At 47.9% G+C, this 72089-nt stretch overlaps 1 protein-coding gene across 3 annotated transcripts; it reads right to left on the bottom strand.

Moving 5' to 3' along the window:
- Nucleotides 1-39581: 39581 nt before the first annotated feature.
- LOC125708692 (midnolin-like) lies at nucleotides 39582-61856 on the bottom strand. 3 transcript variants are annotated; one of them, XM_048976426.1, is made up of 8 exons: nucleotides 61550-61856; nucleotides 58012-58240; nucleotides 55749-55836; nucleotides 55569-55631; nucleotides 47128-47610; nucleotides 46541-46667; nucleotides 46133-46429; nucleotides 39582-41169 (listed from the first exon to the last, which is right to left on the bottom strand). In XM_048976426.1, exons 2-8 carry the CDS (start codon nucleotides 58230-58232, stop codon nucleotides 40907-40909), a joined length of 1542 nt encoding a protein of 513 aa, XP_048832383.1. In that variant the 5' UTR covers nucleotides 58233-58240; nucleotides 61550-61856; the 3' UTR covers nucleotides 39582-40906. The 3 variants fall into 3 exon arrangements, with proteins under 3 accessions (XP_048832383.1, XP_048832382.1, XP_048832384.1); XM_048976425.1 differs by lacking the exon at nucleotides 61550-61856 and having other exon boundaries at nucleotides 58012-59530; XM_048976427.1 differs by lacking the exon at nucleotides 61550-61856 and having other exon boundaries at nucleotides 46541-46664; nucleotides 58012-59530.
- Between the last annotated feature and the right edge of the window lie 10233 nt (nucleotides 61857-72089).

Genomic DNA, 72089 nt, shown 5'->3' with positions numbered 1-72089 from the left:
AGGAGAGGAGCTGCCTTATCAAAGAGGAGAGGAGCTGCCTTATCAGAGAGGAGAGGAGCTGCCTTATCAGATAGGAGAGGAGCTACTGTATCAAATGGGAGAGGAGCTGCCTTATCAGAGAGGAGAGGAGCTGCCTTATCAGAAAGGAGAGGAGCTGCCTTATCAGAGAGGAGAGGAGCTGCCTTATCAGAGAGGAGAGGAGCTACTGTATCAAAGGGGAGAGGAGCTGCCTTATCAGATAGGAGAGGAGCTACTGTATCAAAGGGGAGAGGAGCTGCCTTATCAGATAGGAGAGGAGCTACTGTATCAAAGGGGAGAGGAGCTGCCTTATCAGATAGGAGAGGAGCTACTGTATCAAAGGGGAGAGGAGCTGCCTTATCAGATAGGAGAGGAGCTACTGTATCAAAGGGGAGAGGAGCTGCCTTATCAGAGAGGAGAGGAGCTGCCTTATCAGAGGGAAGAGGAGCTGCCTTATCAGAAAGGAGAGGAGCTGCCTTATCAGAGGGGAGAGGAGCTACTGTATCAAAGGGGACAGGAGCTGCCTTATCAAAGAGGAGAGGGGCTGCCTTATCAGAGGGAAGAGGAGCTGCCTTATCAGAGGGAAGAGGAGCTGCCTTATCAGAAAGGAGAGGAGCTGCCTTATCAGAGGGGAGAGGAGCTACTGTATCAAAGGGGAGAGGAGCTGCCTTATCAGAGGGAAGAGGAGCTGCCTTATCAGAAAGGAGAGGAGCTGCCTTATCAGAGGGGAGAGGAGCTACTGTATCAAAGGGGACAGGAGCTGCCTTATCAAAGAGGAGAGGAGCTGCCTTATCAGAGGGGAGAGGAGCTGCTGTATTAAAGGGGAGAGGAGCTGCCTTATCAGAGGGAAGAGGAGCTGCCTTATCAGAGGGGAGAGGAGCTGCTGTATTAAAGGGGAGAGGAGCTGCCTTATCAGAGGGGAGAGGAGCTGTCTTATCAAAGGGGAGAGGAGGTGCCTTATCAGAGAGGAGAGGAGCTACTTTATCAAAGAGGAGAGGAGCTGCCTTATCAGAGAGGAGAGGAGCTGCCTTATCAGAGGGGAGAGGAGCTGCCTTATCAGAGGGGTGAGGAGCTGCCTTATCAGAGGGGAGAGGAGGTGCCTTATCAGAGAGGAGAGGAGCTGCCTTATCAGAGGGGAGAGGAGCTGCCTTATCAGACGGGAGAGGAACTGCCTTATCAGAGGGGAGAGGAGCTACTGTATCAAAGGGGAGAGGAGCTGCCTTATCAGAGGGGAGAGGAGCTACTCTATCAAAGGGGAGAGGAGCTGCCTTATCAGAGGGGAGAGGAGCTGCCTTATCAGAGGGGAGAGGAGCTGCTGTATTAAAGGGGAGAGGAGCTGCCTTATCAGAGGGGAGAGGAGCTGTCTTATCAAAGGGGAGAGGAGGTGCCTTATCAGAGAGGAGAGGAGCTACTTTATCAAAGAGGAGAGGAGCTGCCTTATCAGAGAGGAGAGGAGCTGCCTTATCAGAGGGGAGAGGAGCTGCCTTATCAGAGGGGAGAGGAGGTGCCTTATCAGAGAGGAGAGGAGCTGCCTTATCAGAGGGGAGAGGAGGTGCCTTATCAGAGAGGAGAGGAGCTGCCTTATCAGAGGGGAGAGGAGCTGCCTTATCAGAGGGGAGAGGAGCTGCCTTATCAGAGGGGAGAGGAGCTGCCTTATCAGAGGGGAGAAGAGCTGCCTTATCAGAATGGCATGGACTGGCCATTTTGACACGTCTCAAGTTTAGATGGAGACAGATTAGGGTTCCATCTGTTCGCTGGTGGCTGACAGCTGTGCCTTGCTCCTGTCGCAGCCACGGGGCCGTCCCTAGTTCGAGGGAGCTGCGGACAATGCGCACAAAGCCACAGGGCTGTGCTGTTTTATAGCGACAGTTTAAAAAGGCCAAAAAGAGGGTAAAGATTTGCATCGTTCCTCAGTTGCGGTCTCAGCAAATCGGCTTCCTCCTTCCTCAGATGACCTTTAATTTATGAGATGGCCCCCGCTGACCCCCTTTGGCTTAGTAGGGGGAGCTCCCATACAGGTTATAAAGGCACTGGGGGAGGGGGGGCTAATGCGTGAGCCTCCGCCGTAGCCGACAAAGAAGAAAAAGAATGTCAGGAAATGCCCAGAAGGCACGTTAGGTGGGATGAGATCAGAGAAACAGTCAGCACAGGCCCAGAAACTTAGTGAGAATAAAACCCTGCTGTTACCATTTCAAAAGGCCAGCTCTGAATGTCATGTGAGCGCCCGTCAGTTTGCTGCGAGACTGTGGCCGTGCCCTGCACGTCTTCGCTTTCCCGCTCTTTTTTTTCCCAGATTCTCCGCCCGCGGGCTCTTAAGCGCCTTCGGATGTTGTCCTTAGCCGCTGTCTTTCTACCTCCTCAGGCGCGGGTGCCTGTCAGCTCGGCGGCAGCCCCCCTCCCCTGGCTCTCTGGCCCGCGCCCACGGCTCCCCCCGCATGGCCTGCAGCTCTGCCAGCGTCCGGGCCGTTACCGTGCCGACAGCCCGGCAGCGACGGCGACAGATCGCGGCAGCATGCGCGCGGTGGCCCCTGTTAGTCACCGGCTCTGCTCTGACACACCGATCCCAGGCTGGGCCGTGAGATCCCAGAACCCCCCCCCCCCCCATCCCCCTCCTCCCAGGGGAGGACGTACAGTCTTCGGAAGCTCCAGTGCCACGGCTGATGTGGTGGGAGTGAGCTGGCAGTGTATGGCTGGTGCCGTTAACATCCTGCCGTGTGTGGGGTGGACGGCGACGCCGCGCTCACTCTCCGCACTGTGAGCTCGCTCTCTCTCTGTACTGTGAGCTCGCTCTCTCTGCACCGTTTCTCTGGCCTGTTTCACTGACACAGTGCCGGAACCAAAGCTAGGGGGGCAGGGGACTGGAGACGCCAGGGTGCTACATCTGCCAGGGGTCTCCTCTGCCGGACCCGGTTCTGGCAATCGACAGCGTGACCCAGGCTGGTTCATACTACTCTGCACAACCGCAACACTAGCGGATCCTCTCTGCACATGCATGCACAGAAACGTTCATAGGGGGTTAATCATGTGATTCCGGAGAGCCAGCTCACAGGGTGACTGACTTTGGTCAGCTAGCTGGCGTGAGATATTCAGTTCGAGACAAGTCTGCACACACATACACTCACATTTACATGTATGTAACAGTTTTATTACTTTGTCTGTAGGGTTCGCACACTACCCCAGCGCTTGTCAAAATCACCCATGTTGGTATTTAAAGTGGGCTCTAGTGAATTGATCATGCACAGTGTGCCCAGAGCTGCACGGACACAAATTTGGAGTTCAGCAGACGTTCGTCCGCGGAGGAGAACAGTGACGTCAAACGCGTCATACACGTTAGAGCGGACACGTCTGCTAGTAAACGTGTGGAGAGGTATGAACCAGCCTTTATCTGGCATGCCGGGGTGGTGACCTGTCGGCATGACCCCAAAAGGGGAAAACACTAATATCACAATCCTCCGCCAAGTCGTATATCCACCACCATCCCTTAAACTCGAGAAACGTAATGAAGAATGGAGCAAAAACGTGCACGAACCAGCCCTAGGAGATCCTGCACTCTGTTATGAGACGAGACACCAGCCTGGGTGCAAAAACAGAGCGAGCTGGAGGCCAGGGCAGAGGAATTTTTTTTTAAAAGGAAAGATAAATAATGTCTATCAGGCAGAATAACATCCACCTCGGGGGCCTGGATGGGCATTTGGCCGTGGTGCATGAAGGGATGAAGTTTTCTACAAAAAAAGTTATTAGTTACTCCTGAAGTTTCCAAGTGCGCAGAGAGGCAGAATGGACTAAGAAGCATCAATCACGCCCGATTGCGATTGGTCTGGAATTTCCCCCCGAAAAGGTTCCCAAGAAAAAAAAAAAAAAAAACACTGGTGGGAGTTTTAAGGTCACTGGGAGGAGGGTGGGTGGAGCACTGGGGCTTTTGTGTTTTGCCAACGATCGCAGCAAGTGTTGACCTCTCTGCAGAGGTAGCTTAAACGCCATTAACTGCTGGTGGTTCCCGCAGGCCCAGGATTGGTGATGGTCAAACGGCTTGATAAACACAGCGGCACAGACCAGGGAAATTACCTGGAGAGGGAGAGTCTGACACGAGGCAGGCAAGCCCTGAATAAAATAATTAGTCCAGGAGCTGCAAAAGCCTGGCAGTGATTTAATAAAGAAAGACACGACTCGGAAGAGTGAGGGATTTGGTTTCAGCGAGGCGTTTCTAGCCTGTCTGGCCAAGAGGCCGGGCACGAACCGAAACGAGAGGAGTGAGAAAAGAGGAGGGATGTCAGACGGCCGCTGTGTTTTTACCATGGTGATCCATGTATGGAGAGGGAAGTGAACAGGGGGTCTCCCTGCTTGTGGGGGGGGGGGTAAGGGCTGCCAGAATGCACTTATACCTAAGTGAGGAAGACTGGGGGAGGGTGCGCTGTCCGCAGACAATGGCGTCCATGTGGGTTGAAGGCCTGGACTCTGTTTGTACAGCTGCCAAGGGCATGACAGGGGAAGCCGAGAGAGTGTTTGGAGTGGGGACAGCCCCGAGCGGGACGAACGGAGGAATTGGGGGTGGGGTGGGTGGGGGGGAAGGCTTTGTGTGTGTCACAGGGAGAAAATGACAAACAAGATTCCTTGTCGCGCCACATTCCTGACAAACTGCTCCGCAAGCCAATCAGCTGACGGAAATGAGCGCCGTCACACCAGGAACTGTTCAGGTTCCTCTTGCATTTAATGGTGAGAAATGAAGTCCAGTGAAGTACCTAAGAATATATTCCCCTCCATCACCTGTCGAGTACATGACCATAGGGGCCTGGAGCCTCTCTGAGGCGGCACAGGGTGGGATTAACCCTTGATGGGATACCGGCCGTCACAGGGCTTGTGCACAACTGGCTAGTTAGCCCAACTGCATGTCTTTGGGCCACAGCAGGAGCCCCACATGAGATAGAGATAACAATCAAACTGAACACACAAAGTTCAGGGGAGGGATTCAAACCCCCAGCCATGCAGGATTGAGGTCATTGTATACATTGCATACAAACGGCCCCTCCCAGCCTGAAGTGAGACACCTCGAGGCGACACCCTGCCCCCCCACCCCGGCTTCAAAGCTAAATGAGCTTGAAGCGGCTTAACAGCTCACAGTGACGAGTTTGATGGCGTAACGTGTCCGGGTGTGACCTCCCTCCCCGCTGCCTAGGGTGCCCAGGGATGTGTGTGGGGGGGGGCATGTGCACTGGGCTGTGAGAGAGGCTTACAGTCACAGGAAGCTGGAGTCGCGCCGTAATCAAAACGAATTAGCAAGGACAAAGCCACCAAACCACCCTAAAACAAATCCCCCCCCCTCCCCAAAAGAAAAACAGGCAATTCAACTTCTGCCTTCACACCCCTGGCAGACTGGTGACACAGGCTGCGTCGCATCGGAAGGAGAGATCCCGTCTTCCTGCCGGCTTTTTAAAAGGGTTAATTAAACGCCACGGCCGACATCTGTCCCCCGCAGACCAAGGCGGCCCTGGGTCTGACCTTTTTTACGGACCACCGTAAGTCACCGGTGGGTTAAAACAATCATGCGAGGCCTGCCCGCCTCTCCACCAAACGACGGGAGAGTGTCCCTGCAAGCGCGGGAATTACAACAAGCTCCAGGATGTCAATGCCCTGCAATAAAATGAAATGACGCTTCATTGGCCATTTGCGTGAGTAGGAGTACAGGTACACTAAGGTGCTTCTTTTGTATATCCCATCATGCTCTGCTTTCAGACACACACACACACACACATACAGTACCAGTCACGTCTGGACACACCTGCTTTTGATGCATTTGTCTCTATTTTAGCTTTTCTTCACTTTATAGTAAGAGGCCTCAAGGCAATGATGATAATATACATCAAATATTATAACGACCAAGAGATATGTTCAGCATCTCAACATTTCCTCAAATTTTAGACTCTAGAAAACAATCCCCTTCTGATCTGATCACAGCATTGCAGACGCTTGGCATTCTTTCGACCAGCTTCCTGAATGAGTTTCCACAAGTTCTGGGCACCAGTTGGCCGCCTTGCTCTTACTCTTCAATCCATCTCATCTCCAACCAGCTCTGTAGAGTTCAGGTTGGGCGATTGTGGGGGACAGGTCATCTGTCACAGCACTCCTGCCTTATTCCTTATACTTTCTATATAACCTTGAGATGCGCTTATGGGCATTATCTTGTTTAAAAACAAGTGATTTTCAGTAGATGTTCCAAACTTTTGTCTTGTACCGTATACAGTTGAGAGGAGAGCTTTGGGTGTGAACACAGGGTCAGGCTATTTATCCGAGACCCCTGGAGCATTTTAAGGACAATAAATGTGCACGTTGTCATAACCATAACCGTAATTTTAGTTATTAAAATACATCTTCACAGATTAATATCCAAAAGGTTGAAGGATACTTTCAGTAAAGAAAATAACGATCATTTCTCACTTTGCGAGAAACTAAAACGTTTTCCGAAAGCCCAGACCCCCGGGAACTTAGTGAGCACCTATCCCCGCAAAAACAGATCGCCGAAAGAAGAGGCGACGTGAGGGCTCCACCCCCCGAAGAATTTTAGTTTAATTAAAGCGATGGGACTGCGGGAGCAGATTGACGCCCAGCACTGTGCTGGGGGGGGGGGGGGGTCAGGTGGGGCCGTTATCAATCACGAGGAGCGAGAGGAGGCTTCATGCTCCGGAGTAGCCACCCATCCGTCTGGGTAGGGCTCTCTGGCATCATTATCATTTTAATCTGTCGGGAAAGGCTGCTTAGACGGCAATCCTGCGCGCGAGGTCACATGTCACACTCTGTCATGCTGGGCCGTTCCATTTCCCTGCGGGGGTGGATCGCTGGGCCTGTGTGCACGCACGTGTCTTACCGAGTGGGACAGTGGCAGCGGGGCGTAAGGAACACGCCACTCCGGACGCGATACGAGACGCGAGATTCTCCTCAGGAGGGATGGAGCGGGAAGGAAGGAAGGGGATGTTATTTGCGGTAATGGCTTTTACAGCGGGGGCTGGGGGGTGTCGGGTGGGATGGATAATAAGATCCAGGCTGACAGGACAGCAGGGCTGTGCGTGGGACGCCCCCCCCGTGGGGAGGAGACACGGGGGCTTGATAGCTTGAGTAAAGGGGCTTGTCAGCAGACCCCCTTCCTTCTCCCAGGGTGTTCACACCTCCCCTGACCTTACAGAAGCCCAATACCAGCATAAATATAGTTAAAACCATTATTACCTCTAATTAACACCCATTCCATTCAGCCAAAAAGCTTCCAAGAGCTTATCCTGGCCAGGGTTGTGGAACCACAACTGACAGAATATACAGTACCAGTCAAACGTTTAGCCACACCAAGCCTCCTACAAAGGAGGGCGACAGAGTATCACATGGACATCACATGACCTGGGCATCTGACCTAAAGTAGAAACTGATATGGAGGAGTTTGACCAGAGAGTGAAGGAGAAGTGGCCAGTGGGTGCTCAGCATATGTGGGACCTCCTTCAGGGCAGCTGGAAAAGCATCACAGGAGGCCACCTCATGGAACCGGTGTGGAGGAGACAGTAGGGTCAGCCAGTCCCTGGAGTAATTAAGGTTAAGGGCTTTGCTCAAGGACCCAATGATGGGATCATTCTGCCCACCATGGGATTTGAACCAGCAACCTTCTGAGTCCCAACCCACAGAGCCCAAGTTTTAAGTTTTTATACCTATTCTAAATTTCTATGTGTAGGTGTGTCCAAACTTTTGAATGGCACTGTACATATTATCCATCAAAATATCCATCCATCCATCATCCATCTATACCCACTTAACCAGGACAGCACTGTGGAGATGCTGAAGCCGACTCCAGTCACATGATAGGGAACACCCCAAGCGGCGTGCCAGTCCTCTCACATGCTACAGGCAATTTGCATATGCAAATTAGCATAACAGAATGTTTTTGCACTGCGGGAGGAAACTGGAGAGCATGCAGGAAAGCTGAGCAAACACAGGGAGGCCATGCAAACGGCACATGTGCGGAGTGCGGGCAGGAATCGCCTTGAGTCTGCACTGGTGCTCACTGGCTGGCCAACCAGCCTTTAATAAACAGGCATTAATGGGTACGGCATGGAAATCAGATGTGTAAGTGCTTATTGTGGGAATTCTGTGTTCTCAAAATCATCCGGTAATATGCAGCTGCTACCTTTCCCATGCAAACTCACCCAAATCAACATTTGTACTAAATGCCTGAACGAGAAGATGCTTTAAGAAGGGATTCAAGTGGAATTTTGAAACTACAATCTCTGACTGAAGGGATGAAGGGATTTAATGTTTAAATCCACTCACCAGGATAATTATAGAGGTTTACACATTAGCCCTGGTTATTAATCTCCTGCTGAAACTCACCATCCTTATTTTCACAACAAACACGTAAACACTGATAGCAGAACTATGTTTGATATGGAGTCATAATGTTTGTCTCTTACTGATACTGAAGTGTAACAAAATAGAGAAATACAGTCATTCGTCAAGATCAAAATTACGAATATTTAATGAATCCCCACCGCAGAGCTGTGGCGTACAAGCTGAGGGATGTGCAATAATAGTGAAAAGAGGCGTACATGAACATAGGATTATGGGTCACAGTGTGGAGCTGGCTCGTGCGTCGCCAAGGTTACCACCACGACGCCTAATCTCCTGTTCTGTGTCACCGTTCAGGCTGCCGCTGGCCCAGCAGAGCGGTTGAGTGGTTGTATGTTGCCCATGCTCACGTCTCGCTCTTCCTGAAGTCACGCTGTACGGAACAAAGTGTATGGATAACCGTAAACAAGTCAGAGAAAAACATCAGATTTATTAAGGAGGTTGCTAAGGGAAGTAGGTATGTCTCATACAGAAAGCCTGCAGACAGTCAAGGCCCCTGCGTCCCCCCCTGTATGACTGGGTCACCGCGTCGGACCTGCACCCCGACAAAACCACACACAAGTGGCTCCTCAGTTCCTGCCAGGGAAGGTTCCTCAGTTCCTGCCAGGGAAGCGTTCCACGGCCTGCAGAAAGTTGCCCCCCTTTTTGCCACCAATAAAATGCAGATTTTACGAACGGTCTCATTTAAAATATAAAATCTTCTAGCCGCTGCCCCCCTCTGTAGGCCGCGTAGACCCGGCACCTGGCTTTTACGGTCTCGAAGATTACAAAGGGCATTATCCCCAGCTCTCGCAGATAAGCCTGGCTAAAACAGCCCACCCCCCTGACTGGGAGGCTCGCTCGCTCTCTCTCTCTGTTTCGTTGTCTCTGTCACAGACAAACAGGACATGCTCCTGGGGGTGGGCAGGCTTTCTGAGGTGCTCTTTAACCTCACACAGCTGCATTCGCTTTGGTTCTGTTTCTTTTTTTTTTTTTGTTCCATATTTTCCAGCCACCTGAACCCCCCACCCCCGCCGAATGTCCCCGGGCAGGCGGGGGATGCCGGGTACAGGTAGATGTTCAGGCTGTGCAAATGTCAGGAGAATTAGCCAGCGCTCCACAGCCCCATTTGCCAAGCGCCCACGGAGCACGCCATCGACGATGCCGTTGGCTGCGGGGGGGGGGGGGGGGGGGTCTCTCAGCCGTGAGGGAGCAGCCTGTTCTGGCACCTCATTCCCGACTGCCGGTGAACAGCAGCTTGGAACAGATTGGTCGCCCCCCCCCCAGCCCACCCCCCCTACACATCATCTCCTACCCCCAAATCCCACTGATCACCTCCCTCCCACCTCCAGAAGCATAAAAATACACACCCCTGTTTGGATCATCCTGTAGTGACTCAAATCAAAGTTTCTGAGCTTAAATCTTCCCCAGTTCTGCCAGTGGAGTCTATTACTGGCGTTTTCAGCAGCTGGCTGCCCCCCCCCACCCCCCCACCACCCTCTACGGCACAGCTAGGACACAGTGGTGGGCTAAAAACAGGCGGAGCACACGCACAACATGTATTGTTGCAGTGATCTAATGGCAGTGATTTGTATGAGGACATTGTGTTACAGCCACCCTGAAAAAAGTGTCAAAGCATCTCACAAATTTCTGTTTTTGAATGGTCTCCTCCTCTTCCCCCCAGTTTCACAATATATTATCCGGCACTTTGCCCCCTTTCTGTCAGAGGAGGTAACCACAAGCACAGGTGGTGGAATTTTCCAGCGAAATGAATTTTCCAAACTGTGCCGTTCGCAAATCCCACACGGCAAAGGTTACGGATTCCCCGGACACCGTGGCGGGCCAGGCGGGCATGGGGGCTTATGTCGTCAGTCACGATCCGTGACGTTCGTCGTGCCCTCTGCTTGCCCGGCACACAGGAAGCCGGATCCTGGAAAAAGGTCAGGAAAACACGCCGAGCTTGGAACAGAGGGATGTAGCCCTTTTTACGTTTGTGTTACTTGGATTTTGGTGATATCAGTAATGGAAAACATAAGAGAAGAGGCTCGTCACAAGGAACGGTGGCCATCCCAATTGGTGCCGTGGTCCTTGGGGCGGCTGGGGGGGCTAGGACGCCGACCCCCCAGGTGTAAACGCGCTTGTTTCCGTTCTAGCTGACATCACAGCGAGGCAACCCTAGTGGGACCCCATACAGTAGCATGCTCTGCTAACTCATGCCTTAAATAGGTTGCCAGGGCAACCTCACAGGCTGACCCGCACGCGCGCCGCCCACGCCGACAGTCGGCTGCTTTTTTTTTAGCCTCTTTTATTTTAGCTGCGTGTGGGGAGGTGCCTGCGAGCGAGCGTGTGAGAGAGCGAGAGAGAGAGAGAGCGAGCGAGCTTGCGGATGGAGCTGGAAGGATTCGGGCGAAGGCGGCTATCTCGACTTGCTGCCGGTGTAAGTGAATGGGATCCAGTCGCTGCTGCACAATCCTTTGCGGGGGGGGGAGAACATAAAGCTGGTGTCAGCTGTGACATTAAATTCCTTTATTGAAATCATTACTGCCTCTTTGTCTAATCATTAAGTCCTTTAAGAATGACTGGTTTACAGCGGATAAAGTGTTTAGACTGAAGAATAGCATGTTAAAGTGAGCAACTATAGCGAAATCCTTCTTGTCCGGCCTTTATGCCGATAAAAGGCATTTAAGCACATACATTGTCAGTACACCATGGCACTTTCCTGACAAATGAGATACAATTTATTCAAAAAAAGGAGAGAGTCGTATTTATACAGCAAGACTATGAAGCTACAGCCTCTTGTCAGAGCAAAGACCCACTCGGTCGCGCTCCGTTTGTGCTGCCTGCGTCTACAGCTCGTCATAACGTTAACGCAATCTCCGCCGCTGACGAAACAAGCATCACGCCGCCCGAGCGGGGGCTGCCGGCCCACGTCAGGAGCCGGTGCAGTCAGCCAGCAGAGGAACAGGTGTATCTGTAATGTGGGTGCACGGTCACCACAGACACACTTCAGGCAGTACATAACGACCACCTTCAACTGAACTGCGTCTAACTACCTGAACTGCCTAAATTGCTCCTCCGCTTCTCCATTAATCATCATCTGCCGAGGCTGTCATGCAGGCTCTGGCCTTGCAGGGAGCGAGGGACCTCTGGGGAAGTAAAAGCCCACCGTTTCAGGTGAAGCACATTATTGATGTCATACACTTGAGGAGAACGCTAATGCTAACAATACCGCTAATGCTAACAATAACGCTAATGCTAACAATAACGTTAATGCTATCAATAACGCTAAATCAGAACAAAGACAGATCGAGCAGAGACTGGACTGGTCTGGGGCAGATATTACATATTTATGAATATGTTTATAGAAGGGAATGTGACCATTCGTACATTTTCACGCTCATGGTGGATCTACGTATACTCAAACACCGCGAACGTTGTGCGGGTGGGCGTGTCTCTGTGTGCATGTGTGACCATGCACCATGTAAAAACTGGCCGGAGCCTCTGCACCCACTCCTGGCTGCTGATGAATTAGTGCTGATGATAGCTTTAATCTGAATGAATGTGGAGCTCGCCAGGGCCGGATCTGAGCCTCATTGAAATTCCATTCGTATCGCTGTACCTCACTATGCTTGCGATCATTTGCCCACGCCGCGGCTCTGACCTTTGGTCCCATAGCGACAGACCTCAGGATCTCCACAGATGACCAACTCGGTTTTCCGCTCTTGCGTCCTACGGACCAGCAATAGCCAGACCCTTGAGCGACCTTTCAAAAATCATGTCAGGCCCAGTGGTGGGGGCCGGGGGTGGGGGATCTGACCGATTCCGGTCAGCTGGGACCAGCCAATGTGCGGAGACAATAGATGAGAAAGTATCTGGGAAAGAGACGTGACCGACGTGATGCTGTTGTAAAAGGGAGGAAAATGGGAAAGAGAGAGAGAGAAAGAGGAGGAACGGAGTGATGTGATTGTGAGAAAGACGTGAGATATGAGTAGAAGCAGCATCACGGCTGTTATAGTTCTCATGAAGCATTCCTGGAGGTGCAGTGAATGTTCAGGAAAGAGGGCCCAGACAGAAAATGACGCTCTTGCAGAGCTGCGGATAGGGGAAACGGCGCTAAAATCTGTAATGTGCGCACAATACGCTCTTTGTTCTGGGAAAACGAAGGAAGTCTTCTGAATGTGACAAAAGGAATATACGCAAGACTGGAGGTAATAAACAAAACGCACTCCCCGCATTCTGCTTATAAACCCCACCTTCAAACGCACGCCCACGCACTACTGTTATACAGGTGCAAACACTACAGCGGCAAGAATAGAAAAAAAACGGGAGAAAAGAAAAAACTGCAAAGCTTCCAATAGAACCGAAGAGAAAAGAGGCAGAATGAGATGAGATGAGGGATTATGAGACTCCAAAAATAAATTAGTCATTGGGAGAGAGAGAGAAAAAAAATGTTCCGGAGCTTAAAATAGCCAGCCAAACAAAGGCATGAATAAGCGAGAATGAACATTGTGTGTTTTTTTTTTCAGAAGGAGCCCCTTTCTTCTCTGGCTCTCTCGCCGCTTCCCCGTGTTGCTAGGCGACGGCATTCGCTCACGTCCGAGTGCTGAAGGTGCTTGACACCCGCGAGAGCCCGAGCGAGCGAGTGAGCGAGCGCGAGGCAGCCGCGCCGCGTCCCGGCGTTCATTTGAATTTTAAAGCAGCGCAGAGACGAATCCGCCTCCCAATTTAGCTGACATCAAGGTAATGAGGACATCTGATTTCCTTTCTTCCTTCAAAATATCTTTTTAAATGGACCATGAGCTCATTTTCCAAAAAGACAGCTGTTTTTTTTTTTTAATTGTTTAGATCCTCACTGCGACCACATATTGATTTTGTCGTTTACCAATATAAATAAAAAGAGCTGGCATCGTCATACGGTCGCCCTCCCCCGTTATATAATTAACTATTAATTTCAACGCCACATCAAAAGATGTTTGGTGTCTGGGCTCCACTCATTGTCTGAGAAATTAAATTTTTTTTTTGCATTATTTATAGCCTGTCCACCAGCCTATTGTTTAAGGACGGATATGCTGTTTAGAGGAAATAGTTACCAAAAAGCTTGTCAGCGTTTGTGGATGTCCATGCGTATTCGGGCCACATCTGCATCACAGGCTTTAGGATGCCACAGAAATGAACCCCAAGCTGGCCAGGCACACGGCCAGCATCACCCATAACACGTCCGTCATGCGTTTCCAGTGAGGTCACTCTTCCGAAAAGAACCCGGCACCTGCCTCATTATCCATACACACATCCTCATGTCTGTAGCTTCACCATCAACCCGAGCGATAAGGGTTCATTTACGGTGGGGTGCATTAACACACACTTAGTGGAAAATTCCTACACGGTCAACAGCACAGAGAAAAGATTAACCAGAGGGGGTTGTGAGAGTGATCGCTTAAGGCAAATGCTTCTCCGGCGAGTTGATCAGGCGTTCCACGTTCCCTCCTGAGAGACTCTGCAGCCTCTTTCCACCATAAAGGCAAACAGGCTGATTAATGAGCAATGACTATTCATCGGTGAGATATGATTGGCTGATTAATGAACAGTGACTATTCATCCATGAGATATGATTGGCTGCTTGGTCTGCTTTAGACGTCCATATCGCTCCATGACTGAAATATCCTGTTAGAGAGGCTACTCAGACAGGCAGAACCTCTGATCTTCATTGTGTGTGCATGTGCCTCTATATCCACCCCAACTCCCCCTCCAGCAAGTGCTCTGCTTTCTGGTTTTGGCCTTATTTAAACAACAGCACACCACACTGCAGCAGGCGAGGCATTATGAAGCTGGGGTCAAAGGTTAGGCCTTAAGGAAAGCCTCCTTCCTCTTTTCAGCTGATAGGTGGGAGATGGCTGTTTTTGAAGCGGGGGCAACACACAAACAGGGGGTGGTTGGAAGTCTGCTTCCTCCTGGAAAAAGAAGTCGAGGTGATTCGTGCAACTGTCACAAAAGCTTGGGGATAGGTATGTGTGTGTGTGTGTGTGTGTGCCTGTGGCTTCGGTTTATATTACATTGTGGGGACCAAATGTGCACCATAATGTAATAAAAACCTGTTTTTTGATGTTGTGGGGACCATTTTTCAGGTCCCTACAAAGATATGTGAATGCAGCCAAAAAAGCAAAAATGCCAGAAGTCTCGTATTGTGTTTGGTTATATGTATATATATATATATATATATGTATATGTTACTTATGGTTAAGCTTAGAGCTGGGAAGGAGTTAAGGTCACAGGATTAGAGTTTTCCCCATAGAAATGAATGGAGATTCCCCACAAAGATATAATTTCAAACCTGTGTGTGTGTCTGCATATGACTCCCAGAGATGGTGGTCATTCCTTCCCTTCAGTTATTAAAAATCCATCCTTATGCAGGGCAGCAGAGAGGAAGCTGTTTGCCATGACTCTCGCCCTCATGCAGGGGGGTGGGGGGGTTAGTTGGGGCACCTTAAGCTCCCCACTGTGACTAATGCACTGCAGTGGGCTTGCCTCTGCCTCCACTGCCCCCAAAACAAAGAGTGCAGGTAATCGAAGGCGACGACAGGTATCCTATCAGAGCCAAGCGTAACGACACTGTTCCGGGACTTTCTTAGGGTTGGGGGGTGCAGATAGCCACTGGGCTGGAAAAGCCATTTCGTGCTTTACAAGGGAAACAGAGAGCAAGGGACCCTCTGGTATCCTGCCCTCAGGACAGAAGCTCATATACAAGTCTGTGTGTGTGTGTGTGTGTGTGTGTGGGTGGGGGGAGTGGGTCATGAATCAGACATGTGGGATATGCCCGTGGGGGAGGGGCCGGTCTGGAGCAGAAGCTGACGTCGTATCATGCTACACAGAAAAAGGCAAAATATGAAACAAAAAGTAAATGTGAAAATATACAGGAGGGGGGAAAACTTTTTTTTTTTTCAATTAAAAAGTCTATATTTAATTTTACTTAGCTGATGGCGTCATCCAAACTACAATGAATAACAAGGTTGACTCCCCGCCTCCCCCGGGAGATAATCCAATGGCCCACCTCCCCAAAGCTTGTTTTACTCTTTCTGTGTGCAGGTCCTGTAAGCAGAATGTGCTGGAAAAAAGTGTGAGGAAAGGCTCACTGGGCAGAGCTGCAAAGAGGAGCTGTTGTGTGTTTGTTTGCCTTAACAGGAAAGTCTGGGGCTTTCTGAAGCCTCCGTTTTGGAGGGGGGGGGGGGGGGGGGGGGGGGTTCAGCCCATCAGGGGGCCTGAGGGCACAGGGCAGAGGATGACCCCACCGGACGGTGACCTTTGCATGTTTGTCATTTTTTAATTTTAGCCCTTCAAGGTCACTTTACATAACAGTGGACTCAACCCTGGTGGGGAATCCTATTCTTATTATAGTGGGGGCCGTCCAATCATTTCTTTGGGCAAAAACCTAATCCAAACCGTGACACCCGTAACCCCTATGCAGCTCTAACCTTAACCGTAAATAACCAAAGAAAAAACAAGACTTCTGGCATTTTTAGGTTTTTCATTGCAGTCACAGGTTTTGATGAAATTGAGGGTTTATATTGTGGGGACTGAAAAAATGTCCCCACGAGCTAAAAAGTAAGAGGTTTTACCACACTGTGATAAATACAAACCCTCATACACACAAACACAGACACGCACACCGTCCCCGTCCCTCAGATACACCTCATTCCTTCAAGGAGATCAAAGCCTAACAGAAAGGAGAACAAAAATCGAGAGTGTAGGGTTTGTGGCTCTTATCGCAGGAGCCCCCCGGCTTGTAAAGGAAACTTCTGGAACAGATACTTGGAAACTGGAATAAAATCTAAATAAAGATATAAGAAAATATATAATTTATAAAGGACATGGAATATGTAACTGAATGCCAAAATTACTCTTACATGAACAGTGAATAAAATATGAGTAATACAATTTTTAGTGAGAGGTGCTGATATTTCATTAAGTTTGACAATAACATAAGTACATATACCACGTGCCTTGTGCCCTGTTTCAGATTCAAACTGGTAAATGTTTTAGTGTCTGTGGTGATGTCATTTGCTGTTGTCATTCATCATTGGCTGCTATACTTACTGCCTGGTTTTTATGAGGCACTATGGTCTGCGAAAAGCACATAAGTAATAATATGATTGTACGACAGACTCCCTTAGACCTCAGACCTCTTGCTAAACGGACAACTGCACTAATTAGACTTTGCCCAGATAGCATAGTGCCGTGGTGACTGAGGAACACCTAAGAAGGTCCATATTCTATTTATTTTGACGCTGATTTCTCCGTTAGAGGAACGACAGTCCCAACGGTCTCTCCCCTTCTGTTAAATCTGCTTCTGCGAGGACGTGCGGGTCCATAGGTGCTGCACTGAGCTGTCACATATTTCAAACGCTTGCCACCCGCGCATTCATTTCCATTTAATGCATCGGAATCAACACATGCGATTTAGTGATGCCGAACCAACCAATGGAAGACAAAATGTAGTCCTTCATCTCTGATCATCCTCCAAGTCTAAGAGTGACCTTTGCATGATAATACACACAAGAAAACGACATATTAAGTGAAGTGATTATCTCCTATATATTCGCATATGTAAATTCCTAGATGCCATTTCAAAAGGCTGTGCTCAGATTTAAATAGCTGTTGGAAATGGTAAGAGGCGTCTTCATTTCCATAAGCTATTTGTGACCCTGTATGCTGGCGAGGTCAAGAGTATGTCCAGCTTTTTTTTTTTTGTTTATGACCCCCCCACAATGCTTATCTTTTGACAGAAAGCTCATCCTACAGAAAGACCAGGGGAAAATAAGGTTCTTTAGCCAAATTTGTGAATACACTTTTAATAACCACGCCTGAGAAGATCTGTCTGATTCTGAATTCATTAGTCGGGGGGGGTTCCCAGCCTTCTGATGTCTCCGAAATATAGGACACATCGTGTTTCTTTCATGGATCAATAAGGAACACTGCATTTTATTTGTCACTACAGGGCAATGCCATTATATATGGGACAAGTGCATGGGTGTAAATTACAGGGGGATTGGGGGGGGTTGACCCTTCCAATAATCAATCTCGCCAATACAGCCCCCTGAACAACACTTAAATGGGTGGAGACCTCAACCCCCCCCCCCCAACACTTAAATGGGTGGAGACCTCAACCCCCCCCCCCCCCCCCAACACTTAAATGGGTGGAGACCTCAACCCCCCCCCCCCCCCCCCCCCCCCCAAAGCTCAACCCTAAGTTATGCCCTTGGGAGGTGCCAACCATAGCAGCAGCATTCTGCAGATAGGGACCCCCACCCAAGGTCAGTGCCTCGGTTACAGGTGGCTTTTTGCATCACTGACTTGAATGTCGTGTTAGAAATAGTTTAAGATTTAGCAACTTAAAGGCAAAAAGAAAACTTCTAAACTCCTTACTAATTAGCACGTGCCTATGAAGCTACGCTTTTGTCGGCATTCCTGAGAAAAAGATGCAAAAAAATAAAACAGCTTGCGAACTTAGCAGGTATGCAGCATTTTTGGGATGATGCACCCCCCCGGAAAGTTGATGCGTGACTCCCGTGGAGGAAACGAACGAGCGGCGCAGGCTGTCAGCTGCTCAGACACATTGGGACTGTTTACTCCTGCGTCATGATGGCAGAGGCGAACAGATTTTCGCGTGAATAATTAATCGATCGGCGACCATGCCGGTAAATTCTCCTCATTTATTTCTGGTGAGATATATATATATATATATATATATATATATATATATATATACAGATTACTGATCAGCCAATCACATGGTGGTAACTCAATGCATTTAGGTATGTTGACATGATCAAGACGAACCGTTGCAGTTCAAACCGAGCTTCAGAATGGGGAAGAAAGGTGATTTAAGTGACTTTGAACGTGGCATGGTTGTTGGTGCCAGACGGGCTGGTCTGAGTATTGCAGAAACTGCTGATCTTCTGGGATTGTCACGTACAACCATCTCTAGGGTTTACAGAGAATGGTCCGAAAAAGAGAAAACATCCAGTGAGCGGCAGTTCTGTGGGCGAAAATGCCTTGTTGATGCCAGAGGTCAGACGAGAATGGCCAGAGTGGTTCGAGCTGATAGAAAGGCAACAGTAACAGAAATAACCACTCGTTACAACCAAGGTATGCAGAAGAGCATCTCCGAACGCACAACATGTCGAACCTTGAGGCAGATGGGCTACAGCAGCAGAAGACCACACCGGGTGCCACTCCTGTCAGCAAAGAACAGGAAACTGAGGCTACAATTCGCACAGGCTCACCGAAATTGGACAATAGAAGATTGGAAAAATGTTGCCTGGTCTGATGAGTCTCGATTTCTGCTGCGACATTCGGATGGCATGGTCAGAATTCGGCGTCAACAAAATGAAAGCATGGATCCATCCTGCCTTGTCTCAACGGTTCAGGCTGGTGGTGGTGGTGTAATAGTGTGGGGAACATTTGCTTGGCACACTTTGGGCCCCTTAGTACTAACTGATCATCGTTGCAACGCCACAGCCTACCTGAGTATTGTTGCTGACCATGTCCATCCCTTTATGACCACAGTGTACCCATCTTCTGATGGCTATTTCCAGCAGGATAATGCACCATGCCATAAAACTCGAATCATCTCAGACTGGTTTCTTGAACATGACAATGAGTTCACTGTACTCAAATGGCCTCCACAGTCACCAGATCTCAATCCAATAGAGCACCTTTGGGATGTGGTGCAACGGGAGATTCGCATCATGGATCTGCAGCTGACAAATCTGCAGCAACTGCGTGATGCTATCATGTCAATATGGACCAATATCTCTGAGGAATGTTTCCAGTACCTTGTTGAATCTATGCCACGAAGGATTAAAGCAGTTCTGAAGGCAAAAGGGGGTCCAACCCGGTACTAGCAAGGTGGCCGGTGAGTGTGTGTGTGTGTATATATATATAAAAACTTTACCCACAATCTATATGGTATTTTGAGGTACACCATTAATTTACTTCCGTATCGAGTGACAAAGGTCACATTGCTTGCCAAAAGCACTGCTAACATGAAGTGAGACAAAGGATGATGATACATTTTACATCAGAAACCTAATATGGCTCAGAGCATGATATGCAATATACCAAAAAGCCATGATCTACTTGTAAAGTATGTTGCTACCATGTCGCGCCAAGTTACTCTTAAAGAGAAAGCAACCATGAAAATAGTCCATCTCAGCATCTGCTATAAATGTCAACTGAAATTAATTTACCCTTAATAGGTCAATCTACTTTACAGCCACGAATTGAAAGCACACACCTCTGGCCTGCCTCCCATTCAGTGAAGTACTGAAAAGAGTGCTAACGTATATGCGGTAAGCACTATGGCAAGTGCCAGTCGGCACTGAACGTACAGAGACCGCAGTATATTTGAAAGCACTCTAAGTGCCATTTGTCGTTAATTTGCCAGACGAGAAAAGGTGAACAGCAAATATGTTTTTGCGCCAGTAATGGCGCCCCTGATGGGAATCAGATTGCATAGTACTTATTCTGGTCTCTTCCTTCAAATGAGACTCGGTTGAATCGCTCAATTGTTTTCTTCGAATGTCTAAAAACACTTGGGTTACTGCTTACTAAATAAAAATTCAGGGTCAGCAAAAGAAGGGTAATTTCTCAAACTAGGGCGACTCTTAGATGGTAATATCATACGAGTGAATCACAGAATAGGACTGCATATGGTTTACTTATTTTTATACTCTATAAGCCCTATTTAAACACCACACCTGACAGGTAACCTAGAAACTCAAGCATCCTTCTCTCAGACCGGCCTCATTTTGTCGTGACTTTTACATTGCTGGTATAACTCCTGGAACATCCTCCGTCCAATGACAACACGCAGAAGAGGCTCCGCCCCGTCACATGATCCCTGGCTCCGCCAATCACATTCCCTTCCTCGATCATCTCTGAGAAACGACTCGGTAATTAACCTGGTCTATCGGGCCAAAGGATCTCGTCTGGGGGACTCGTTACCCGGTGCCCTTCTGCTGCTAGGAACCTCAGCCACAGTTTATGGCGCTGCTGAGAGAAGAGGTTGCTGAGCGTGTCAGATTGTGCTGTGACCTTGAAGACGGAGCAGGCTGCACAGAGCAGCTCTGCTAGCATCCTCTAGATCCCAGGGAGAAAGGAAAGACTACGGCACTAGCATCTCTCATTAAAAAACCATAAAAGGCTCTCTGGAACATGAGAGATTAGGGTCATCACTGCAATAGGGGCAATTTATGACTTTCATGTGCTTTAAATTAATTTACTTCCAGTCTTCGAGGCCACGTCGACAGACTGCAGCGTGTACGTGACACTCTCTCTCTATGCTCTATTTAACACTGAGTGTAAAATGATATTTCATTCAAATAGTATCAATATACAGCAAAGAACAAGCAGGGAGGACAAGCAGTGGTAGTAAAACAGTTGGTTGTAGGATACATTTGATCACATTCCAAGAGCTACATTCATTGACCTCTGGGGGCTGGATAAAGTGGATTTTCACGCAAAGAGTTTAAAGCACCACAGTCAGAATTAGCTCTGCGTGAAAACAGGCCCTGACACACAGGTTACTGAGAGCATATGCAGAAGCCAAGAGAGGAAGGAAATCCATTCATTAGCATATTTATAAATAGCTGGATCAAAGGCTGGTGGCTCCAGGATTCTAGAATTCTTTGTGGCCGCCTAACATAATGCAAAGATGGATTTTTTTTCTTGACATTATAATTATAATAATTATTATTATTTGCTAATTTTAGTATTAGATTCAGTGCATCTAATTTTAGTTTTACATCTAGCCTACATAAAGCTCTGGAATAAACCTGTAACCTTTTCTTCTTCTGGGTTTTCCTTCTCTCTCAGTCACATCATTTAGTCATTTTGAGAGACAGTCATCCATTTTCCAACCATGGACTGGAGACTGGAAAACATCCTCGAGGAGATGTCAGTCCAACGCAGGACCATTACATATTAAACACAGTCATGCACCACATAACGATGTTTTGGTCAACGTGGCCCTCATATATGATGGCGGTCCCACAAGATTATACCAAACAAACAAAAAATACAAATAAAATCAGGCCACTGCTAATCAGAAGGCGTTTGTTAATAGGGATCTGTTTACAGATTAGAGCATCACAGTATACAAGTGATATGACTGACCCTGTCCTGTGAGTATAACTTAATGCGCAGATCTTTAAATCCCTCTGTTCTTTTGCTCACTTTTTTTTATACATTTTTTTGCTGTACATGGATTATATAAAATAATGCGATTGAGGTTCCTGCAGATTCTGCTTGCAGGTGGCTTGCAGGTACTCCTGAAAATCTGTGCTTTAGTTCACAATAAACTGCGACTTCTGTTGCGCCTGCGAGGCGCTTTCCGTCTGCGGCGTCCAATAGCTGCTTTCCCTCCTGGGGACGTCAGGTGACTGCATATTTTTGTTGGCTGCGGTGAAGAACGCAGGCCCTCTCCCTCGCCTGCTTTCATGGGGGATTCTGCCTCAGCTTGTTTCCATTTATCATGCACATACACACGCACACGCACGGCACACACGCGCGAGCACGCACCCGCCTCGCCGAGCTGGCAGCATCCCCAGCCTCACGTCTCCAAGCCCCTTTGCAGCTCTACACCTCAGCACGAGCGGAGTGACCCTAATCTGTGTGCTTTGCTTAAGCAGACCTCCATCTTCGAACTTGGCTGTACAGTATCATGGGCTCAGATGAGAATGAATTTGGCATTTTACAGCCGGACCGAGCGCTGGAATGAGAATTTATTATGAGGACTTATTATGAGGTCATGAAACGCTGATTGAAAATAGGACCGTTTGATGGAGCGATTTGTAACTTTCACACTCTGTGAATAATCCCCTAAAGGCCTGAGGCTCTCTTTGACTCTCTGGCTGCTTCCCACTAAGGGAACACAAGCACTTTTCTAATCTCAGACAGAAAGTTATCAAAACATTCTAGATGTGCACTGGAGACAAACTGTCCTTCATACATCACCAGCTCATGGAAGGGCTGTAGCCTGATGTTCTTCTCTCTCTCTCTCTCTCTCTCTCTCTCTCTCTCTCTCTCTCTCTCTCTCTCTCCTCTCCCCTCCTGCTCTCTTCCCTCACTCTCTCTATCTCCTTTTTCTCCCTCTTTCTCTCCTTCTCCCTCCCTCCCTCTCACACTGTCTCTCCCTTCCTCTCCTTCCTTTTATCTCCCTAACTCTACCCCCGTTCTTTTTCTTCCCTATGTCTCCCTTCTCCATCTCCCCACTTCGCTCTGCCCCCCCTCCCCCCCCCCCCCCCCCCTCAGGCTGGGCCCGCCGCCGAGCCCCTTGAGGAGTGTCAAGCGTGCCGCTGAGGAGGAGGAGGAGGAGGAGGAACCTCCAGTAGCAGACTTTCGCACATGGATGAAGAAGAGCGGCACGGTACGGGAGATCCTCGCACGTGGCACACAGACGGGCATGCCTGCCAGCCGCGGTGCCAACATGGGTGATACCCGGGGGAGGGATGGTGTGCAGTGAAGGCATCAGCACTGAGCTGCAGCTCAGTAACTGCCATTTCTGCTCCGTGTCGTTGACACATTCAGGTGCAAAAACAGACGCGTGGTGTTTCGGTACTGAGACGCGCACCGAGGGCATCTCCCCAGGCTGGCCCTGCGTGGGTGCTCTACTTCAGAGCTGACTGCGGGTCCTTAACCATCTCATCGCAGCTCACGCTTTTCTCAGTATGGATGAGATACTCTACAAAGGGTGCTAATATGGTAAAGAAAACACACAGTTACCTTCATGGGATAGTAACCCTCATCGAATAAATGACTATAATTAGAATTATATTTATTATTAATTGTTTAACCACAACGCTGTGCTGGATATGTACTGCATTCATGGATGGATGGATGAATCCATTGTTATGAATTGTCTGATTTAAGGACACACCCGAATGTAGCAAAATACAAAGAGTTTCGTAGGATATCATACACCAAGACACCCAAGAAAACAAGCAGAACACACAAACAAATAAATATGACTTTTCAGTGATAAATGAGAATCAGTAGTGGAAATCAATTAGTTTCCATAACATAATTATTCCATCGTCCTATTAAAAATCATAATTAATTGAGATAAAGCAGCATGCCTTATCTGAATAGCCATCACTAAGGTCACAACTAGTCAGGACTGATATTTTGTAATTACACCCGGTTCAGCTCTTTCCATCAGGCTATATGAGCTACATCAGCTACTGTGTGGTGAATTCCGCTTTCTGGAGCCCAAATGCCTTCATTTGCGATTTCTGAGCATTTACGGAACGACATTGCCTAAAAAATGACACATCGCCTGCTACACAGAAACACATTAAGGTCGGCCTCACAGCTCTCGTGGTGGGAATGAGATCCCAGCAGAGAGACGAATATAGGGGCAGACAAAGGAAGCATGGAGAAAGGCTGGGGTGGGGGGCAGCTCCGGAGGCGGGGGGCACCGGAAAGGGGCAGGCGCTGCGTGTGGGGAGGGTGTCGGGGGGGGTGGTTTGAGAAACAATCAACTCATCCTCTAATTGTGTCTCCGCTGACCGCCAAGAAATGTGACATTTCAGCTCTGTGTTTATCGGCGGGGCTAATTAATATGATAATTTTTTCCCACCACCCCCAACCAAACTACACCTCCTCGATAAATGGTAATGAGGAGGGTCAATGCACCACATACCGGGCGGGGGCAGAGTCACCAAGATCTGTGCTTCCAGCATCAGCATGATTATGCATGAGGAGTGCGGGCACTGCGCACATCTGTACGGGCCCAGCCCACACGCTCACACCTCTGGGCCTCATATAGAGATGATCGGGCCTGGGAACCAGAACGGTGTCCCTGGGGGGAGTGAACTGGAGCCAGTTTCAGGAAGGTGCCCACTAGTTAATATGGATGGATGGGTAGTCGGTGGTACAGGTGGATGAATGGATGAATAGTTTGAAGTAGGGATGGATGGATGGTATTTTGTTGTATTGATGGATGGATGGATGGATGGACAGACGGAACATTCTTTGCAAAGTGCATATAAACAGATAATGAGCATGTAGGTGTAGTTCAAGCTATTGATTTGCATGTCTTCAGAGAGCCCACTGATATATATAATCCAGGCATAATATATGTCACAGTGAAAGTGTTATCCTTCATAAACAGCCTGGATGAACAGTGGAGCCGTGACCATGAGTCACACAATTTGTACCTTATTAGCCACGCGGTTGTGTGTGTGCGTGTTCTGCATCCCAGCAGACTATTGTGTGCCGTTACATCGTGCCTCTCCTCCAATCGGCTGCCCCCAGACGGGGCCGGTGTGCAGCACTCTCTCTCTCTCTCTCTCTCTCTCTCTGCCACCTCTCACCAGCCTGCCTCATTAATTAAAAACCCTCTCGGTTTACAGAAGCCGGCTCCCGCGACAGAAAGACACTTTTTTTCCATTTGCGGTTGAATGTTTAGATGGGCTGAACCGCTTGTAAATGTAAATAATTTACCATTACCTCTATCCTGATGGAATCTTAATTGGGCTTCTCCATTTCTCCTAAAAGCCATTCATCAGTGTCAGACAAAAAAAAAAATACCCCAACCTTGCCCCTTGTTCTTTAAGAAATAAAAGTCTCATGCTAATAAAGAACGTGACCAAGGACAAATGCACAGGCAGCCACAAATTACCCACAACCGTGATGCAGATGGAAACAATATTCATTGTTTTTGTAATGTTTCAATGTTTGTTTTTTTTTTTCTTGCACTGTTAAGTATCTCTGTCACAGCAAAGCTTTCGTAAAAAAACGAAGTGGCGTAAAGCGGACGTTCAAAGACTGTGAATTTTGGCTGGCTGAATGTTTGTCGTTTTGCACTTTTCAGGCAGAAGCTTTTATGGATCCCCATGGTGACGCCTGCCTCCGTTTGTTGAGAAACAGCCGGGCGTTTTCCCGTAACGATGCAGGCTGCTTACCTTAACTTGAGCCAGAAGAATTCTTCTTACAGGTTTACTTCCTTAACCGTTATTATTATTATATAGATTGCCAACTCCTGGTAACTATGACGATGGAATTCCTACAGACTGTTCTCTTCTTAGACTTTTCAGTTCATTGTTGTGGCGAGTGAGTCCTTCCATCTTCTTGGTGGTCATCCTGTTCCTCTTTACCCTTCTACTGTTCCAAAAATTATTATGATTTCAAATGTTTTTATAGTGGGTCGGCAAGAAAAAACAAAAAATACAGTGATCTGTCACGACAGTCTTTTTTCCGAGTAGGGTGTATTGCTGGAGATTGTAACTCGCTGCTCTAATAAACGAAAAGGGGTAATTTGGGGAATTGTGGAGTACAGGATGGTCTGGGGAGACCAGTGAATTCTACAGCAAGTCAGTGTCAGTTTTCATGAACGAAAATCCCTGGAATTACGTTTATATTTGTCCTGAGTAGAGCGGGACGCCTGTGAGAAGCATAGTCAACGAACAGCTAGCCAGAGCTCAAAAATCTGCCATGTATTCTGTCAGGTATCAAAGGAGTACTTCTGTCACACATTGATGTGGCTGTATTTACAGGTCGCATTTGCAATTTGAATTTTGATAGTTTCACGGATCTTAAAATAGAATTCTTCCTTTTCTTTCCTTAATTAAGAGATATGTTAGACGCTAGCAATTTTTCCATGGACCTGTTAGGCAATTCCCTCTATCGTCAAGGCAACCAAGTAGACAGTAAATGGTGTGTTGAGATGACAAGATTGAATGCACCAGCACATTTAACTCTTGGATGCTTTAACCTCTCACTTGGTGTCATCCCACACAAAATCTTTTATTCTTCATACATAGACTTACTTTCGTCTTGCGTGTCTTTACTCAAGCTACTCAGGCTAATGAGGGTGTTATGGCTGTTGCAGTAGGCCATTCCGTTATGACTGTCCATCAGTAGCTGGGACATTTGACATAACGGCGTCTCGTGACCATTTTCTGACACATAAAGTTAAACTGGGACCACAGAGCTGCCACTTCCTTTTCTTGTGAAATCATCCGCGACTCCCACAGCTCGCTAAAATTGTCCGTGTTACCAGAAGTCATCGAGGACCACAAGCTAACAGCTGCGGCCAAAACGCACTGCACTCTGTACAGCTCCCGTCGGGCGACCACGATGGCGCTTGACTCATCGCAACTGTCGATCTGATGCGGCGAGACAGACGTCTGCAGACAAGGCCCGCTCCAACGGCGCTGGGTCTACGTGAGACAAGACCGGACGGACCACAGTTCTGGGTTCGGGCGTGGGAGACTTGAGGAAATGTAGCCTCAGCGGTGAGGAGTAGGGAGTTGCCGAAACGGTCAGTTTCATCAACTTACCCTTAGCCCAGTCTGTCTAATATCACAGACAGTACAAGTACTGGTGTAAGGAAGGAGTTAATCGCATTTGAGTCTTGCGTGGGGCTCAGCCCTCAGAGACGATGATCAGACGACCAGTTGTTAGCTTGCCCGCATGCTCACTCCATCTAAGGGTAGCACCTACTGACGTTGACTGTCATCGAGTTGTATTCATTCCTAATGCTGTGTTCGGCACGGGCCGTGCTCCTCCCTGCACACCTGTTTGGAGGCCCCTCCTCTGCCTGGGGCCCCTCCGGCTGTGCTGGAAACACACTGGCCCTGTGTTTCCTATCGATAAATATCGCATTTCTCGGATGCTTGCCTCCCTGCCTGCCAGCACACCTCAGTCAGGCCCCTACCGCATCTGCCTCGCAATAGATCAGGCATGACAGCTTCCCAGACCTGCAACAATAAAGCCTCTCACATGACCTCCATTCCCCAACCCTCCACCCTCCTTCCCCCACCCCGCATTTATGCAGGTGTTCCCAGACGAAGAAACGAAGGGCGTGGTCTTTGGAACTCTGTGAGTTCGTCAGATGGAGTTGAGCAATTACTCTGTCTGCACCTAACTCCTGTTCCACCGTACACCCAGGTGGCTGAAGACGTGAAGGCTGTCGGCAATGACAAACCAAGCCTGCTTTCCACATGCATGCCCAGCGTTACGGCCAGACACCCTATACTCAAAGTACCTTAGCATATGTATCACTTCTGGGGGTCCCGGCAACAGCGGTGCTGTCGTAAGACCCTTCACAACAGGAGGCCCATTATGTGAATGAGCATGACTTATTTATTAATCGGGCTATCAGGTTGCCGAGTTCGTGTTTTACCAGTAAGCGGGAGCAGATTAGCTATCAGAGCCAGCTGGTCGTACCCCCCCCCCTCCCGAAAGACTTTCCTGTCATTTAACTCAAGGCTGCAGATGGAGAGAGCAGGCAGATGGACACAGACCCGGATCAATCACAGGTGATCGATAGGTAGCGTCTGACCGTAGCGTGAGCCGTTGGGTGCATTGCGTAGGAGAGCAGCATCCTCTTTCTGAAGAGCAGGAATGGATCGAGGAGTTGAGTTTCGGTCCGTCGATAGCTGGCTCTCGATAGAGGGCAATGATGTTGGTGGAGGAGTTTCATTCAGGGTCGCAGAAAGGAAAATCCCAAGACGTCACTGTGATTCTTTCATCACGCTCCCTGGTCTGACAAAGACGTGAGCAAATAGGTTTTCTTTACACTGCTGCTCTGCCTTTTAGCTGTGCAGTGCAGTATTACAGTTTTAATTTGTTCATTAATAATAACTACAATGCAGCCTCTTTGTGGGCCAGGAATTATTTTAAGTGCTGCCTTTCACTTCCTTATCTATTTTTCCTAGTAAAAAAGAAAAAGAAGCTGAAGGTTTCTGTGAAGAACTATCCAATTTTGTCTTATCACTTCTTCAAAGGACCATCCCCCAAACCCCAAAGCAGCTGAAAACTCTGCAGATAGCATACAGCAGCAGTCATGGGCTCAGCTCAATCAGACTTTTTTTCCAGTTAAAACTGTTTAAAAAAACCCACAATGAATCAACCCCCCCCCCCAATCCCCTGTTACTAACATTTTCCTTTCAGTTCTAAGCTTTCTAAGCTTGGGCATTCATATATATAAGCTGAGTCAGCTTTAACACAACGCAGGTGTATTGCTATGTTTACTACAGCACAGACCCAAAAGTACGTGCCTATCTTTAACTATTGGTATATCTAAAGATCTACTTACACATGATTTCAGAAACAGCACCAACAGTATAGTTGAGCTACTGTTTATTTAAGAAGACCTATTTACTATTACAACACTGTTGGCGATTTTCCGCCGGCATACGGGAACAAGGTTGTATCCGAGCCCTTCGCTTTGGTTTTCCACTGCAGGAGGGTCGGCTCTGTAAAGGCAGTGCTGAGTTATGAGAGCGACAGTGACGTAAAACCGAGGAGACGCTTATTTGCTGTTCACACGGTGTACATTGTCAGTTGTGCCTTGTGGTCATTTCCGCTAGCACATCTCTGAGAATCACGCTGTTATGTTAGCATCACTAGCGGAATTAGCATTTGCTTCTGTACATTTGGCATTACAAATCCACCCCATTCAGCTGTTCTACAGTCATTTTTGAGTAGGAGATTGGAAATTTTCAAGTTATGAGTTATTGGGAATGCACCAGTACATCGCCATGTGTGATGCTACCAATAATATAGCTATTCTTTTTATATACATATATAACATATGGCCTTTTTACCACGCTTATCTACACTGATCACCAGTATTTCACCATGCATTTCAACCAATCAGATGGCGGCGACGCAACTAGCTCAGTTTGGTCACACTTGCAGCCCTTCTAGTAAGCAGGGCCATATCAGTGTGGGTACGGATCAGGTACAGCTCAGATAATTTGCAATGGAAAACCGCCAGTTCGCAGGACCACTCGGGTACGGCCCGGTTCCTGGTGGCAGTGGAAAAGGGCCATATGGAATTCCAGTAAATCTGTCCCCTTCTACACCGAAGCTGCAGGAATCTTCAGGACAGATTAGGAAATATGGTGGGATGTAGATAAAACTGGAAGTTGCAGGAATGTCTGTTGAGTATTGTCTGCTGACAGGAGGCGATGCCCCTTTATCACAAATCCAAAGAGGAAATGGTGAGGAAAGACATGGAAGGCCACCACAAACGGTGCTACCATCCCCTTTCCCCGTGCTGACATGCAAACATTGCATCACTTCCTGTCAAGCCTCCATGTGGAATACAGCTTACATCTTTAACTGCCAAGACCTGTCTTCACATAGTTGTTTGCGGTTCGACTTTACAACGGAAAGATGGGAGATAAAACGCACAACTCTCTGTTTTCCTCAGGTAAAGACTATTTGCTAGGTTGACACTAAATATATGCAGCACCACATTCACTTTTGCTACACATTCTCTCCTTTTCGTTTCGCATAAGAAGGAAGAACTGTGATTATTTTATATTCTTGCCCAAATGTCAAATTCACTCAATAATGCTGATTTTAGGTTTAACCATGTTTAATATGTTTAAATATAAATAGTAACTAATCCTTAATAGAGAGTCGTACTTTCCCAAAAACTCCTTACAGTGCAATCAAAAAGACCTTAACTGTGATGCTACAGGACACTTCTGAGCTGACCTCACTGAGGTTCAAATTGAAGGACTGGTTTGATGTTCAAGAGAATAACGCAAGCAGGTCAAGGATCACCTGTCCTGTGAGAAAGGCCAATGTGCGTAGATCAATACATAATATCTTACAAATTGAATTCGACCTGGATCGACCAGAGGCCGTCTGCACTTGGCCGCCCAGCGTGGACGGATGCACAGTAAATCCCAGTGATAAATATGGGTCATAACTGCCAGGATTTTACTCATCAGGAATTCAGGACGTTCATTTATTACATCCTGCCAATGGCTCCTGTGTACTTTACTACTCTGCTACTAATGTAGAATTTTTCACAATACTTTCTTCAAATCCTCTAATTTCGATTCAGATCTTATGTGCCCGATGGTGCTCCTCCATCTAAAGAAGAGGTACAACTGAAGGCTGAGGAATCTTAGGAATGCTGAAGTTCATTTCTAAACACTGTCCGCCAGCTCGCAGCGCAACGATTCCGGAAACTATGTCCTGAAGGATAAAGTGCATTGGCTTATTCACCAGAAATAAGGAAAATGATGGTTCTGTTTTAATTATACTGAAAGTACACATGATTTTAATAAAAGATCTTCCAGCTGTTTTCGGCACATTGTTCAGTATTAAGCTCCAAATGTTGATTGGATCTTAATTGTATCTATTACATGCTTATTAAAATTTGCATCTCTGCTTCTGGGACACATCAGATGAGTGTCTCACTGGGCGGAAACAGCAGGGGGGCAGGACACCATGATGCTGCGTGTGTCATAAGGCTTGTGGGTGCATTTATTGGGGTCTGTCTTATTGACAGCCAGGATCGATATTACAAAGACCCCACCAACAGATGCCTGTCCCCCGGAGTCCCGGTCTGATGTGCCTGGCACCTCATCAGTCACAGAGACCCTCCCCGTCCAGTGGACCACCCCCAGCGCCCCACCTGCTCCGTCATACAATCTCCATTGATTGCGGCTCGTATCCAATGGTGACCATATTGTTCTGCAGGCAGCACACTAAGCAGCCACACTGATCCCTTCACAGATAAAGGCTTCTGAAAGATATCATGCCGAGATAAATTTATCTTATTGTTTCATTGTAGGGGTGGGGAACGGGGTGGGCGGGTGGGGGGTGAAGTGTTGTGCAGTCTAGTTGATGGCATCAGTTGAGTTTCTTAAGAGAGGCTTGAGAAACTGTGGCAGAGTGACGCAGATCGCAGTAAGGAGAAGAAAGGAGAGATCGATAGGCTGCTTTCCTCAAAACCAACAGTCATAAAAACCATGGAAACATTTCCAGAAGCCCAAGTTAGACCGATCCGAATCTAGGAAAGCAGAGGACCTCCTCTGATGGCTTGTGGTCTTATTTGAAGGCCTAATCTGAAGGACTGGAGATAACAGACAAGCTTCTCTGTGTCATAGGGACACTGAAAAGAAGGTGCATGTCACAAGAAGGTCGTTTAAGTACGCAGGACTTACCAGGCAACACTTCAGCGAGGCGTCTTTAATACACTGGACACAATGGTGAAGACTGCATGATTTCCATGGATGTCATCCATCTGCTCAGATGGGGTGGGGGGGGGGGCGTTTCCTCCCCACTAATGAAAGGTTGCGAGTTCTGATGAGAACGGGGGCCTTGCTGTAACAGCACCTGCCCCCATCTTTCATCTGCGTGCTTAAAGGGAGATAGACAGGGATCGGGGGGGGGGGGGGGGGGGGGGGGAATGTGGGGGGAGGAAGAAGTCAGGACAGATGATCATAGAGACAGATCAGCAGACGTAGCTGCAGGTGGTACGGCGGGGGTGGGGGGGTTAGGAGGAGGAGTGTAACCCAAGCTGAAATGGAGTTTCCTTCCCGGCAGAATTAGATAGCGCTTTGAGAGAGGGCTCAGCGTGTGTGGCTCAGTCTTAAACCCCCACCCCTTCAACCCACACATCACTACTACCCCCCCTCCCATTAACCACAACTCTGACTCTCAAAGTATCAAAATAATAGAATAATAAATATAAATAAATAGAAGGATTTAGTCTGTGAGGATAAAATAATGACTCAACCGCATACTTCAGGCTATGACGTGGCCCAATAGTAGGCCTGACGGAGGTTACCGGGTCCTAATTAACGACAGCTAAACAATAATCACCCAGGCATTGGTGCGTAAGCCCCTCGAGTGCAAGGTCTTAATTAGAGGCAGGACCGGGAGGTTGGGACCGGAGCGGAGATATTGAGGAGACGTCTGGGGTCCGAGCCACGCCCGGGTCTCACACTTTCTCCTGAAAACACGAAGTAATGAGATACTTCCTGGTGGATTTCAGCAGTTCCCCACTTCAAACTGCACAAAACAATGACTTTTAAAAAATGATGTGCAATTGAAATAGATAATATCAAGTGATCCTACGTCTCAAGCAAAGGAAAATCTTTGTTCGGCGTTATATGTCCTAATATTTCAGCCCTTACAGAAGTTCTCAGTGAAACCGAGTAAACATGAAACAAGTCAGGTCCTGACTGGAAAAGCAGTCAGGGAGTTCGGATTATGTCATTAATGCACTACAAAGACCGGAATATAATATCTTTCTATGGTGTTTTGTTATATATCCGAGTCAGCAAGGGTCTCAGGCTGAATTTTTATGTATATTAACAGGCTTTCACAGTGTTCAGATTCATGTGGATTTCATAGAAGAATTCAAGGCTGTGGCCTATTAAACGACCAGCGACGCCACACAACACGTGACGAGTTCTTCAGGCGCGACGCCTTACAGTAAAGACATATCAGGCATTCTTGGAAATTCATAATGTAGCGGGTACAAAAAAAACACGCGTGGACTGCGAGTAACAGGAACATTTGATGGACGGCCCCTTACTTTTGCCAAGACTGTACTTCAAGAACATGTGCCCTGCTGACTGAAACACCCTCAGCGTCGCAGAGCTCCCCCAACTCAGCTTGTCCCACGAAGAGGATGCTTCTCAACCCAGTTGGTGCAAGAGCTCGTGCCTCACACTCTTTGAGTGTCAGCTTCCACCCACCGTTAGCCTTTCAGAAGAACATCGCTCCCTCTGTTTTCCCAGGCTGACATCACTTTTGAGATTGTCCCTTGTGACACCATACTTGAACTTTTTTTTCTGCTTTTGTAAGGGAAACGCCTGTAAAATCTGTATCAGCAAATAAAGCTCCTAAAATCTCCTCTTGGGTTTGTTCTAGTTCGCAAATTTCAGCTTGTAGAACAGTTTGTTTCTTTAATAACGTGGGATGACACTGGGTAACACTTTACTTGAAACTGTGATCTATAATGCATTATAGATACCTTCATACTGCATTATAATGGTCGAGATAAGAACTAAGGATGCTTTGTACTGCATTATAAAGGTACCTATAGTGCATTATAGATGAAAGCTTCATAAGGCAGTCATAATGCATAATAGTCATGCCTATAATGTGTTATGCATTTTTATAAACATTTATAGTCATGAATGCATATGAATGCATTATAATGCATTATGGATGTGTTCATAGATTCTTATGGACATGGCATTCATAGAAAGTGTTTCTGACTTCCTCTCCTGCCACACACATGTGAAGGACTCGGTGACACAAGGATAAAGTCTCATTACAGCAATTTCTGGTCAGTTTTAATTAAATGAGTACATCCCAATTTCCTACTGATAAAACCAGGCAAAGGACAGCCAGCTTTGCTGCCGTGAACCCCGAGCTGTGTTTTCTATTTATCTCTGAGAATGTGAAAGCCATTTCCCCTCCTGTTTATTTCTTCAACAGCTGCCCTCCCTCTGCTCGAAATGACGTCAAGAAAGCGAGACTGGCAAGACTCGCTCACAGCCCATGCTTTCAGTTAGTTACCAAGGGAACGATTCTCGCTTCCTGCCAGCGTAGGGCTTCCTGTATTCATTCAGCTTTTTTTTTTTTTTTTGACTGTATGCCTTTGTGCATTTCAGAACAGTCACCGAGATGTTTACATTGCCATATAAGGGGCTTGACGAGCGGCGCATGCAGGGTTTCCCCTTGAAAAAGACGACGAAAAAAAAAAGTAAGAGAGTAATTTCTGCACGGCTGCTGTTTGTACAAAGATGCGCCGGATTAGTGACAGTGCTCAGGATTTGGCATTAAAAATGGACCCTCAACATCTGTGCCGAAACCCCACGTAAATGCCAGTAGTTGATAAAATGAAATGTCTCCCATGTGAAACGTGCATTGTTATAACGCTTAAATATGGAACCAAAAGACAGAGCATCACCTGGTAGAATTCCTTTCCTCCATCCATGCACACACAGAGACATGCACACGCACGCAGACTGCAAGTGGGGGTCGCAGTGGAAGGATATACCTCCGCCTGGGGGACCTTTTGGGGGTTGGGGAGGGGCGGGGGGCACATCCTGAACGGATTCCCCTTTTCGCTGGTTGCCACGCTGTGCGAAAAGTGTCTCTCAGCTGCACAAGCCCCCGGCACGGAGCTTCAAGCAGGGAACTCAGACGTGCGTGGGCGACTAGTTTATACTTTTTCCACTGAGAGAAACCGAACGTGACACTCATGCATTCTAGCATCTGCTAAAATGCAAATACTCTGCAGAGGCGGAGGAGGAAGAAGCAGAGGCGGCGGTCAGCGGCAGGACCGAGGCGGGGGGTCCGAGGTGCAAGAGTCTGTTTTTTAAAAGTAGTACTGCTCTTCTGCAGATCAAACTGAATCTCCTCCTGGCTGGATGACGGCTTCCTGCCTGTCCCGCTCTCCGTGGGGGAGTGTGGGTCAGGCTCCTTCATCCTAAGCGCCGAGCCGATGCCGTGTCAAGCCCACAGGACGGCTCCGTGTCAGGATTTCGGCAAGCTGAGCCGCACGGTCTCGCGGCAATGCCATCAAACCGCCCCTTCTGGTACGACTACTGCGAGGCCGTGAACTCACACCTCCCGAGACGAGTCCCTTTCCGAGCAGAGCTCAATAAATCATGTTGATCTCACTGAGTAAGTTTCCGGTTTAGGGGGGTTATTGTACGACTGGGCAGGGGAGTCCTAATTAGGCAAGGCGGTGGTTTAGTCGAAGCAGCGCTTGGCGGTGAGTTAGGGTTAGCACCCGTGTCACGGCCGGTAAACGAGATGAGCAATCATCCAACAGGCAGCGCCGATTATTAATCTCTGGAGAGTCCTGCGCGCGAGAGCGGTGCTGTGGGCGAGAGATGAGAGAGAGCGAGTGAGCGAGTGAGGATGGCGGGGCCGGGGCCCCAACGAGGCAGGCGCGGGACAGGGGCCCCTGCGCTCCGCCGCCGGCAAAGGTCACATGAGCGAGACCGAAAACCAGCGTGAGGAGGTACTGACTTTTACCACAAGAAGTAGACACAAGGAAGAGGAATACTTGGCTGATTAGAGTGAAGAGCCAATATTTTGAGAGAACACAGGGAGCATCAGAGGCAGGCAAAACAAAAGTCAAAGGAATGAATCTTAATTAAATAGCTTTAAAGGTTGTCGCTAACTGAGAGTTAACAGCAATGGTTGTTATGCACATTACTGATTACAAGATTGCGGAGATGGTGCAGTGTCTGCTCAGAGACCTGCACAGGCCCGAAGCGAACATCTGCAGGGTCATTGGTGAAATCTTTGCGTGGATGTCAGCCAGACCTAATCTGCTGTTCCTTCTCCATCGCAAGCAGTACAGAGATGGAGCTGAAGTAATGAACAGAGTGTATCGCACAATGCAATCCTCAACGCTTGTGCTCTGTGAAGGGATTCCCCTTCCCAGCAACGTCCAGCTGTTCTGTGCTCTAAGAATCTTAATCTACCTTCACCAACAGACACGGGGAGAAGCTGTTTCACCACCAGATACCCCGAAGAGCCCCACAACGGAAAATAAAGGGGCCGGGTGTCACCAAAACAAGATGCAAACATTCGGCGGCCAGCTGTATAAATACGTGCGTTATCAGCGAAGAAGGAGCCCTCCCACCCGTCCCAGGAAACGAGAGCAAGCCAGCGGTGCGATTCCAGCCAGGTCATAGCGCTTACCAAAATAAGGGTCCGTTACCATAGAAACACACGGACAGGACACGGGATCCACTGGGAACATAGCTGTGACACAAAAGCCGACACACTTAACGTTTGAACATGCGATGCAGTCACACCGATAAAATGTTGTATGGCCAGTAGAAGGATTTCTGAATTTAGCTAGAGGACCTTTGCACATATAAGCATGCAAACGGAGTCGCACAAACCTGTACTTTCTACCACACAGACACACACACACACAAACAGACACACAGGTTTGTGGGGTCTCTGCATTAATTTCTATGAGGAAAACTCTAATCCCAACATGACGACCGTAACCCCTACCCAGCCCTAACCTTAACCTTATGTAACAAAACTGAATATGAGACTTCTGGCATTTTTAGCTTTTTTTCATTGCAGTCACAGACCTGAGAAATGGTCCTTACAACGTCAAAATAACAGGTTTTTCTAACATCGTGGAGGACATTTGGTCCCCATGAAGTAATATAAACCTAATCGACATGCATGCATGCACACACACACACACACACACGCACACACACACACACACACACGCACACACACACACGCACACACGCGTGCAGACATGCACACACAATGGCAGATGATGCAGCATGAAAATCGTCGACCCGACAGCGTTCCCTCGCAAACGATTCTTTTAGGATTTATCAGTTTGTGGCCAGCGCGGCAGTTTCTGGTTCCGTGGTTCTCCTCGCACCCTTGTGCTCTCAGTTTCATGAGACGCTGAGAGGCCACGATGCCAGACGTGAACCCGTCATTTACCAGCGAGCTGTGTGGAGGCTGGGACCTGCAAGTTCAGCGCAGAAACGGCGCACAGTTCTGGGAAACCTATCCGGCTCAAGTTGTATTATTAGTGTACAGACACTATTTGCAATCGGTGATGGTACAAAGACTGCAGCCGAAATTCAGCTCGTTTAGCTGACTGATCAGCCTGAACAACATCAACTGGCGACTAACCAAGTAAACTGCATGCATATCTGTGATCTTTTGAGAAAAATTGCACCAGAATTTAGGCTTGTTTAAATAAAAACAACCTCGCTGCTATTTTAGTAAATGAGGGTTTATCCGAGCACCCAGCATGCAAAGCGGAAATGTCAACAAAAGACTCCTGGCAGTTACCAGTTACGGCAGTGGTACGGGCCACAAACCTCGTTTGCACACACCTGTGCAAGAAGAAAAGGATAAATAAAAAGGTGCCAGACAGAAGAGTGCTTCCTGCACCTCGACTCCACTCCCCTTCGCTGTTCTCGCACAGCGGCCTGGTTCCCCTACCTGACGGAGCCATAACGCAGATTCGACGACAGAACCTATGGTTTAAGAAACGACCGGAGCGAAATGTGACTTTGGATCCCCGCTGAATTCCTCACACTTCAGCCATTATTCTGATTCTAAAGTTCATCTGTACGACAGAGAAGCAACATAATTAAAGGGATTGTCAGTATGAGAGGAATCCTTTATGGAACCTAGCTTTCCACCGCAAACGTGCTAAAGTGATGCATATAAACAGTCCATGCTAAGCATTCCCTAAGAGTTTCTTACATGTTGCATATTGAGTTTATATTAAGACAGAATCACTATCAGCATAAAAGAAATTATACAAAATTTATTGAGATGGAAGGCCTTCTCGGTATTTGACGGGGCGCACATAATTCACAGGTGTGTGTGTTTCTGCGAAGCAAGCATCTCCTAGCTGATCTGTGCTAAATCACAAGTCAAACACACAGGAGAGGCAGCACAACAAAGACATTTCAAGTCCTCATAACAGGTTTTTTTCCTTTTCAATTTATTACCTAAATAAAGAAAAAAGTTCTATCACAAGTCACACTGAAATGTATTGCTTAAGAAAAAAAATATATTTTTATATTTTTTTTAATTGATGATTTCCATTATATTCCACCAAAAAGAACTAAATATGACATTGCATTAACCTTGGCTAGGCCACCTTCTCCCACGTAAAAAAAGATGCACAAAGAAATACATAATTCACAGTTACCATTTTGGTTTCATAAATTAATACAGTCACATGTGCTACACTGGTCTATAGCTAGAACATTGCAAATTGTATTTTGACTCGTAATTTAAATGATTGGCTACAAGAACAGGCAACTTAAATGAGGTGATCTGAACATGTAGTAACTTTGCCAACGAACTGCTTTGCAAACACCCCCCCACCCCCGTCTGTGCGCCCCCCCCCCCCGGCCCCCCAAAACAAACCACACTCCAAGCGATGCCTTCACCTTTGACCTTTGCGACTTCTACATTTTTTAAGTCAGGCACACAGCTATTATTCCACACGTTTATAAAAAAAAAAAAAAGAGAAAAATGTCCATGAAACACGACACCAGAGGCGACGGGAAGCGCATCGTCGACTCCCCAGGACGCCCGCGGGCAGCCCCAGACCACGCGTGGCAGTCAAAACACCGCGGGATTCTTTTCCGTGTTTGCATGTGTGCTGCTCTTTAGTTTGTTGGTGACGCGACAGAGTGGGTCCCCCCCCCCTCCCCCAGTACAAAAATTGTCTTCAACAATGATGGGAACAATATGGAGAAACAGGAAGACGAGGACCGACAAGATTCCACATCTGTGAAAATTATAAAAAAATTTAAAAAAAAACTGCTTTTGACCCGCTCTCACCTTCTACGTTAAATACCTCTCTAGTGAAACAGAAGTCCTTCAATGCCATCAGAGTCTTGAGCGTCACTGGGCATGGATTATCATTACAATGGATCTGCTTAAGTGATCGTTTATCTCATGGCATTAGGGTGACATATCTTTAAGGCACTGAAGCCTTTACATAACACACTGCTGCAGCTTCAAGAAGTGACAGAGAGCGACAGAAGGGTACACACTCACTCACTCTCTCTCTCTCTCTCTCTCTCTCTCTCCCACATACACCGGAATCTCTGCACCTCTTCCCTTAAACCTCGGTCGCAGTTCACGAAAGGTAAGGCCACTTAACAAAAAGAGGAGGGCTCGCCTTTCGAGCGTAATCTCTCACTGCAGGCGTCTCGCCGGTGCAGCCTCGGCTTTCCGCACTCCTGGGCGGAGTTTCGAGTCCTCGGAGGGGAAGGGATCGCCGTCCCCCCGCCCCACAAGACACACATCGCCAATCATCTCGATCTGTTCCACAGAGGGCCGGCAGGTCGAGACGTGGCTGGTTTCGGCCCTCGGGAGGGGGCAGAGGGCAAAGGTGGTGAGGTGGTCTTCTCTGGACACTGGAGTTTAAAAAAAAAAAAAAAAGTCCCGTCGTATTTCACTGCTTTCAGCATTTTGTTCTTAACCTTTGGAAAAGACGCAGCAGGACTGCTGGAGAGAGAGACCCAATTTGCAAAAAAGAAATATATATATATATACTCAATGGCACAGTTTTCCCCTCTTAAACGATTCAAAGTCATGCATTTTACTAGTAGTTCTTAAGACCAGCCTGTCATACGCGGCCTCCCTCCCAGCTCGGCGAAGGCTTCAGGATAATTCACTTTAACATGCAGAGTCTTTTTTTGTTTGTTTTAAATAAAACACCCCATGTAGCAGCAGTTTTGCCTTTCAAAGGTCCCATCTGATAAGAAAGTTAAACGGCACGAGAAGGGATTCCCGCCGGACCCGACCAGGAACTGTGAGCCTCTTTTCCTGTAAATGATGGTGAGTGATTGTACTGTGAGTGGTGGTGGTGGTGGGGGGGGTAGGAGGCATAATCTCAGTACAGGGTAGGGTGTGGCTTTATTTACGTCACTCCAAAGAAAACAGGGTACATTTTCATTCCCACTCATACCCTCATTCCCTAGACTTCCAGGGGGGCGGGAGGAAGGGGGGGGTGGGGTGCAGTTAGGTATCTGTGCAAGAAAAACAAACTAAAGACAGAAAATCATTTCTCTTGGTATTATGCTGGAGGATTTCAAAAAGGGAATGTTTTTAAGACAGCGAATCAGTCTGATCTCGCCCCCTCCCCCGGTAAACCAGACACATACAAGAGCACAACATCCAAGACCTGTAGACAGTCCCGGGCATCTGACTGGACCCTGGACCGTACACCAGGGCGTTGGCTTGATGGGGGATTTCTCCCCTTCGTTTAAAAAGCATGATCAAAAGCAGGGCAAGATTGAATACATTAAATATATCACCCATTAACTATTCATTACAAGATGGCTTGAGCCAAGCCATATCTGCTTAATGGCTTCCGAAGAGATCAAATTTTTCTTCCAAAATAAGCTTCATAAAGCACTTCATCAGTCACTCTACACATCATTCCTATTTATAACCTGAATCTGTGAGGATGCGGTTTGACGAATGCTTTCGAGGTCCAGAGTTCCACCTCTCAAAGTCCTGTTTCTCTCCATTCCTCCGTCCGTCCATCCATCCACCCAAGACCTCCCGTCTTCCCCTCGTATCTACGACCCACGTGTAACCCCGGGAAAAAAAAAAAAAGTGCAAATGAAACAACTTGTTTGTTTGTCTGTTAGTAATACACCTGAATGCTTCGTGAACAGTGCTACATATCTGTTTTCGGGGAAATTAACAAAAGGAGATGCCTTCGTAAAAATAACCTAATTCAGGTTGGTGAGTGTGAGAGCTGGAATGCCCGTAATGATACCGCGATGGCTAAGGGGGGGCCGTCCTCTCGCCCCGGTACAGGACGGGGACACTGCTGCCTCTTCCCATCCCCGGTCAGAGTCACATGTGGTTTTTTTCCAGTCATTGTTCTCCTTGGAAGAAAAAATATTTGATAGAATAGGGGGGAAAAAAAGAGATCTTCCACCACTGCAGAGCGCCGTGTTTAGCTTCTGTAAGGCAGGACACATCTGTCTCTTAAATTTAGTAGATGTCAAAGTACAGGCAATCCTTTTTTTTTTAAATATCTTTAAAAATAAGATTCAGGGCCAGCCGCGACCAAAAAGAATAAATCGAACCATTTCTGCTGCGTGTCTGTCGTCACAGGTGTCGAAAAGAAAAAAATGAAAAGTAGGTTCGTCTCTTAATGCATGTGGATGGTCTTTGACTGGCGTCCCCTGCCCCCGTCGCTGCTCCATCACGCCACGACGAACTCCGACTTCATGTCGGCTTTGACGTCGGGCTTCCACACCGAGTCGTCAAAGTCCAGGTCGAGGGAGCCATCGCTGGACACGCTGCTGTTGCTGTTGCTGCGGCCCGACTTGCGGTTGGACAGCCACGGGTAGGGGGCACGCGAGTCCCGGCGGGCCTTCCTCCGCAGTCGCTTCTGCTGCATCAGCAGCTGCAGCTGCTCCACCTTGCAGCGAGTGGCCCTGTTCTCCGTCTGCCGCAGCCGGTCGCCTGGGGAACCGGGATTGGGGGGGGGGGGGGGGGGGGGGGGGGGGAAGAGATGGAAAGGCGGTCAGATGGAAGGCCCCTCCCATCAGCAGCAGCGGCACGCATGGCCCATAAAAAGCACAAGGCCTGACAAGGCAGATGCCTGCAGCATCCCGGTATGGAGGGGAGACGCTTTCCTCTGAGGAGCCCTGTCAGTGTTATCTGAGGACGAGTCTAAAATAAGTCCAAAATGACAGTGGCATCAGTGGCCTCCCCACCTCCATCTATACAGGGCGCTAACGGGGCCCCACGTCTGCCTCTGGTGGGGGGTTAGAGAGAGCCTTCTCTTGTCCCTTATCTCTGGCCGTTCCTGATCACCGTTGCATTGATCTGCGAGATGAGCGTGGACTCGAATGCGCAGAGCCGATGCGGGTTGGTCTAAGGACATCGCCTGCTGTTCCTCTTTCTTTTTTTTTTTTTTTTTTTTTTAAAGGAATCTGCACTCGTACTTCCTCATTGTCAAATGCAAAGAAAAAGCACCACTTCAATACAAAAGGTATCAGGTCGAACCGTTTTCCGTAAAAAGTGACAATTCGATGACCCAGACGAGGAGGGACAGATGCAGCACAACTGCAATGAGGCGTCCGAGCCGTCGAGGCCCTGAAATAACTGCTCCCTGGGGGGCACCGTTACGGCCCCCCTGCTTGGCTCTTACACACGGCCAGCCTTTAATTTCATTTATAAATATATTCAGAGGGATCAAAGGAAGGAAAAAGAACCGCAGTCGAATAGCTATCACCATTAGCATCTACCTGGGAATTAATTAATTAAATAAGAGCTGGGCCGGATCGATGCGTTCTGGCGTGTTCCATCTCTGTGGCGGGGACGCGCGTGTGCACCCGTACGCGCACACGCGGCTTTTACCGTCGATCGATGGCGAAATGAAAAGAGCTATTGATTAAGCCTCAGCTGTAGCGCAGCCATCCGTCTATGGGCGAGAATGCCCGTATTGGCTTTCGATGGAAAACGCAAGCGAATGGAAATTGTACGCAGGGAGTGTCGGCCCCACTCCCCCCTCCCCCAGCCCTGCCAGCCGCCGCTCCCTGGTGTGGGCCTCAGGAAGGGCAAAACCTCTTAAGAGGGCCAAGCAGGAGGGATGAGTATCTGCCCCAAAGTGCCAAAGGCGAAGGGTAAAGGAATGGGGGAGTGTGGGGGCGTGGGGGGTGATACAGGAGCTGCCACTGGTTTCCACCCCGCAAAACTCAAATTCACACTAATTATCTACATCCTAGAGCTGACAAGTCAGCGACGGCAGAGATTTCAGCGGCACCTATAAACACCAGCTCTGCGCGAATCAGCGAAAGCCCAGAAATAAACCTTCGAGATGTCAGGCGTTACAAGATGAATGCCGTGCCTCACGAATGCCCGCCTTAGTGCCGGCCTGGCGTTTGGCCACGGCCCGGAAAAGGCTGTATGTTGCTGAGTCACCGGGATCTCAATCGTCTGGAGAAAGGTCGTCCCCACTTAAGCTCCGCCCACATCGTACTAAAGCTAGTAATTTAATGGCTCCTCTCCACTAAAACTATCAGGTGCCTTCGAGAGGCTGTCGGACAGTGATTAAATGCTTCATTTAATTTTTCGCCCTGAAAAAAAGCAGAAAATCTGGGAAGAAGATTCACAGCTGTGAAGAGTGTGGAGCTAGAAAAAAATACGATATATACGAGAATATATATACTATTCCCAGAAGGCAGTGTGGGTGCTCGAAGAAACAGCCCAGAACATCAGCTCCTGAACCCGGGTGGAAGATGGTAGCGACCGTAGGCTTTCTGCCACTTCTGCCTCCCGGGAGGTGTCCTTTACTCTGACAGCAGAGTTAGCTAGCGGTGAGACACCTGTGACCCGACATGTGGATTCATCGGTCCATCATGAATGGCGTGTCACTGCCGGGCTGCCCTCCCTGCAAACGTCCGTCATCCTTTTAAAGGCGGATCTCCGGTCTTCACTGCAGAATGGCACGAACCGGGAATGACTTTAGACGCATCGCAGGCATCAGAGGTGGCAACACTCCAAGTCCATTTATGATCACAGAGAGGAGGAGGAAATTTAATATGATTAATGACAGAGATTAACGCTGAAGTCGGAGAGCAGGAAAGTACTGCCTGACGCCAACCCCCCCCCCACCACCACCACTTCATCAACATCACAAGCCACAGTAAAACTGCCAGTCTTCTAACAAAAAAATACCTGTCCTGCCTTCTTCAAAAAGCCAGCCACCCCCCCCAGTCACCGCCTTCATGTGGCTTTCTTTCGTGGGTCTTCAGGATCGCCTGACACGCAACAAGCTCCGACAACAACACGCCCAACAGTCGTGCTCCAGATGTGGACATTAAACAGGCCTTCCTTAGCCGCCATTCCCTTCAAGCACAGCTTAATTAGTGGCTGCCTCCCCTTCCTTGGTGATTGTCTTGCGGCTTTCGCTGTTTGTCAGGGTAGCGATCTTCCCGTAGAAGCGGACAGCCGACTCCAGCGACTCACTTTCCAAGGGATGTTCTTCTGACACCATCCTGCCCCCCCCAGCTTCTCTAAGCTCCTTCAACCCCCCATCCCAACACACCTTTACACCTCATTCCTGAACACTAAAACTCTTCTGTGGACCTGTGACTCAACAAGCTAACAGACACGAATCGACTCTGGTCCGGATCACGGATATCGGGAGGTAGGTCCGCAGTGCCCCCCCCCCCCCCAGCAAACTGTGGCTCCCGGGGGAATGGGAGTCAAGCCAGTGAAAGGCGGTACAGAGCTGTCAGGAGAGACGGCCACACAATGCGATCCTTGTTCATCCATCTCAACTCTTTATTTTTGGGAAATTCAGGACAGAATGGAGAACCGGAGACAAACACAACAGGCAAACCCAAGAAAAGGCGAGGAGTGGGGCAGGGGTAGAGTATATGCGGAGACACATTTATATACAGAAAGGCGGGGGGGCCTCGACGTCCCAGCATGACTGCTCCCATCGGGGAGGTGGGGGGGTGGGCCAAAATACCCAAGGGCATTCAAACAAGTGGTGAAAAGAGGAGACGCCCCCCCCAGACCTCCTAACCATACTGGCCCACCCTCCATTGTCCCACTTCAACCTTAGGCCGAGCTAAACCAACTTGACACACCGAGGAGAGCTGGGGGTGGGGTCCCACTGAGGGTACTCTCCCCCGCCTGTGGAAGACGGCAGCTGTGAGGCTCCAGGCCCCAAAGCACAGCCAGAGGGGTTTCCTGATCCTCGCAGCCTCCATGACTCCATGACCCAGGCAGGCTGGCAAAACAATGGTCTGGACCATGCCGGGGGAGGAGGACAGGAATTCACTCCCCAGTCACAACCGCCCACCCCCCCCACTGCCATGGCGTCATGGTCTTACTCACGCGTAGGAAGATCAGATTGGATCTCGCCTGTTCTGACTGACGGGCGATAAAGGTGGCCGGACGCTCGTACCCAGCCGTGCAAGGTGCCGACTGGCATGCACTAGCTGATAACGTCACTGAGGAGCAAAGTATCTATAGGGAAATAATTCATCGAATCCAACCGCCGAAAAGGTGGAGCATTCTGGGGCGACACCTCGAACCCACCTGTTAAATATGCACTAACATTAAAACAAAAGTCACTGCTGAGAGATAATCAGCAGGCAAGCAGTGGACTGGAGCAGAAGGCCGTCTCCAGACACGGTTATGTAAGCTGAAATACGGCATCCCCAGCTCAAATACTTCTTGTTTTCAGAGGAAGAACCAATTAATCTGTGGGCAGGAGCTGGCCGGATATAAAGTACGGTTTTATGAATGGACACTCAGTTCTGTGTTGCTCTCGCCTTGATAACACAATGAGCATTCTCGCAGCGCTCCCATTTTTGTATAAATCTGTCTATTTAAAGTTGGAGGGGAAACACAGGCGGCCATTGAAGGCTGCACTTGGAAAGCCGAGGCGCATTTTACAGATGAGGTTAGAGTTTTGGAGCGCGGCAGCGGAAACGGTGGGACGGCCCATTGACTGGAGAGAAGGGCGTGGGGGAGGGGCAGCGGGACCTTTCGGACACAGGGGGGGTTAGGAAAATAGGCAGGCATTATGTGGAGTGCGTGGACCTGTCACAAACACAAGCAGCGACCAAAAAAAGGAGCTCTTCAGCTTCCTCGTCTGTGGGGGGGTGGGGCTCCCGGGCCGCACACTTTAGCGTAATGCAAAAGGAGTCGGACTTGAAACAAATCACAGATTTTCCTAATGCTAATCACAGCCGCCGGTGCGAAGGGGATCACTAAGCCTGGGAATGACGCATGAACTGTGCTTTTATATAAAATCGCTCACCTTCCCCCACATGGCGATCAACGTGTCACGTTCAGGAAGCGGGGGTCGCACACATGTACCGTGCCCCTCCCCCTCTGCGCCTGTGCTGTCTCAGAAATGAATTCCCCCCCCAAGGGGTTGGGTTCCCACCGGGGGGGGGGAACAGGGCCCGTCCACAAGCTGACAAAACCGCCTTGTAGAACTTCGGCCACTGCATTCCCAAGAGCCCCCCCACCCCAGCTTCTCACCCACACAGGAATCTCCCAGCCTGCCTCGGCTTCCCCTCTCTCTCTCCCTCTGCCTCCTCCTCCTCCTCCTCCCCCCCCAGGCTTTTTAAGTCCAGCTCAGTCACTCCACACCTTCCTTTTGACCGCAGGCCTGAAATAGCCCCGGGAAACAAAGATGGAGGCCATCTGACACCCCACCAGGAAGCTCAGTCCGTGACCCTTAATGCCCCAGACATGTGACTCGGGAATTCGAAGCGGAACATTCCAGGGTTGTCATGGTGACTCAGTGGCAAGTCAGGGATCCCCACTTTGTGGCCATGAGCTTCCCATTAAGCCCTGGTTTCCAAAAACATGCAGACTGGCATCTCCGAATTGGCCATAGGGTGCCCCGCCCAGTGCACTTTGTTCCCTGACAGTCAGAGGAGTGGGAACTTACCGGAGGGTTTGCACATGTGGATCTGGCTCTGGCACTGAACCAAGGGGTGCAGAACGGCGGGGCTGGGAGCAGGCACTGAGGTAGCTCTGGCGGAGAGGCCGGCGAGCCCGGGTGTGGGGGGCGAGGGCGGCGGCGAGGGCGGCCCGCACTGGGTCTGGCAGCGCAGCTGCGTCAGAGAGGCGGGTACGCCCTGATAGTGGCGGGTGGCGCTCAGGAGGTCATTGAGGATCTGCAGGATGGTGCCGATATCCCGCCGCGGCCGCCCGCTGCTGTCTTGGCAGTTTGGATGCAGGGTGCCTGGGGGAAACGGGGGGGCAGCTTTACCGGTCGGGCCCCATCTAGAGGTTCGGGTTGCGGGTAAAAATCTGGGCCAAGTGGCCACCAGGAGCACCCATGCCCCCTGCTTACCAGAGAATGTTCCTGAGAAAACGCCGGGCGCGTGGTTGACAAAACTCTCGATGATGGCACCTGGCTTGCGGGACCGTGCGCTGGGGGGGCTGCTATTGCTGGGGGCCTTGGCACTGCAGTTAGTCTGCTGGGACAGAAACCGACATAGTTAAGGCGCAGCTGTGGGGTAGAGCGGGTCACTGTTCTCGTTTGCAGCAGGGTGAACTCATATCTGGGCACACGACTGTCACAAAGCTCCAGGTACAAAAGGGCCGACGCAGGATGGTGGCGGGGGGGCCGCGAGGCGTAGAGAAAGCGAAAGAAAGCCACAACAAGGGGGATTTAGAGGGAGGACTGGCAGAGGGCGGCCGTTTTGGAAAGACAGGTACACTGGCAGGACTTTCGTGTGACTTCTTTGATCGCGCATTGTCACCGCAGTTCATGGGAAACATCTTTTACAGTTATCGGGGCGGGGGGGGGGGGGGGGGTACATGCAGGGAGCTGCGGCTAGACACGGATGAACCGTCCGGATGGGCCATCAGGTAATCAATCACTGGGCATCACATGCTTAAACACCCCCCCCCCCAAACTCCAGCTGAGAGACATACCTCAGGGCAGGGCGTGGCAGGGCTGGAGCTCACAGCCGGGGGGAGGTGAGAGCGGAGGAGTCCATTGGGGAGAGGTGAGAGCCGGGGAGGGGGACTGCACTGGCCCGCAGAGGATGATGGGTAGGCAGGGGGCATGGCCTGCACCGGGCTGGAAGCGGGGAAGGCTGAGGGGCTGACCGAGGAGACGGGCGTCGGGTGAAGGTGGGGGACATGTGGGAGGGTGGGGGTGTGTGGGAGGGTGGGGGGGTGCGCATGTGGGTGGGGGTAGGGGTGATGCGGGAGCCGCACGTGTGCTCCACTGTTGCCGGGCACTGCGGCGGACGCCCCTGCAGTCTCGGGGCCCCCCCGGGCGATGACGTGCCGATGCTGCAGCTGCTGACCCCCGGACTGCTGTGCTGCCAACTGCAGCTGCACGAACATCATGTGATCGCCGACGCGCAGGGCCAGGGTCAGCGGCGAGCGGCCCGACAGGAAGTCGCTGACCTGCACACAGGAAGGAGAGCGGCGTTAAGAGAGCGTCAGCAACACTAAGGCACGAAAGCAAAGCCAGCCAGGCACCGGTGTCGGGGTTGGACCCCAAAATAGACCCCAGGATAGAGTTGAGCGCTAAGCTCAGAGTAGAAGCCCATGGATGCAGTCTAAGCCCGATGCTGTAACCGCCTCGCTAATGGTGAGGATGCAATGGAGTAGGAAAGCAATGAAGTAAAAAGCAGGTCAAAGGAAGAACCATATATCACCCCGCCCCCCCCCCCCACCTCCCACGAGCCGCAACCCTGCACCCTACCGCTATTCAGCAGGCACACAAAGCACGGCCTTCTGGCCCGGCGGCTGCAGATGCGGGCCGCGAACCCACCCCGCAGGCTGCATAATACCCAATTGTTCTGGCAGCCATGCCGGATCTGGAGCGGTCTGCCCATTTTTGGGAGCATCCCAGGAAGGAAGCCAGGGCTTGCTCCACTAAGCTCTGAAGCACCACCCCCCCACGCCGAATCTGGAACAAGCTGCACAGGGAGCTTAAGTCAGTCCGGCTCCAGAACCGGCACAACAATCCCTGCTTGTCCGGCTATCTGCTGCAGCTGCTCGGGGCTGCCGATCTTTTCGGAAGCTGGAAGTTGGGTGAGAGCTGGACTCCCCGGATCACGGGGGACTGACAGGGATTTTAGGACAGCGGGAGGCTAAACGCCGCTATTTTTGATGACGGTCATGTGACCCAAAAGGACACAATTCAGACACACGAAAAATTAGAGAAACACACGCATGAAGCACAGCCAAGCCGACTTTCTGGGGAAGCGGATTCTTCCAGCAGGAATGCGCCAAAAGTGCTCCCAGCAGACCCACAATGCACTGCGCTGCGCTGGCGCACTCTGACCTGTCGTTGACCCCCAGAATCGCAGAGGTTCTGCCCTCCATCATTTCTCCCCCAAGTCCTTTGCTTATTTATTCTTCCATCGACCGACAGTTTTCTGCAGTCGGGGTGACCTTTGGCCACTTGTGCATGAAGTGCCTTATTGACACAGGGGACAGCAGCAGGCCGGCAGAGGGGGGGCTCAGAACACCTAACGCCCCCCCCCCCACCGAAGTAATCTTGATCTAAACTAAAAGATCTAATTAAGCTTGTGACGGCCTCCAACACACCACTGCCCTGTAATCTCAGAGGAACTCCTTGCACTGAAGCCACTGCAGGGGCCACACGCAGAGTGGGGGGGGCCTCTCCCTCTCAGGGATACAACGGCCAGGGACATCGAGCTTCACGCTCCCCTTCAAATCCTCTCACCGCCCCCGCCACACATCCCAGGATAACATTCCCTTAGTCAGAGGGACCGAGACCACGAGGACAAACAGCATTTCCTTAAAAGCAAAAACTTCACTGAGCTCGTAGTAAAACCTACAGTAAGCCATCGGTAGCTATTCTCCTGCTCCAAGGTTGCAGATCTGGGACTTGGTAAAACACCACGTCTTCATCTGTTTGCCTTGCCTGAGCTTGCCTTGCTGAAGGTAGCAATCACAGTGAATGACAGACACTCTGTCTCTACCCTATGACTTGCAGAGATCACCAGGAGGCTACGTGCTATACGTTAATCTACAGAGGAGATCTCCTCATCGTGCAGAGTCCCCAGAATGAGAGCCTAACAGGGGTGTTGCTCAGAGAGGAGACATATCTGAGTACCCAAAGAAGACCACCTGCTTTTAAATTAAACACTATTTCATTAAGGAACAATAAGCAGATAGTGTGGATTTCTTCTCTCTACAGAACATTTAAAAAGGTCTGCAAATGCTACACAACCCTAACAAAAAAAAAAGCCCCAAATTGATAAATCATAATCATTTTCAATATTTTATTGCTTTAATACACAGAGGCACCAGACAATTGCTGAGGAAGCCCTTGGGGAGCCACTTAATCACTCGTGGCAACACTAAGAATCCAGGGGAACCTCAGAACACCTGAAAACGCGTCACGAGTCGACGGGAAGTCCCCGGTGACTGTCTCGACATGCCCCGTATGGTGAAAGATCGCCTTTGGCTGAGGATGGGTGGGGGAAGCAGGCATCTTCCAGCATGCCTACAAAAACAGACCCCCTCACCTGCAGCCTGGACGCACCTATAACCCTCTGGCGGGGGACCCACCCCAGCTGCCCAGCCCCCACCCACCCCCTAGCTCAGAAATCAAAGGAGTCAGCAGAGCACAAGCCGACACGCTGCTGTCGTGTGATTCGCCGATCCTAAGCAGGTGTGCGGAGCAGTCAGAACATGAAACGATGACGCGTTGTGGAGAAGGTGCTCAGCCAAACAGGATAGCCTCGACTAATTAACGCCTCGGAGGCCGAACAAAGCACCGCTTCCAGCTACCTGTAGGCATAGCCTCGAACCCACTCTCATCCAGTGCAAGAAAAAAAGGCGGAAGACAGGATCCAGATGTTAACCGCACTGAACCTGCATTTTCACTCGCCTGTTTAGTTACGAAAAAAAAAAAAAAATTAAAACCTTTAAAATGAAAATCAGAGTTAGTATTTTGCTTGGGGAGAATAAAATTGTCTTGTGATGAGAAATATATGGGCGCCACGTGTAAAACGCGGCAGGAACAGGGAGAAGCTGTACTTTACAGGTTTTATATGTTACAGGAGGAAAATAATTTAATGAAAGACCACTTTAAGGACGAGCATTTCAGCCAGACATCTGCCGCTCCGTGTCTTCTCGATCACTCCAGGTATCCGTGTGATAATCAAAACACACACACACACACACACACACACACACACACACACACACACACACCCACCCCAAATCATGCAAAATGATTTTTTTTTTCCTTTGATCCGCAAGGATTAATTAAACTCTGACCGCGTTTCCGCGACGACGGTGAGATGAGACGCGACTTAACCTGATGGCAGTTACTCAATGAAAAACGAAAAGCACCAAAACAAATGAAGCCAACATTTGCATTCGTTTCGAATCCTTCAAAGGCGTCATGAGCACAGACTCATGCGAGTGTTTATTTACTGCTTAAGTACATCCATTGCAGGGATGAAAGACAATGGAAGACAATCATTAATAATAAACATAACAAATGCTTTGACCCCAGACCTGATTTAAATGTATATGGGGGGGGGGGTAGCCCCTAAGCGTGGTTTCTCTCAGCACTTGCGAGGGTGACACACCCACTTAGTTTTGCTGCTCTAATTGCCTTAATTACAGACTGAGCCCTCAGATGGTGAATTCTGCATGTTGCCCCACCTCTTCCTGGATCGCCTCCAGTCACGACGCCCGGCACTTGAATGACAAAGGGAGCCAGCGAATGAAAGGCCTCGGTGGTCACGATATACAGCTTAGCCGTTCAGGATGAATGCAGGCCTCTCAGAAGGCCTGCTTAAGTGCTATTACAAACAGCAGGCCCTGACTTTTGAAAAGCATAGCCGTATAAACTCGACGTCCGATGCGAGCGAGAGGAAGGCGTTAAACGAACCTTCCAGAAAAGGGAGGAGCCTGTTTCTGGCCATCTTTGCGATCTAACGTGTGGAAATTCACAAAGAAGTCGAAGAGGAGCCACAACATCAGACTGAAAAGCACATTGGTCTCTCGGACGCGTCAGTGCTTGAAGAGCACAGGCGCACACGCGCACACACACGCATGCATGCATGCTATGACATAGCTGTCGCAGAAAGAGCCCGGGGCCGTTGCAGTTTTACTTGGGTATTGATCTATCGCCTTCAGAGATGGCTTTCGATTTCTCCCACTTGCCAATTGCTCAATCTTATTAAGAACCAAAGATTTCCAATTGTGTTAGAGCAGCAGATTAACAAAACTGATGAGGGAAAAACAGACAAATGGTCTAGTGGAGGATTGGAGGAGGGGGGGGGGGGGGGGAGCGACGCCTATTGACTGAAACATTGACACGTGACATTTTCAAATCCTGCAAACATATTTTGCCAAATGACTGTTTCAATAAAGTGATTAAAGTGTTCAGGGGCTTTAATGAGAGGCGGACCCCCGTCGGAGATCAGGGTGAGCTGGCGAGAGCCGGGAGTCACAGGACATCTTCACTCTGCGCTGCCTCTCCCTCCAGCCAGGAAAGTGCCGGCACTCAGGGCACTTACAGGAATCCCTGACTCACCAGGGCCCAGCCGACCAGCACGTCTAAAGATAAACGATGAACGGCCGAGGACTCGCACAGCGCGGAAGCATGCAGCACACGGCCCAACAAACAGACACGCAGCCGGGTCATGACCAAGCGTTACGCACACTGATGTCTTAGCAGTTAACCTGGAAAAGGACCAGACGAAAAAAAATAATCATTTATACGTTAATCCGGCATAACGTATTCTGAATCTAACTCTCAATTTTTAACTATTGATAAACTCCTCCGATGACATCTAACCCCAAGGCCTCTAGAGTAAATCTTCCAGTGCCATCTAGGAAGCGACTTGTACAGGCTTGGACACTTCAATGTTGTTTAAAAAAAATTATATCAAATATTTAAAATTTTAATTTTAGCAGATGTTTTTATCCAAAGTGAAATACATGAAAGCAGGGTCCATGGAAAAATTGGTGTTAAGGGCCTTTCTTCCACATACTCTGCTACTCGAGATTTGAACCAGAGACCATCAGATCATGGGTATTTGTGGAAGTTGCTTGTGGAATTCACAGTTTACCCAGTTGGCAGCCTCCTCTTCAAAATTTACACCTCTCTACTCTCGAACGGGGATGATTTAGGGCAGAAACAGCGAGGGTCGTTTTCCCCACGACAAGTCCCATGTTGGGAGAGAGTCATTCAATGGTGCAAAGCTGGCAAGGAGTCACAACACAGGAAGGTACAGAACCGGCAGTTTTTCCTCTGTAGAATTCAGTACTATAGTTCATTCTGAGGGGCAGTCAAGACGTCTAGGCTGAAATAAAGGATCAACAAAAGAATTTGTTACAGCCACTGTCAGGGATCATAGTCCTCCTTCGGCTTGCAGTTCTTTTGTTTATATGCTGGTCTAAACAGCGGTGGGCTGGTTATAAGGATCAGCAACAGATCAGGAATAAGGGGAGGCTGCACAGGAATGGCTGGATTCGATTGGGTGGCATATGAACGGCACTTAATTTACCCAATGGGCAAGCAAATGGTGCTATAAAAAGACAAAGAACGAACAATTTCACTTTCACAATCTGAAAGCAAGTGATGAATGCTGTAGACGCTGCCCAACCCCCCCCCCCAGCCAACTACATTTGTCATGACTGAGAGTGACCTCATCCAATTGGATTCCTTTTCGTAATCTTACACGAACTGGACAAAGTCTCATTCACAGCAGCTCTGAGCCGATGGTGTACAGCCCGTGTTTCTTGCAAACAGCCGTCCGGAAAAGGTTTAAGAGTTTACGGGGTTTCTCCTGGTCATATGACACTAGAGAGACTTACACCTTAATGTAGTATGTTTGAAAAATTGCTTATACATTTAAGGGGGCTTGTTTTTGCCAACACTAATGACATCACTGTTTCTCCGATATTGTCTGTAACAGTTATTGGAGGTCAATGAGCACCCAAAGCACTCCTCCCTAAATGACAGGAGGGGTGAAAGTATTTGTCACAAAAAAAACAAAGGTTTCAGGTTTGAGTTTCCAGTGGATGCCGGACTAAGTAAACATCCATCTGTATAATTAGATTACAGTGCTTCAGCCGAACTCGCTTTGGTAAGAAGGTGTTTGCTAAGCAGCTGAAGAACAAACGTTGGATTATCACGACAGAAACACCCCCCCCCCAAACCCAAGGCTGCAGACGTGCATTTTCCTTGGTGCCCAGGTGCTGTGCTGGTAAACACTCCCCACACCCTGTTCTTTTCATGCCATCTAATGCCATGGCAAGAGACCTAGAAAGCAGTGCCAGGCTTGCAACCACGCAACGCAAATTACAGAGTACACAAAAAAGCGGAAACACGGGAAAAGGAGGGGGGGGGGTGGTGCCCTGCAGTAATTACAAGGCTCCCCTATCCGCACAACACTTTCTATCTTACAACAGAGACGCCCGAAATGGATCCATCCCACTCCGGAAACCTGCATCTGTGCTTCCAGCCACCTCATGCTGATAACAGGCTTATCGAGGTAGATTCTGCAAAGACCCATCCATACACAGAACCTGATCTCAGTATCTCAGTCCCACGCTGGAGAGAGGAGCCATTAAAACAGATTTCTGGGTGGGGGGCCTTGCTTGAATAGCCACACTCCCATACTCTAGCGCACCATCATACTATCCTTGCCACTTTTAGAAACTTGGGGCATCTGTTCGGTTAGAAGACCCCTCTTAAGAGCCCCCCAGCTCTGATTGATTCTCGATATCTCCTGGGTGTGCCCTTACACAAGCTAAAAACTCCTGTATCGATATTTTCCTGGGTTACTCATTCCGTATACATTTCCATACATCTATTACACTATAGAATCGGCATGACCTACAAGCCATTCACAAGTCTAATTTTCCTTCCCCTTTAAATTAACGTTTCAATTAACCCAAAAATAACCCATCATTTTCATTTCACAAGCCCGGTAATATTTTGGCATTTAAGCTTTTGCTTTTTTCCCTCGATACGTTTTTTTTTTTTTTATTCTTGTCAAGCCTCTGAATGACTCACCAGGAAGCTCAATTACAACATCAGACAATACCGTACATTCTTGAGAAAATGCGAACCCGAGCGAAGGAAGTCATACCTTCTGATTTACTCACGACTGTCACTTCCTCCTGCTGCTGCCTGTGGGAGCCAGCTGCCTACAGCAGTGCTTCTCAACCTGGTCCTCCTGGACCCCCAGACGGTCCGCGTTTTTGCTCCCTCCCAGCTCTCTGCCAGAAAGCCCATATTTCTGCTACCAGGAGCTGGGAGGCAGCAAAAACGTGGACTGTCTGGGGTTCCTTGGGGACTGGACTGAGAAAGACTGGCCAATAGAAGAAGAGTCTCCAAGCTATTCAGCACCGTCTCTCCCAGAAACCGCACTTAAGAGGAGATGTGAGGCTGGGCAATCCACATAATTAAGGAGGGTATTTCTCCCCCCTCCCTCCTGCACTGACAAACAGTCATCTATCATCACCGACTCTACTGCTTACACAATAAAGGCAGGATATCCAGGTTAAGAATATCACAAGGCCACCCCAGACGCTGACATTGTATTTTGAAATCATTCATGCTTAAAATATATACCTTTGAAGTAATACTTCAAGGAAACAGACCCTACAACATGAATATTGATTTCAGTTTGCAGAATTACAACCTCCTCTAACAGGGCTTTGCGTTTGTATACATTTCAAAGAAAAAGAGCCGAAGAAACCGTCATACTTAAAAGCACCATTATCGGGGGCAATGTCAATTTATTTAACAACCTCGTAATTGATCAAAACGACAAGTCACGTGACCTGCTCGGCAAATGTCACGGGCTGCTGAGGGTATGGTGTGCATATTAACGCCTGCAAAAAAAAAATGCGTATAGGCGATGCATTCAACTAACAACGTTCCTCTCGTGCTAAGAGCACATGCGTTCAAAAATAAACATGCAAGACAAACATGCGAGGCAGTCTTCAGTTCCCATGGCGTTTTGAATTGGGGACCTTCGTTATCCCCGAAATATACACGTAGAGGTGGGTTTGGCTTCATAGAAGTCGGTCGGGATGAATAACAGGCAAGAACTGTTAACGCATGGAGACAGCTGCAGCGATACCTGCGCAACAGTCACACGATGCAGCGTCCTGACAAACCAGACCTTCTCGTATCCTTAAACCCAACCGAGATAACACATGAGAGCAGCACAAACTGCCCCCCCCTCCCCCACCTCACCAGCTGCTTTGTACAGGTGTGTATGTGCTGCCAGTACAGTGTTGAAATACCAAACGTGCACGCTGTGAAATCCTTTTTAAAAACACAAATTCAACCACAGAGACGATCGTATCGGCAAGAACAATGTCTAATAAATAAACACCCCATTTACCTGAGTTTCCGTTAAACTCTCCAAGGCTTGCATCACAGACTGCTCCGGTCTTGATACTTGGGACTACGATGGGGGGGGCACAAAAACAAACTGGTTACCGGACAGGCCTTGTGCAAAGAGTGTCACAACAAGATGACAGTAAGGTGACATTTCATCATAGCACAGTGAAGCGTTGCTTACCATTAAGCCTGCTTCAACAGTTGGTACGAGAGTAAGTCTGCTCCCATCAGAGACGCCCAGGTCCTGGAGTTTTCCTGTACTGAGCCGCCTGATGAAAACCAGAGGAGAAAAAAAAAGACAATTAATCTCAAAATATTCAGCAGCACCTGCGCATATTGAATAAAAACAACGGCAAAATACACAAGAAACATTTACTAGCGGAGAGGAAATAATGTTTGAGGCAGGGGAAATTCACAGACTTTCATGTGACAGGGGTTTAAAATTCTTTTGAAGTTATGTTTTGCCTGAACACGAAAACAGTGATGTCTTAGAAGAGTAATTCAGTAAGTTCGGTAAGCACTTTTTTTTAAGCAGAGAAAGAATAGATGCCATACTTAGTCAAGTGCTTCACTTCGGACGTCAGTATAGTAGCAGTCTGGGCAAACCGCCGTGTTTTTTGTTGGCTAGGATCGCTAACACACCCTCACATAAACTGCGGATTCCTCTTGAAGAACAGGACATCAACTGACGAAGCAAAAATCAAACACTGGCTACTATGATCTAGAGAGCTGGAGTTACTGTGCTGTGCATTTGGTATCAGCGAAACTCACTCCTGCATGCAATGGTGTGATCCGAGCCGCTTTCTTTTTACGCACTAAGAATATTTATTCCTGGCGCGTCACTACGTGTATACGTGCTATTCCTTTTTGATCAAACGAGCTTTAAATCAAGTCAAAATATACAACCAAAATACTTAGTTTGGTCATATGTTATATTAACCTGCATTGCGTGGGAAAGGGAGGACATTTACGGTAAAATATGTATTCGAAATGAATTTGAAAATTAGCAGCTGGATGTAGAAACAATATTTCGGTACTTTGTAACAACTGCCTAAACCGTTTATTCTGCAGAAATACAATTGTAACTAATGTTTAAATAGAAGTGCGAAATGCAGATTTTTAAAGGTTGTGCTTATTATGCATCTCTGAAATGTCATTATGCGTTAGCGTCAGAATACATTTAATTTTAAAAGACACGCAAATCAATGCAGAAGACCTTTTCGTGCTGTACCGTGGACGTCTGTATTAAATGTCACCTCCGGCTGAACAAAGGGACCCAACACTTTGCTTAAGGGCAGCTATTTGGGGGAAAGAAGATTAAAATCGGTTGTCTGTTTTAAAAGATGATGCGATTTTCAGGTGATTACTTGAGGGGATATTAAATTGCTCAGCTATGAAAAGGGGGAGAAAAAAATAATGCGACAGTTCGTCATTTGCAAACGACAAAGGATTCCCTTTCACTTAACACAACCTTCTCACTGCACGACTTTACTGGACTAAATTTGTCAGGATCAAAACAGTTTAAACGGATGGTAAACATCAGTGAAACCACTTACAGATCGTCCTAGAATCTCCGCGCTAAAAAAACTGAATTTGCTTCATGATAAGAGCAGCATTTTGTTAATATTTCAAAAGTACCGAAGGTACGCAAAGACGGTGAGAACACCAGCTTGTGAATTGCGCGATATGGGGTTAATGGCATCAGCTAATGCGATACAATGAGTAAGGAAAGAAGCGTACTAGTGATTTTTGATGAGCGATGTCCGCGAAAACTGGAAGGAAGAGTGCAGCCAATCGTAAGCAAATGTAGTCTATGCAGGGTATGCAAAACCCACAGATACAGATTTTGCACTCGTCTAATTAAAGATTTTTAAAACTGCGTGAAATCGGCCGGCGTTTTGCGTTGGGAGGCTGAAGCAGCCCCGAGGTTAGCAGACGCTACCGGCGTCGCTGCCTCACCCCCGCTTAACCTTCCTGCCACCGAACCTCTTCAGTAATCTGGAATGAAAGTGCACACCCGTGTACCCGACACTCTACACACCACCATTAGTCCTTATCAAAATATTTACTCCGAGCTATACGTGATCTAACTAATACAGAAATTTTGGATATTGGAGATTTTCCACTAAACCCTTGGGGGGGGGGGGGTCAAAGTCCAGAGAACACTAGAGGCAAAATCCATACCAGTTCACTTCAATGCTTCTATTTTCAACGCTTCCCTAAAATCTGTGTGTACGCTAGCCTACTTATAACGAAACTATGCAGACCCAATGTCCGGGTGACCAAAGCATGGGGTGACTGCGCTGGATCCACTGACCTTTGATATGCACATATGACCAATATAGCAACAAACGATTACTTCAAACGATACAGGAACCCAGCGTGATCTGCACACCGCTTTACGAGAAGTGCATGTCGGACCAGAACCGTGGACGATCACTCACGTTTCCTTGTGCAGCAGAGTAAGTCTCTCTTTTGGTACTTTAAGTCTTTGAGAAAGCCTCCTCTTCAGTCCTTCCACCGTCTCTTCCAGTGGAAGGGAGAGCTCAAAGCGTGTGCCGGTCGTGGAGTGGATGTACAAATTCATGGAGGGCTCGCTTGAGACGGCCTCGCAGGACGGAGCTCCGCGACTAGTGCAGCTCCGGGCGGTGGGATGTTGGTCCATTCGATAGCCTGTGTTGAATGGGGGAAGGACAATGCTAGTGTACCAGGTTCGAAGCCAAATGGCTCTAATGGATCAGAAAAAGGAGTCTTTAAAATATTTCAGTCACTTTCACTTGCTATGTCTTGACTTTACGGACCGTACTGTGTATCTGCGTTTTCTGTGAAGCCGATATGAACGACGTCTCTTTCTTCCTCTTGTCAGTTACAAAGTATTCCCGGAATACGAGTACGCATTGGGTTAGCACGTATCATTAGTTGAAGCAAAAATAAAAATCTTCGCTATCTAGCTCTGCAAAGCGATGTATATGTTCCCACTTCCAGATTTAAAAATGCTACAGAGGCGGCTCGATGCCAGAGTTAAACATGAAGGCTTTTACAAACAGATTTCCTTCAAAAAATTTTACATTTGTTCGTCTTGCAGCAAGCCAATTCCACAAAAGCAAAAATCCGTAGCAATCGTATATTATAGATTTTTATATATATATAATAATTATTTCCAACGCTCGGAGTAGTAGCGAGAGATCAGTACTAGACTGCGAAAACCTTATAGATTTAGAGCTGAACAACTCTCCAGTTGCGTACCCATACTCAAAGCACCTCCAATGCAAAAACCAACAATAAAGAATGTTACAAAGTATCACCCAGAGTGGCATAAGGTGCCCGCCCACCTTCCCCATTCTAGCCTATCACCACTCACAATTGAGCAATGATCGTAACCACTAACCAATCGGCAGCTCATCCAGTACACCCACGTGGAGAAAAAGCTCTGCCCACTTTCTTTCTCCCACACTATCTTTGTCAAAGAGAACCAATCACACAAAAGAAGGACAGGCTCACCACGCCAAAGAATACGATACTTCCTGCCCATTCCTACAATTCCAGGTCATTCATAATTAGTATCGCATAGATCATCTACAAAAAAAATTATCGTTCCGTGTTGCAATGTGAAATTACGTTAATGCAAGTACAAATACAAATATTATTGAACTCGTGCGTTGTATTTAAAACATTGAATGTAGATTAGTTAAATTATTGTGCTTAACTGAAAAGCAAATTGGTGGGGTGGGCGCTTTAAGCGTCTATATTTGCCATTTAATGAAACAGTGACAGTTTCGGGAAGGCAGGACAGCTCTGTGGTGAAGAAGCGTTGGACTGAAACGTAATGTTGTGGTAGCCGTAGTTTATTAGGTAGAAGCTCTACTTCTTAAACCGATCTTTAGACATTAATGAACAGAACAAGGTGTCCAGCATTCCTCTTTTCGCATGCTGACGCAAACAGCCACTGATCTTTCATTCTTGGATTGCTAACATTTTAAATAGCATCGCTGGCCGTGAATCACGTTACTGCAGCCTGATTAAAACACACATTATTTTTACGACGCTCGAAAGAGTTGTTTTGTGTTTCGTCTGTCATTGTATGTCGTCTAGTCGCGTTCCACTACCTCATTTACTACAAAGGCTTTATTCAAAAGCTTCGAAAACACAAAGGATGGGAGATTTTTATCTTGTCAATTGCGTGTAAGTTGAAAGCACGGATGCAGTAAAACGACGGCAAAACACACAGACTCGGCGACGTAAGAGTTCCGAAGCTGAGAAGCTGCAGCTCAAAGCCATGTGTCATTTTATTCATATGTACTTTAAACTGTATATCTTCTAGAACAACTATTTCCTAAGACGCCAAGAAAACAAAGCGCCAGTAAATTGCACCTTTTCCCACAATATCCAGGCACATCGGTTTCTAAAATAAGAAACAAAGAAACTTCAATACAAAATGTACTTAGACGGATTATCTACTAACAGGACAGAGAATCAACAATTGCGCAAAACAGTCTCTGTCGCCAACAAGTGGTAGTAATACGCAAGGCACGAAGACGCATTCTGCAGGTCTAAAATGTTCGTTAGTCTCTTTTGTTATTAATGTGCATCAGTACTCGGTAAGACATCTGCCGCAAACACATAGTATATCACCCAAATGTTCCTTACGGTGCATATCATCACAATGCAACGGTACTCAACGACGGATGCGTAGATTTGTTAATTTAAGTTAAAGGATGATTTAAAAAAATCGCAATTTTACAAGTACAGTCAATATGAAAACATTTGTGATACCTAATTCAGTAATAACTGAATACAACACAAAATGCATACATGGGCCAAGTCTATAAGTCATTGCGCCTTCGACTACCCCTAAACTCTCACTAAACCCCTTTGTACGAAAAAAAAACCTCGAAACGACGTTATATGTAAAACACAGCTGTACTTATGCTTATATAGGCTAATCTCTGAGGACGTTTACATTTACTCTGACAGAGTAGCGCAGGCCTATGTTCCGGATCCGATGGAGTTATTATCAAACAATCACAATGACATTGCAGAGCCCAGACAAGCAAAAGCAACGCCAGACGTTCAAGTAAAGAAAAGAACGCGAACCTTTTAATAGCCAACAGCTTATCGTATGAATCATTTGATGTCCTAGGCAGACAGGACACGATTACGCAAGGCATCATTAACAATAAAGGCGACACTGTGCCCATTTATTAGAACACTCCGAGTAAAGTAGGTTATAACTCGGTCACTCGGGCATTTTCCAGCTACACTCCCAAGGCTGTAAAAGATGCCACTGAAACCGTGTCATCCATTAACCCGATCGTTTTGACCAAGGCGCAAATGACTCAAAGACTGGCCCCAATGTGCCATAATGGCAGGGTCACGTGACCGTGACCCCCCAGTACCACTGGAAACTATGGCTTCCAACCAGTAAGCCTTGCTCTCTCTGGCTCTCATGGAAGGGAAATTTAACACAAATTATCCATCATGATACCTTTCCGACATAGCTCAAAGTGAAGTTCGACCCATATATAGTCAAAGTACTTATGTCATTTGATGATAATTATCGCGACCAAAAGGACAACTAAAGGAAAAAATGATGGCAGTATGTTCAGTTAAAAAGCATGCATGGCTATTTAAGAGTGTGCTCTCAGTTTAACTAACATCCTTTTAAAATAGTTACACTAAGCCTTGACTCGCTAGGGAGTTACGTGAATGGTGACAGATGTTTTGCACACTGGTGAACGACACAGAACTTCACTATGTAGGTCCATTAAATAGGCTACGCCGTGTTTTTTTCGCACGCAGGCTAACTTGTTAGGCAAACTAAGAAGTTCCACCCAAATTATATTTTAAGATTTTATTTTTCACACCTGACTTTTGATAATCTTCTAAAAAGTGACTCGTTATTTAAATAATGTTTCGATAATCACGATCGCTGTTTCATTGTGCAGAGCAGACCAATTGAAATTAAGCTTAAAAGCCTCTTACCAATTACTGCGGCGAGGAATTTCACGCTCCTTAGAAAAACGTTTTTATCAAGTTTCCCCAGTTTTAGGATGCAAGAAGAAATCTGATTCAGAAAAGCAGTAAATCCACAGAAGCTGAACACGAGTTAAAATAAAAAGTGAACTTTGACTGCAGGCTATATTGAGAAAGTGACGGGCTGCCCGTTTAGTGCTACCATTCGGCTGTGGCAGGAGTATAAGAGCGTGAAGTTACGTGTCGCGGCGTCGCTCGCGCTCACAGCGCCGCGTCGGAGGTGTGGTACCAGCGCTCCCATAGGGGTGGAGAGTTTCATTATTGCAATGTCAGCTTATGATTTAAGGTCGCAAAAATCCTCTCTGCGTATGGTTGTTTCTCAACACCGAGTGGTTCCTTGCATTGTATGTGCAAACAAAGGGCTGACTCGTACTTTTTTATTTATTTATTAAACCGGGTTATAAATAGAAACTGATATTAAATTGACGCATGACTTCAGGCTGAATGTGTCTATATATAGACGACTGAGCTCGTTTATATTCGAGCGCAATTTGGATTGCTATAAAAAGATAATTTTGCAATACACCGGAGCGACCTTACCAGAATAAACGAAACAGGCACGACCTTGTCAGAGTTCAACCTTGTTGTGACGACAAAAAAGGGGGCTAAAGAGCAAGAGGGAAATACTGCATAGATACCGCAATACGTGTATAAAAACCACATTATTGGACTGGGCACTGATTGCACATTTGTTTGCGGTTCTTTCATTAACGTTTTGTGTGTTTGTTTAACCCTTTTCATTCTTTTGCGCACTGCCATTAACGTTTTAATGCCACATATACTTACATCAATGTATTGAAATTATTCCTCCGATTGTGCTGTTCTATAGTTAACCTGGGATGAAGTTACTAGTTATCGGTGGCACAGCACAGAGATGGAGCCAAGACAATTACGTAATGAGCCCCTCACTTAAGCATGATATACCCTTTATTTGGAGATGGAAACGCATGAAATAATATCCCAGCTCTTGCGTCAAGCCGTGCGTTTGTATTTGGGTCACCAAAGATTGTATTACTTTTTGCGCCTTGACAGTTTCGCTCCGGCGCAGCGCGAGAGAATATTTAGGAAGACATAAAAATTAAAGAAAACGATCTGAATTACTTCCGAGTTGTCTTGAGCGTTTGTGAGAAATGCATCAATTTCCATAGGTGTGGAAAATAGTCCGTTTAAAATGACTAGCTGGTAGGGGCTTAAGTAATCAGTCATATGTTGAACTATTTTACCCTTAAAAGGTCATACGCTCCTATTATTATTAGATTATTTTGTTCTGGAGAAACTCAAGCTGCAAAAATGTTACACTGCCTAGGATGTCACCTAAACTTATACTTTTTCACGTCCTTAGAATTATCAAAATTGGATTTGGGTTTATATATGTAATAGGCTTCTACTTCTTTATATGTCTACATTGCTGTTCTGTTCATTTGGGAATCCGCTCCCCTCTCTTTGCAAATGAAAGATGACTTATCTATGCTAAACAAGGAGATTAGGAGGAGATGTATGAAAAAAATGTAATTACAAAAGGATACACTTAAGCTACGATGAAGGAAAAACGAGCATATGCACTACATTACATGGTGACAGCTTAAGATGTTCTGTATGTGCGTGTCCAACATTCCAGTAAGACAAAGTCAGAGTCACCCTTTTCCACATGTGTGCAAACAAGTAATGTGAGTCAGTGCACCAATACGGTTGTTGTGTATTCATTTGCGGTAAATCAATAAGCCGAGACCGGAATAGCATTCCTTCAGCAGCGGGGGATTGTGGGAATCGAGATCCGACAGGTGACTCTTCAACTCGCCACAAGACGCTTCTGTACGACAGAACGTTAAGTCCGAATCTGACAGGACATCAAAATGCTCTGATATGATGGACGAGAGACGATGTAGGAGCACTCAACCAGAACCTGACACTTCAATCCCCCTTTCTGGATCTGAAGAGTGGGGAAATAAATCACATATTAGAATAGGGACCACTCTATCCAACTCATATATTATACACAATTATCAGCACAACAGATTGTTTGGTTTAGACAATTAATGAACAGTTAATAGTCTTATAAAATACAATTTATATGTAAGCATTAATTAATAATATAAGCTGACATGGAGAAAAATAAAATACAATCAGAAGATCTGCAATAGCTATTTCGGGGACAGGGACATATTTCTCTGTAGCACCAAAAGGGTCACATGGCATCATAATAGACAATAGATGTTGGAGGACAATGGAACAGCAGGCCCTATCTGACCAGCCCTGGACCAGTGTGAGTACAAGCTGAAGTCTGAGATGCAAGGTGCAGGACACTACATAATCCACATGTTACGTTACTCTCAATTCTACGATTAGCATGTTTTTGATTCTCAGGGAATATATTGCAGCAAATTTAATTAAACAATAAGCAAATGATACTACAGTAAATACTTCAGAGCATTCTAAAATGTAATTCTGTGCTTGCATGCTTAAGAGCCTGCTAACCCAAATATGGTCATCGTTGCCTTATATGGTGGCTGTACGTGCCAAGCTTAAGTGCTTAAATGCCTCTGTTAGTTAGTCTAATAAACACCATATTAAAACTGGGTCAGTGGTGTTGTTAGTGTTACATACATAGTGTTAGTTTGTTGAGTATTGGCTACTTGACTGGAGGAATTTTAGGGATTGAAATTTTTTAAATTTGGGTGATAGCAGTAGCTTAGACTCAGAGAAATACAATCAGAAAAGGGACAAAGGAAAAATTAACATTTGACAAAGCTTGTCATTTGTAATTCAAAGTGATTTAAAAACATTGGTGTCACTCAGTCAATGACAGACAGTCATATTTCCAGTGTTCTAGTTTAATGGCATCATTTGCTGTTCCAGCATAACAATCATTCTCCCTGCATATCTAAGAGCTATGTGAGGAGGGCAGACTGACATGTCTGTGTCTCTGATCCTCTAATCTAATCATTTATATAGATCATCATCAGGAGTCACATGACCCGGCCCTCCAAGGCCATCAGACACAGTGATCTCATCTGTGACGTCAGGAAGGGAGAAACTGCAGTGGCGTACCCCCTATCAGGCGCTTAAAATAGCCGTCCCTCCCCAGCGGAGACGTCATCAGCCGCTGCCGTCTCTCCTGCTGCTCCCTGACCCCCCCGTCCTGCCAGTAACGTTATTCTCTCATGCTGATAAGAAGGCACCATAAGCCGTCTATCCTTTGCTGAGGGCTGACGGCAATCAGCTCTGTTCAGTCAGCCGTGCAGCACATCTCTGCTGGCTAGTCAGGGAAGGTTCTAGAAACTCTGCTTGTAGCTTCGCTGCGTCCCTGAAGTCGTTCTCAAACAGATTTCAGGGGTTCCTCGGCAAACTCTCCCTCTGATGTTCACATGAAGCCAATTCTTAATCTCAATCAGTCGCTTTTTAAAATGTATGTGGCAGAACTGCAAAATACTCTCATAATATTTGTTAAATTGCAGCTTTTATGGTTACCTTAGAACTGCAGAATGGGAGGAGCCCTTGCGGAGGAAGTCACCTCTCGGTGCTCTTGTGTATCTCCCTTCCTGATAGCTAAAACCTCACCCGCAGTCTGCTGTTATCTACCCACAACCAGGTGTTTCTTGGCACTGCTGTGTAATCACGGGGGGGGCAACTGTTGACCAATGACTGTTAGGAATACAAATCGGAGGAGCACATGTCCACTACTTTTGAACCTTTCCAAAGTGTATGAAGGTGTCTAACCAAACACATGACAGAAGGGGGGGGGGAGTGAAGATGTGATGCACTTCCTCCTGAACCCAGATAAACTGATACGACCTCCAGATGCTTCCTTCTGAGTTCATCATAATCAATTCTAGACACCAACTTAACTTGATTTCATCAAAGGATATGGTCCAAGGATGTGTAAATGAGTCATTTTCAACCTCAGACAACTGGCTGTAATGCATATTTAAATGGATTACAAACCAAAACAAATCTAAATTCACTAACAAAGGAAAAGCTGTGTGATTTGTTCCCATATCTGTGAGTGTTAGATCTTGATAATAAAAAGGTAATTACTACTTCAATGAACCTATTTGAACTTCTGAAAGTACTATTTAGGTTCTGGAGGAGTGTAATATTTCAGATCAGCCAGCTATTGGATACTAAATCAATGTCACGGGCACTGTGGCAATGCTTCTATTAACATAAGATACTCTATTAATGTTTGTTACTTAAGAGTAATTGCATTGCATGATGAAGTATGGAAGAATGCAGGATTAAAAGCGGCCCGATGTGACCTTTCTTTTGACAATAGCCAGTTATCCAGTGGCAAATTCTCCGACCCCTTGGAGGCAGCAGTAAAATAACACTCGGCTTGTCTGTAGGGCAGAAATGCTGGAGTGAGACCTCACTTCTTCCATAACCTAAGCTCCTGATCAATGGGAGCATTCTGGGGATGCCCTACCATACAAGTCCATGCACACTTTAGAAGTCTCTTGACCACAGAATACTGATCTCCCTGACCCCATGGTCATACACAGCTGTGTGGATATAAAAAGAACAGATCCGGCTGTCTGCCCTGTGTATGGGGATAGCCAGAGCGTGGATGAGCTCCGGCTGTCTGCCCTGTGTATGGGGATAGCCAGAGCGTGGATGAGCTCTGGCTGTCTGCCCTGTGTATGGGGATAGCCAGAGCGTGGATGAGCTCCGGCTGTCTGCCCTGTGTATGGGGATAGCCAGAGCGTGGATGAGCTCCGGCCGTCTGCCCTCTGTATGGGGATAGCCAGAGCGTGGATGAGCTCCGGCCGTCTGCCCTCTGTATGGGGATAGCCAGAGCGTGGATGAGCTCCGGCCGTCTGCCCTCTGTATGGGGATAGCCAGAGCGTGGATGAGCTCCGGCTGTCTGCCCTCTGTATGGGGATAGCCAGAATGTGGATGAGCTCTGGCTGTCTGCCCTGTGTATGGGGATAGCCAGAGCGTGGATGAGCTCCGGCTGTCTGCCCTCTGTATGGGGATAGCCAGAGCATGACAAGTTCCAGCTGTCTGCCCTCTGCACAGGGACAGCCAGAGCGTGAGCGAGTTCCGGCTGTCTGCCCTTTGCATAGGGATAGCCAGAGCATCAATGAGTTCCGGCTGTCTGCCTTCTGCACGGGAATAGTCAGAGCGCGATAAGCTCCGGCTCTCTGCCCTGTGTACGGGGATAATCAGAGCGTGACAAGCTCCGGCTGTCTGTCCTCTGTACGGGGATATCCAGAGCATTAGCGAGTTCTGGCTATCCCAAAGAGCTGCTGATAGCCAGGACACAAATTTGACCACAGTCTGCATGTTTTTGCAAAACCTTTTTGTTGGTGAATGTGTGGATGTAGCGAATGGGAGGCTGCCTTGGTCTCCTGGAAGTCCTACTGCAAATTTGGCAGGTTCGTTAGGGAAATTATTACTGAAAACAGCCCAACCTTGGTTTCAAGCCAATCAGGGGCCATTGAGAATTCTGTGACCTCTGTGCGGCTGTCCCCAGCGAGCTGACAGAATTTGATCTATGAACTTTCATCGGTGTCACTTTCGCCAGCCTGGCTGGCCCCAGCCTAGGAAGGTGTCAGGCGTTTGTTTTGCTGTTAGAATTATGTTGGGATTGAGGCCCCGCCCCCCCACGCCATACGACGTCAAACAAGCCAAGCCGGCTTTACTCATCCACAATGGAAACCTCCTGCACGCCTGCATGATTTCTGAGGACTTCAGTGGAAAACCAAGTGATTTGTGGACCACAAACCATACGCAGCCTTAGTTTGGACCGGGTGGGAGGGACCTTTACTTTCAGGTAGAGGAAAGAGGCATGGCGTGTATCCGTGGCACCTTCTCACCTGGAATTGACCATATATAGCCACGGCCACCCTTCCTTTAAACACATACGCGTTCCTGCATTTGTAGTGACGTGGCAAATCCGTAACAGGTGAGTGCACCGAGATCCGATTACACGCTGCTTTACTGTGTCAGCAAAGCGTGCGGGAAGAGGTGTGGAGTGGGAATGAAGGGGAGAAAATTGATTTCAAGTTTCTTTGGCAGGAAAAGAGAACCTGAGACACTTGGGGAGGGGGTGGGGGGGGGGGGGACGCTCGTAGCTCACAGCTGAAGTGCAGCTCGCAGATGGATGGCGCTGGAAAGAGAGCGGGCAGTCCGCTGGCTCGGAAAATTGAATGAGGCCAAGAGACATGAGTAACATAATGACCACTGAAGCAAGTCTCCGTTTGGGTTTCCCGGGCGGTCATGGTACTCAGTGCGGGTCACGAGGCGGCCTGGCGCGCTTGCCACTGTAATTTCACCTACGTCCTGTAGACCAGGAGCGTGGCAGAGTGTGCGGAAACAGAGCAGAGAGACTAAGAAGTGAGATCAGCACTAAGCGAAATTTGAGGAGAGAACATGAAGAAAAGTAGGCAAATGCTTCACAGCACACATACATACATGAATTATATTTAAAATTCAGCTGAGAGAAAAAGTTTGTGAATCCTCTGGAATTATATGGATATCTGCATGAATGACTCCTAAAATGTGATCTGATCTTCACTGGAGTCATAATATTAAATAAAGACAAAAGGTCAGCAATATTTAACAAGTCTCATCTGCTATTTATCTCGCAGACAGGGACCAGGCTGTATACATAACCCAAATCCATCTTTTTTAATAACGCATTTTCAAATATGCCTAACTGTCTCCTGGCAACAAACAAGCTATTGTCCTGTTTTGATCTAAGGCAGGCTTTAGCAGTAATAGTGCCAAGCTGTTAAGCTTACCCATTTTATTGAAAGATTATTCAGGTGGAATTCAACTTATAAAACTTTCACCACTTCAATGACCCTCAAGGCTATTTCAGCAATTTGAAAGTTTTTGGCAAATCAGAGCAGCCCTGAATGTAAAGGGAGCCAGACCATCACAGCTACTGCAAAGGAGCCGGTGAAGCTGTTAGGGACAGACAGACGCGAGCCTGGAGACGGAGATTGAGCCTGGGCCTTATATCTCCCCCTGGGGGGGGGGCTCCTGCTTGTCTCACCCATGGAATGTGGCACCTCTCTTGCTGGAATGCCAGAGCACCACAAAACGTCAGTGTCAGCACCCAACGGGCTTTTTACGCATCATCCTCAGCCCGGGCGGCACAATGAAACCGCAGAGCGCCTGCTTAGACATTTTTATGCATCGACATTAACTGTTCCTCCATCTCGGTTCTTTCTAAATAGCAATTTATTAGGCATGTGCAACACAGTATCATACCTTAATTCTGATCCCTAGAATTGATACTAATAATTCCAAACTGGCCAGTAGATACACATTTACGAGCAGGGGCTCAGGAATGACACCCCACACGGGCCTCCAGAGGTGCAGGAAACTCGATATAAGTGATATAGGGTTGCGGCGCACATGCAAGCGCAGCACAAAGCAGAGCGTGTAGAGCCCCCACCTGAGCCAGGGAGTCGCCGGCATGCCGGCTGACACGTACCATACTGCGTGGCTTGCCGTGTGACATCGGGGGGGTCAGGTCACACCGTAGGGGCACCGTGGGCTGGCGGCCATTTTTAAAATGACACGCTCCCTATAAGCATCTGCCTGGCTCATCACAGCACTCGGCTCGGGATACATAGGGAGTCTCCGCTCCTGTTTGTGATTTTCATGGACGAGATACTGAAGTGGCTGGAAGGCTGTCCTGTTGGGGGGGAGGGGGGGATCTCAGGGTGATTTCCATGCCATAGTGCTTTTGGTTAAAACTCCCCAGGAACTCCAGCATGAACTTGATGGTGGTTTGATGGTGAGCATGAAGCTAAGGCGGAGCAGGGGCATGGCTCGTCAATCGGACCCCCCCTTGGTAAACCGAGCCCTCAGACTTATATATTTTGGGCCCCTATAGAATGCTGTTAGGGTATTCATGCCCCTCTGACGCCCATGGGCATAAATATCAGCAACACTAAGTTCTATGCCATTGTGTTTCCTTGGGCTGCTCCATTCAGGTGAGGGGGGAGGGTCTACGTTTAGTGGAGGAGGTTAAGGAGCTCGGGGTCTTGATGAGAGGGACCATGAGGCTGATGGGCAGATCTGGTCATCAACTGCAGGCTTCAGGCCCCAGGCAGGTCCTTAGTGGTGAGGCAGGAGCTAAACTGTCAGATGAGGCTCATGGTTGACCAATCAGTCGGCATCCATATCCACACACGCCTAGTCATGAGCTGTAGTTAACAATCGAGAGGACAAGGTCGCAAGGACTCAGGTTCACTCGCCGCAATGGGGTGAGGCGTTCAGAGATCTGGAGGAACATGGAAATAGAGCTTCTTCTTACTTGGATTAAGAGGAACCAGCTGAGATGATTTGGCCACCTTATAATGGTGCCGCCTGGTTGGCCCCTGGGGGAGCTGTTTTGGGCACGTCCCACCGGGTGGAGGCCTGGGCAGACCCAGGACATGCTGGAGGTAGATTTTCCAACTTGGGAACATGTGGGGATTCCCCAAAACAAGTCTGCGGCTTTGGAAAGAGAGGTCTGGTCAGATCTGTTTGGCAGATCTGCTCAGCGGCTCAACAGGACAGTATGAACCAAAACCTTTACTGAATTTGTTTTAAATAGTAATTCCATGTTCATCATAGCAGTCTTGGAGGATACACCGTCCATTAGCTTAGCCCATGCACTCCAGTTGGGGTATCGTAATGACAGGTGGGCACAGCAACACAAGGGTGTCAGACAGAGATGACCCCAGTGGAGGATGTAAGCGCCTTCAGCAGTGGAAGGTGCAGTTGGCAATCAGAAATAAAACCCAGGTATCCGGCAGGAATAGGAACCGCCGCAGGGAACAGCGGTGGGTTTGCACTGCGGAGGTCGACACGGCCATGGGCCAGCAGATCCATCAGACGGCCAATTTTCGACTCCATCCTCATGCGTGTCATTTTTCTTCCTTGATGCAGAGGCAAAGTAGATGCTGTACGTTGATCTCCGTACACTGGCCCAAATTAAGACTGAACCGTGTGCAGATTTAAAACGGTAAAGATGAAGACTGAGACGCTATTAGATGGAGAATATCATGGTTCCAGGGAGGGGATTTAAAAAAAAAAAATAAAGTTCCGTTTCAGCCTCCTGCATGACAGTTAACATGAAAAGTGTCCTCCTTTCCTGGGAAGCCCGAGATCGCGGTGCTCCACACAGGAGGGTGAAACGCAAAGGAGCAGCCCGACTGTCACTCTGCCATCTGGCTTTGAGCCATTCTGGTTTTAGGCCTAGAGGCAACATTTCTGTCTGGCCAGCACAGGGCTCATAGTTAAAAGGGTTGGGAGAAAGGAGGAAGAGAGGAGGATGTGGGTTCCTTTAAAAATATCCCATGTCGTTAATGGAGAAAACCTGCTCTCGCAATTGTGAATCACATACATTCTGTTCTATGCATAAAAACTTGCCATGCACATAAAACACTTCTTTTTCTTTTGCTACTTTCAGAAAGAGATTTTTTTTTCTTTCCACTCTGGTGGACAGCCTTTGGAAAAAGTCAGTACAACCCTTGGCAAGAAAACCACCACACTGCGCTTAAAAATTTCTTCCCCTCGGGGAAGCTCCCAGTGCCCCGCAATTACTGGCTTTAATGTTTTAACGAAGCGGACTGCAAAACAGCACACATTTCCTATCCTTGGGGAGAAGATGACAGCCGTCGTTAATTTCGATGAAAAAAATAAAACAATAGCAAAATCTCCGATTTATGAAGAACGGGTCATTGTGTTTCTTTTTATCAGCGAATACGATCCCAGATAAGTAGCCAACGTAATTTTACTGGTGGGGCGAGCACACGTAAAGGCCGCCAAGTCTCGCAATCCTCACACCAGGCCACGATTATAGCCTTTTAACGTCATGCCAGATATAACCTATAGTTACACAAGCCCAGTGTTTCCCCCCCGGCCTCACTATCAATAGGCAGTTTTCCTGGCACTATCACAGAAACATGTGAGATCCACGGTAAAGGCAGAGCCTCGGCACGTTGTCGGAAATCCACAAGGGCGTGAACGTCTTTCCCCTCCAGCAGGTGACTTTCTGGCAACCCCAATTAGGAATGACAAAAACAACGACACCTTGAGCGTGGCGTTAAGCGCTGACAAGGCAATTAATAACCTCCTGACTCCACTGAATTACCTCAAAAATAATCATTTACAAAATAAATTTAATTAAATGTCAATTAAGGTCGATCTTAATTGGAAAAAAAAATATCAAGATCCTCTAATCGCTACTGAACTCAAGCCCAGGCTGATTTAAAGAGGCTATGAGGGGCCCATTACTGACACCTTCTGTCAGAAGCCGGTACAGCAGACAATTACAGTAAGGAAATCCCTCAGTGAAGTGAAAATTACTCAATTTTAAACAAATAGCTAAGTAAATGTCAAGGCAAGACCATGGTTTCACATGATAGTCCTCTATTTAGTTACCAAACATCCTCTATTGCAGCAAACGCTTCACTGTCAGTTCAAATACGCAGTCAAATTGGTCCACCCTGCGTTATAATAACCTGCCAGGGTAGACATGCAGCTT

The sequence above is a fragment of the Brienomyrus brachyistius genome, chromosome 15 (assembly GCF_023856365.1).
Source record: "Brienomyrus brachyistius isolate T26 chromosome 15, BBRACH_0.4, whole genome shotgun sequence".
In the NCBI taxonomy this organism is placed as follows: domain Eukaryota; kingdom Metazoa; phylum Chordata; class Actinopteri; order Osteoglossiformes; family Mormyridae; genus Brienomyrus; species Brienomyrus brachyistius.
The sequence above is the reverse complement of the archived record's forward strand: the minus strand, read 5'-3'. Positions and strand labels throughout refer to the sequence as shown.

Bases quoted from the DNA above. Each gene is read 5' to 3' on its own strand.
- LOC125708692 (XM_048976426.1), bottom strand. From the start codon at position 58,232: ATGGACCAACATCCCACCGCCCGGAGCTGCACTAGTCGCGGAGCTCCG. The intron at 55,632-55,748 runs GTAAGCAACGCT...CCCCCATCGTAG, and splicing joins CTGTTGAAGCAGGCTTAATG to TCCCAAGTATCAAGACCGGA. The intron at 47,611-55,568 runs GTAAATGGGGTG...TCCTGTGTGCAG, and splicing joins AGAGTTTAACGGAAACTCAG to GTCAGCGACTTCCTGTCGGG.